Here is a 58,025-nt window from a genome sequence, read left to right as displayed (position 1 = left end):
CTCTACCCATTCACATAGGCTAGTGAATCATGGCTAGTCCCTGTGACCAACAGAATACTATAGGGTGTGACTTCCCAAACTTTGTCATCAAAGGTACTATAGTCCCTAGTGCTCTTGGATCACTTGTTGGAGGTCAGTAACTGCCCTGTCATAAGAGCATTCAAGCATCCCTGTGGAGAGGCCAATAAAGAGTGTTCCAACCAACAAGCCGAACCAATTTGCAGGTCATAATGAGTCAATTACCAAGCAGCCAAACCATCAGAGAGATAAATGCCTGGAGCCTACAGATCCTTGCACTCAGTTGTAATCAAAAACTCAAAGCCAAAACTGCTCAGTCAAGCCATCCCAAACGCCTGATCCTCCGAAATTGTGAGGTCATATTTATTATTTTAAGCCAATAAGCTTTTGTATAATTTATTACAAGAAGAAAAGACTTCTTCAAAATTTTGCCTTAAAACAAAATTAAATATAGGAGTGTGTACTGACATTCCAGATTATAGAGGTGAGGGGGGGTTAGGATATACCCCCCAAAATGTGCCACTTTGTCATGTGGATTGCTTTGAGTGCAAGGCAATTGAGACCCAGGGGAAGCTTTGTGTCTCTCCTTCAAGTGCCTCAGAAAGTTTAGATGGGGGAGCCTGTGCCAGGCACTGGGTCCTTTGTCTTAAGGGTTATGATCTGTTTTCTAAAGGCAGGGATTTTAGAGGATGTCTCAGGTGACAATTTCAATAAAATACTCATAGGCTTTCCAGGTGTGTTCTTTAATAACACCAGAGATAACTTTTTATCTCAGAAAGACTCATCTGCGTGGCTGGGCAAACATGTCTTTATCAAACCTCTGCTCTTCTTGTCCTCCTATGAATCATCTCTCTCCCCTTTGAAGCCCCAGACCCTATCCATCCCTTTCTCAACTGCCTGGCTACCTATGAGTCTCATACTTTTATGAGGCTCCTATTTTCTCTCCTGTGAATCTGTCTTATGTCAATTTAATTATGAAGCCAATGAAAGAACCTAGAGGGGAAGAAGGGAAAAGCTAGAAATTGTAGGACAAGAGGGAAAAAAGTGTTCAAAGGACTATGATGTTCAGGTTTCTTAGAATTCAAATTCAAAAAAAATTACTTTCACTTTATTCTGTGTATGACAGATGTTTGGATTTCTTAGGGTCTAGAGAAATTTTAGGTGGGTGAGCCCAGTTTCCAGGCAAGTTTAGAGTTGTATAGCCCTGTAATACAGAGAACTTTGCAGCATGAATACAATTTTACTGAGCAGTATAAAGAAACAATGGCCTCAAATGGACTGATTTGACAAGTTAATAGGTTGAATCTTGCCCGCAAGATGTTATAGCCATGATGTATGCAACTGCTTTTATAGATGTATCATTTTATTAATTATGTTTCATATATAGATGCTGGTTTCTTCTTTTACTGTGTTTATATATTTGTGTGTTTTTTTAAGTTTTGGTAGCCAATTTCTAGTGACATAATTTTTGAAGATTCTGTTATGGGCAATGTCAGCTCTCGGTTCTTGAGTTTGGCCAAGAAAGAATGCAGAACCGAGAACTCTAGCACAAGAGGAAGTTTATTTAGCTTGCACAACAAAAGTACACTGGAAGAGAAGATTTGAGCAGGCTGTTCAGAGAGCTGCCTTGGTCTTATAGAAAGAAAATCACAGAGGCAGACAAAGTAAGCTGGCTGGGCTGGGAGGACTCAGGAAACAAGTTACAGAGGCAAAATAAGGGCCCTTGGAAACAGGCTCAGGAGGTGAGCCCAGGATGAGCTACCACTGCCCACTGCTCCCCTGGTTGCAAGTCTCATGGGGACGCTTAAAGCTTAGAAAAAGAAAACAAAGATACATACATAAAGACAGAGGGCACAGGCATGCTCTAGAGAGAGAGCAGGCACTGGGTCCTTTGTCTTAAGGTTTATGATCTGTTTTCTAAAGGCAGAGATTTTAGAGGATGTCTCAGTTGACAATTTCAATAGAATACTTATAGGCTTTCCAGGTGTGTTCTTTAATATGCTGATCCATCAACATGAGCTATAGGGTCCAAGTCCTGGTCTCTACCAATTGGTTGGTGCAAGGTAAGGGGTCATTGGTCATTGCATCTGGCCCAGATGCCAGCCATGGCATCACTCCATCTGGTTTTGCTGCTTTTCTGGGCCTGGAGCTGAAACACAACTGATGCCTAGATGTTATCTCTAGTTTGCTCAAAACTCTGTTTCTGTGGTCAGCAGACCGGAGGCTTTGATCCTAATATTATTTGATGCTGATGAGAATCTTATTGTCCTGACAGCTTAATGCTTAAGGGAGTGCTGTGCTAGGGTGAAGGAGGCAGGTGAGTCAGGGTGCTGGATGGAGCAAGTTTGAATCAGCTGTCTCAGTTTCCCTATCCCACTTGCCAAGAAGTTTTCCTGGCTTCTCACTATCCTGCTTCAGTTTTTGTTGTTGTTGTTGTTTTGTTTTGTTTTTACAGGCATCTATTTTAACAAACATGATATGCTTATGAGCACATTATTCTTCAGCCATCACCCAAGGGTATTCTGGGATAGTTCCAATCAAAAATATTCTATCATGTTGTTATATCATATGTTAAACCAATGTGTCTTAGTTGTTGGTTTTAGAAAAAAAGCCATTGCAGATTATTTCTTACTATGCTAAGAAGCTTAAACATAAAAAGAACAATGTATGAAAAGAAAAGAGATGAGCAGAAGCAGCCAACTGGCATCCATGCTTGGGGCTCACATGCAAATCAAGTTATTCTTTGCTTTCCAACACTTCCCAATTTAAAAAAAAAAATGCATTTGAGGCTGGATGGCAACTCCAGAAGAAGACATCAATGATATAAATACAGACAGCATTGTGTTGGGTAGAGCAATGCCAGGAATTGACAGGACCAACAGATAAAACCAAAGCAATTAAGTTTCCGCAAACACTTGATTTGGTGTTGAATCAACACTCTTCTTGATAAACAGCAGTGTGGCAAGCATAACTGACAAATCATACATTTCCAATATATAAACCATGCTGGTTTGACGAAGTAATGCAACTCTTTTCCAGCTTCCTTTTTACAGTAGGGGAGAAAATGAGTTGCTCAGTAATTTGTGAGTTTTCCTTCAGTGATCATACAAAATTCTCTCTCTGCAAAATGCTTAATGATTTCTGGTTGAGCTTGGCACACTTCCAGCTTAATACCATCTTCCGCCAACAATATGCTTGCGGCTATTGGTGAGTGATTTTTAAATGACATTTAGTACTCCTATGCCACAGACCATTTTCCAGGCATTCATTAAGAGCACGTTGGCAAGGCCAGAAAACTCTGTCTCAAGAGCCTGCAACCTTTCTCTTGTTTTTTATTTTATACCCCCCACCTCAACACACAACACAAAATAACTCGTGAGTACACACTCTTTACCTTATTTTGTTTTGTTCTCTTGTTGATATTCAATTGACCTTTCTCAGGAAAGATCTGAGGAAATTTTTTATTAAATAATAATGTCATTTTTCTTCCAAAGAAGAAAGGCCTTATCCAAAATGGAAGAAAAAGATACAAGCAAGCCATGTAGACAGAGACATCAATATAAATGGCAATGCACTTATAATATAAACATTTGCCAAGTTTTCAGAATAATAAACTAAGTCAAAAACAACTGAATATACCTGGTTTTGAAGTGATTTTTCTACTCTCACATATGGTTTCTCTCTGGGTAACAATGTCCTTTGCTTTAAAAGTCCTATTTATTTATCATCATCTAGTACAAATGCCATCGAGAGTATTTAGTATTTTACTATTTGGTATGATGTACTCTTAGTATTTGCAGACTTTTTAAGGCAGTTAGTTGCTTCCACATCACTTCTGGACCAATTTATTTTGGAATGTTCTCATCTTGCAGGTAGTTTTCCTATGGAGCAAGAAGTTCCATAGGAAAATGGACTCTTTACCTTTTAATTCCCAGATTCTCTGGTATTTATAGTGCAGTTTCCATAAATGCACTGTATGCATTATTTGCCAGGTACTAGATTACAAACTTTATGAGATTGTGGCTTCTATGTTTGGTTATTCTATGGATCCGCAGTGTCTAGAAGAGAGCATGGTTCATATTAATACTGAAAAAAATGTTTATGGAATCGATGCATGCCAGCATGTGATAAAGCTGATAAAGCTGCCTCTCTCCTCTGGGCCATGGGGTCACTTTCCCTTTCAGAGCTTTTGCTATTTGATTGTGGCTCCCCTGAATCATGTAGCTAATCTTTGCAGCTTGTCCCAAACGTGGACTGCCACAGTCCTTTAGCAGCAAGGGTTCAGGAATCTGGAGAAGGGGCAGTGACATAAATGGATAGAGACTAGACAAGAAATACAAATTTGGAAGGCATTGGGGAAAGCCAGGTGGAAACCAGCTCTCTAGTGGAGTGGCTCCCCTGAATGTCTGGACCCACTACTTTTTATTCACACATTTTGCCCTTTAGGAAAGCAGACACACATATCAAAGGTAAGGTTTGGTAAACAGTAAAGGACTATCAGGTTAGGGGAATTGCCCTCAGCTATTCAACCAGCAGCATTCAGCCCTGCTGAATATCAAAGCCCATCAGCCTTTTGAGGACTTTTTGCATTTATTATGAGCTGCTGGACTTAGCCTCCAGCAGTGGACATTTAAGAGTGATGAGGTCCTTTGAAGACATTGCTATGATTGTAAACTATAAATGGAACAACAATTATGATGCATAATCTTCACAAGCCCTAAAGTTGCTCTGATTGTTATGCTCTCATGCCCTTTGTCTGCAATAAATTCCTGGATTTCTTATAAGCACTTTCCTTGCACTGACTTCCCCATAGAGCAAATATCTCCATGGAGTGTTGCTTCAAAACAAGAGCACACTGTATACCATATATCTGGTTCTCTTTGGGTCACTGAGTTTTACAAACTGTGTCAACCTGAGTAAGTTAAAGAATGTCTTTGAGTGTCAGTTTACTTATTTGAAAAGTGAGATTAATGATACATGACTATTAATAGCACCATTAAAATGGTAAATGAGAAATACATGTAGTCTTATCTTTATATCATCAATGATCATCTAAATATTATTTCCATGCTTTAATAAATAAATTCATAAACTTAGACATGCTATACAAATATAAAACAGTGTTACTTATTCAGATTATTATCATGAACTTATTGTGGCTAAGCAGATTACCATGTAGTTACATCGATCTTGAAGTGCCAACCAAGGTCAGCATCTTTTATTTCAAGAACTATATGACACTTCGGCAAGATAACCAGATTCATAGTCAAACAGGCAGTGGTCCTGTCTTATTTTATAACTGAAGGCAGGTTATTTTCAAATTTTAGGTTGGGGAGTTGCTAGGCACTTCATAGATTGTCATAAATCAGGTAGCTGTGTACAGGGATCTGTTTCTGTATTACATTATGTCACGTTGGTTAATTTACCTATACTTATGCCACTAGTACTGTCTCCATTACTACAGCATTGTAATAAGTCTTGATTTCTGATAGTATAAGCCATCCAGCTTTGTTCATTTTAAATATTTCATCAATGTTGAATCAAGCTTCTAGAAGAAAATGACTTCATGATTCATAACTTTGGGATAACTAGAATTTCTTAAATGGGATGAGCACACACACACACACACACATAACAAAAGCATTAACCAGAAAGAGAGATTAAAGTGGACACTTTTAAATTAAGAGCTTATGTTTAATAAAAGATAGAATTAAGAGAGTTCAAAAAGTAAGCCACAGAATAAGAAAAGATATGTACAATATATACATTGACAAATACTTCATATCAAGAACATATGGAGAATTCCTACAAATCAATAAGATACAATTAACCTAATTACAACAGTGGGCAAAAGATTTGACAGATATTTCACCAAAGATGGTAACCAAGTGGCTGATAAACATATAGAAATGTGTGCAATATCATTAGTCATTATTAGACAAATACAAATTAAAAGCTGTGATATATACCATTACACAAACATAATGGATAAAATCTAAAATAAAATTTAAAAAAGACTGGGTGAGGATATGAAGATGGGAGAAGAAAAAACATAATATTTTATAAATCATTTAGGAAAAGATTTGATGGTGTCTACTGAAGAAAAACATTTGTATACCATATGACCCAATGATTCTACCCTTGAATATATATTTTAAAAAGTGTACAAAATAATATATACAAAAGACATACATTTAAAATGTTCATCAAAGTTTTATTTACTAACTAGAGGCCCAGTGCACAAAATTTGTGCATGGGATGGGGGGGGGGGGAGAATCCCTCAGCTTGGCCTGCACCCTCTCATAACTCAGGACCCCTCAGGGGATATCCAACTGCCAGTTTAGGGTTAAAACCAGCAGTCGGACATCCCATTCACAATCCAGGACCACTGGCTCCTAACTGCTGGCCTGCCTTCCTGCCAATCGCCCCTCATACCTCTGCCTGCCTGACTGATTGCCCCTAACCACACACCTGCCTGCCTGATCACCCTTAACTGCCTCTGCCTTGGCCCCCACTGCTGCAGCTTTGTCTGGAATGACGTCTGGAAGGTAATTCGGCTGTCCAGTCTAATTAGCATATTATGCTTTTATTATTACAGATGTTCACTAATAGAAAGGTTAAGTAAATTATATTGGTAACATACAGTAGAATACTACATAACTATTAACAAAAATAAACTTCACATGCACCATGGATGAATATCAAGCAAAAGAGATTATTAATTCAAAAATATATATTTTATTTATATGAAGTTTCAAAACTGATAAAAGTAACCCATTGGTATAGAAATCAAAATGGTTTTTACCCTGGAGAGTTACTGACTGACAGGGGAACCCAGTGATGTTCTTGGCTGCTGAAACTATTACATATATTGTTTTTGGTGGTTGTTACATGGGAATGTGCATATTTACAAAGTTATCAATCTCTACACTTAATACTTTTGTACTTTACTAAATGTAAGTTCTACCTTAGTAATTTTTAATTGACAAACTCACTGAGGCAAAGAAGATAAAAAGATCGACACTATATTCCTTGTGCTGTCTATTCTTATGAAGTCTTTGGCTAAGACAAGGCAGGGACTGTTCTTCCAGGAAGTACTTTCTGAAACAGTGTGGTCTAAGCCTTTAACCTGTCAGAATGCCTATCTAGGGACATGCCAGAGGGCAGTACTCAATGCTCCTCAGTTATTTTTTCTTCTCATTTTTGATCGTTCCTTCAACTAATTATAGCTTGCAAATATCCAAGTTCTGTTTATATATTAATGAAAATACATCCTGAAACAGCCATGTAAGGAAATAAATTTAAATCCTGTGTCAAGTTTCTAGTATAATTATCTGAAAATATTTTAAGGGTTTGGCTTAAAATTGCCTATTGGGAATAAAATAAGTGTAAGTAAATGCTAAGGCCAATGAGGTGATGATACCTCTGCTGCTTCTGAAATACTTCTGTTCAGAAAAGCTGCCTTTGGCCCTGGGCAGTAGCTCAGTTGATTAGAGCATCATCCTTATATGACAAGGTTATGGGTTCCATCTCCAGTCAGGTATATGCAAAGGTCAGCCTACGAATGTATAGATAAGTGGATTTGCATATTACCCTTTTATTATATAGGATATATATATATAAATATATACACACACACATATATACATATATACATATATATATATGTTGCTATAAATGAAAGTTGTTTAAAGAAAGTCTAATTATAAAACTCTCTCTCTCTCTCTCTCTCTCTCTCTCAAATAAAAAAATAAAAATTTTAAAAAAGAAGAGCTGCCTTCATCTCAGTACAAGCACCTTAAATATCTAAGTTAAAATGACATACTTATGTCCTAGATTTGCAGAACTCCAAGTAATGGAGAACCATTTGGACTTCTCTGGAGGCCTGGCCCAAATCCTGTCCTTATTCTCTAGGGAATAAGCTGCTGTCTGGGTCCTCGGAGTATCAACCTTGGACCCACTTGTTTTTCCACCCCCACAAACATCTTGATGTCTGCATCTTCATTACCTCTGCAGGATTGCTGTTTGCCTAAATCTCTGCCTGGTCCCTGCCATTTTTTCATCTCTCGTGCCCCACCTTTTGACTCTGTATCTGAGAACTGTGTGAGAGTACAAAACCTGCACTTTCATACTAGTTCTGAGCCAATGATGACAGCTTCATAATGACCTGGTTTCAAGCCTCATTCTAAAATGCTTAACGTACTACTGATGCCCAAGTATTAACCTTTATCTTCATGTTTTAACTCAGTTGCTCCAGGTAGATATTTGAACTTCACATAAACAATGTATTCATAGCATTGCTTACAGAGAAAAATATTAACAGCCTAAAATCAAACTTTAGCCAATATTTTATTAAGTACAGTATAAGTCATTTACATTATCAAAATAATGATCATAATGAATCATGATAGAAATTCTGGGAAAGAAGTAAATAATATTTTGTAAATATTATGTGCTTATATGTAATTCTAAGCACTGAATTTGTCCATAAAGCGGGGGGGGGGAAAGACTTAAAAGACAAAATCTTTAAATTGTCAATACCACCAGTGGTTTAATTGATGTGAAATAAATAATATTTTTGGTATATCTTAAAACTCTTATAACAGCTTTTGCAGGTATAATTAAGGTGCACGTTAGTGTATACCCTAAAACATCATAACAAAAAGAGCATACACACCATCCCCAAAAAATGCCCCTCAGAAAATGCAACAACAGATATTACAGACAGCCTGATCAGGAGCCTAACATAAATAATAACAACTTATGAATATATAAATGTGTGTATAAATAAGTACATATACACTGAATGGCCAGATTATTATAATATCTGAATGCATAATAATCTGGCCACTCAGTGTATACCCTATATAATAAAAAGCTAATATGCAAATTGTCCCCTCAACCAGGAGTTCGACCAGCAGGCAGGCCGGCCAACCATCCATGTCCCCTCCCCCTGGCCAGGCTGGTCAGACCCCATCCTTGCACGAATTCATGCACTGGGCCTTTAATATATATATATATACATATATATATATATATGTATGTATATATATATATATATATATATAATATATACTATATTAATATAATATAGTATATATTAAAGGCCCAGTATATATATATATATATATATATATATATATATATACACATATACACTGAGTGGCCAAATTATTATGCATTCAGATCATAATAATCTGGCCACTCAGTGTATATGTCATCCTATCTAATAAAACAGTAATATGCAAATTAGCCATCACTCCGCTACACCCACCAGCCACGCCCACCAGCCAATCAAGAGTGATATGCAAATTAACCCAGCCAAGATGGCAGTAACTTGCATATCCAGGCGCAGAGTGAAGACTGAAGACAGTGGAGAAGGAAGCGAAGCACTGCAGAAGGGAGCAAAGCTGCAGAGAAGTAAGCAAGCGGGGCGGTAGAGAAAAGAGGGAAGCAGGCGGGGCAGGGGAGAAGGGAGTGAGCGAGGCAGCAGAGAAGGGAGGGAGCGAGGCAGCATAGATGGGAGGGAGCGAGGCAGCGGAGACGGGTGGGAGCGAGGCAGCGGAGATGGGTGGGAGCTTCGCTCAGGCTGTAGGAAGCCCTATTCTTGAAGTATTCCTGCAATGGACGGCTAGTATATATATTATACTATAGATATTATATATTAAAGGCCTAGTGCATGAATTCATGCAAGGGTGGGATCCGGCCAGCCTGGCCAGGGGGAGGGGACATGGGTGGTTGGCCGGCCTGCCTGCTGGTCGAACTCCTGGTTGAGGGGACAATTTGCATATTAGCTTTTTTTTATATAGGATATACACTGAGTGGCCAGATTATTATGCGTTCAGATATCATAATAATCTGGCCACTCAGTGTATATGTCATATATATATATATATATATAAATATATATATATATACACACACACACACACACACACACACACACACACTAGTAGCCGATCGCACACAGTAGGCCACCCACTACCTCTGCGGGAACCAGTGGAACCGCAGCATGCCGCCAGGATCTGTGCTACTTTCACGGGAGGTGGGAGGGACCCATGTTCATTCCACCGGAGCAGGGAGGGAGCTGCACACTTCCACGGGAGCAGGGAGGGACCTGAGCCTATTCCATGGGAGGTGGGAAGGACCCGTGGGATTCCTCAGGAGGCGAGCCTGCCATCTCCTCTTTGGGCTTGTGCTTGGTTGCTGAGGCTGTGGGCCAGCCCCCCTGTCCCTGTCCGTGTCCACTCCGGCTCCAGGGGGGCCAGCCCGAGCTGGGCATGGAGACAAAGCAAGCATTCCTCCAGGCAGCTCACACTGCCAGCTCTCAGCAGCCTTCCCCCAACTGTGGAAGGCCTGAAAGCACTGGGTGCCGCCATCTTGTGGCTATTGGCGCCACCATCTTTGTGACAGAATTATGGTTAATTTGCATATTACCCTTTTATTAGATAGGATATATATATGTATATATACATATATATATATACACACACACACACATATATATATATACACATATATATGTTGCTATAAATGAAAGTAATTTAAAGAAAGTCTAATTATAAAACTTTATCTCAGGAATTGACAGTAATCTAAAATTATGTTGCTGTTCTTTCCAGGATAAAAATGAAACACTTCTTGTTTTTTGCTGCTGCTGCTGGCTTTCTGCCTGGTTTGATTATAAGAATATCTGGGGTTTGTATATTTCATAATTATTTTCCAGAAGAAATAGAGCTAACCCTGAAGTACACTCACTTTGTTACAGGCACTATGTGAGGATGTTATGTCTATTATTCACCTAGCTCTCACCATAGTCCCATTAGGCAAGTTCTATTCTTTTATTTTGTTTTGTTAATCCTTGCCCAAAGATATTTTTTCCCCATTGCTTTTAAGATAGAGTGGAAGGAGGAGAGAAAGAGACAGAGAGAAACATCGATGTGAGAGAAACATATTGTTTGGTTGCCTTCTGCAGGTGCCCTGACCAGGGCCTGGAATTGAATCTGCAACCCAGGTATGTACCCTTGACCAGGAATTGAACCTAAAATCCTTCAGTGCACAGGCACGGGCTCCAACCACCTACCCATAGTGGCCAGAGCAGCAAGTACTATTCTTAATCCCTTGTTAGAGAGAAAGGTTAAGTCATGTAGCCAAGGTCAGATAACTAGGACGTGGCAGAGCCTAAAGTACACCTAAGTAGTTTGATTCCATGGGCCCATGCCTGTTTTATTATAATCCCCCTGGGTAATTCAAAAAGTTGAGAATGTAGGGCAAAAATTAATTATTTATAATTTATCCACGTATTTTCCTTGACTAAATAGAAAAAACAACAACACTCTTTTGTTTTGTTGACCCAGAAAAGGTAACTATTCCATTAATATCCAAACTGAGCTATCTGATTTGTAACTATAACAAGATTGCAACACATCAAAAGAAAATATAAAATTAATGATGCCAACGGTAAAGTGAGAAGAGTAAGGAGTGATTAGCATTGGAGTGAATATATAAGGCCTGAATCTCACTACTTATTAAAAACAAGAACTTCAACAATCAGAAACAGAAACAAAATGCTCAATGGTGTAATTATGAAGAAGTCCCATATATGTTGTGCTCTAATGTGTACCTCTAAATACCTCAATGATATGAAGAAAATATGACATTTTTAATGTTTCCCAAATCATTTTTATTATGAGAGGAAATCAATAGCTTTGGTATAGAAGATGGCTTTTATATTTTTATATGCTAGATAGGATAAATCAGATGTGTAATATAAATAAGCCACTCTTTATTACAATTAATGGTAACCTAAAATATTAAGGATATTTATCTTTCTTCTTGGTGAGTTGCAGATAAAGATAAACAATTTTTTGTAAAAAGTCACAAATTGTGGATTGTAGCTGATTTGAATCCTATATAAAATATTTTCATTGATTTCAGAGAGGAAGGGAAAGAGAGAGATAGAAACATCAATGAGAGAGAATCATTGATCAGATGCCTCCTGCACACTCCCTACTGGGGATCAAGCCAACAACCTGGGTATGTTCCCTGACCAGGAATAGAATCATGACCTCCTGGTTCATAGATTGACACTCAACAACTTAGGCACACCAGCAGGGCTTGAATCCTATTTTACACTTACAGATACAAATATTACTGTTTTCTCATATGAAGAAGACGAACATGTAAATGGTTTTTATTTGGGAAGCAAAGAAGACACTTGGAGGTGTTGTGAGGAATGAGCCAAGGAAGCAAAGTCAGTCAGAAAAAGGTTTGCTATCAAGATTATTGTGGTTCATATTGCCCAATAACAACTGCTTCAATGTGGTCTAAAGTACCAATTATAAATCTCAAAATTCCCCACCACAGACTATTGCACTATTCTATAGACTTGTATAATGTCATACTGACATTCAGAAATCCTCAAAACTAGCACTGAAGAAATGGAAGGTAACACCCTGAGATGAAAAATTGTAAAATGCTGTTTATCATTATTTATTCAATATAACCTATGAATTAAAATTGTGTATAGGTCTGCAAGTAATAGATGGTACATGAAAAATTCCACTTCAAAGAAGTAAGGCTAATTAATCATTTTCTGGTAACAGGTAAATGCAGGTAAAGTTCCATATGATTCAGTCCTTACTGAATTGCTAGCTGTCCAAACAGAAATTGTTAATTTACATAACGCCCTCAGGAGAGCAGTGGATCCACCAGCCGCGAACATGCTGAAAATGGTAAGATTAATCAAAAAGCAATAGAAATGATGAAAATAATAGCAATGGTGCTTCCTGAGTTTTTATTAAGTTCTAGTCACTTTCTTTTTTTTTAAATATATTTTATTGATTTTTTACAGAGAGGAAAGAGAGAGGGATAGAGAGATAGAGAGAGAGGGATAGAGAGAGAAACATCGATCAGCTGCCTCTTGCACACCCCTTGCTGGGGATGTGCCCGCAACCAAAGTACATGCCCTTGACCGGAATCGAACCTGGGACCCTTGAGTCCGCAGGCTGACGCTCTACCCACTGAGCCAAACCGGTTTCGGCTCTAGTCACTTTCAATATACTAAAAGTCGGGTCTTCACAAGCAACACCTATGGCCTAGCAGAAGAAAGAGAGGCCCAGGGAAGGTAAGCAAATTTTCCCAAATCCTACAGTTAGTAAATGACAGAGCAACAATCCCAATTCAAACTGCCTGACTTCATTCACACTGTGCCCTAGGACAGAGCTTCTCAAACTCCAGTGTGCTTAAGGGTCGCCTGAAGAACTCGGTACAGCACAGGGCCCTGGGCCCTGCTCTCTGAGACCTTGATTTAGGAGGTCTGGGGTGGAGACCAGGCCAAGTTCCCAGCTGATGCGGATGCAGCCAGTCAGTGTTGTCAGTATAGAAACCTTTGCTTACAAGTTATTGAGGCCTTTCATAGCTGTCATCAATGGTAAGACACTCTTCTGAGAATAATGATGTCCAGACGCTAAGCCAGGTGATGCAGGCAGGTAAACAAATTCTGACAAATCTATTTTCCAGCTCCCTTGCATCTCATGAAAGGAGAGAGAATTGTCTTTCCACTAGAAACCAAAAGCTATCATAGGCATTGTTATACTGTGAGTGCTGCAACTGACATGCATCTTGTGCTTACCACTGACAGGCACTCTTCCAGAACCTATTATATTAATTCACTGAATTCAATAATCTGTGTTTAGATACTATCATTACCATTTTGCAGATGATTAATTTGAATCTTGAGAAATTAGGTAGCTTCTCCAGTCATAAATACTGCATCAGTACAGCGTCGACTACAAATGGCCAGCTCCAGGCACCTGCTCTTAATTAGATACTTCCCTTAGGATGAACATGGTCCAAACTCCTTGGTTTCCAGAAGAGCAAATAAGTGTAGCGAGGAGGTACTAAAGAAGTTATAGAGTAAATAGAATATATAGCCACTGCTATGTTTTATTATTGTGGATTAAAGGTTTATATAATGGAAACAGACTATAAGAATGGCTATCTTCTAGGGCTAAACTGCAAAGGTATAAGAGAGCAACAAAATGATCAATTAGATGCAGCAGTAAAGCTGGGTAACATTGTAAAGTGAATATGGGAATCAAGCTGTTCCATAAACAATTCACAGGACCTGGATAGAAAGAAAGGGATAGAATTACAGACAGTATGGCTGAAGTACCCATCACCACTGCCAGCCAGGGGTTTAAAAAAAAAAGAGTTTCTGTAAAGTGGTCAAGGACCTGATTAAACAGAACCACTTGTCAAAACCAGAATTCATGACTTTGGTACAATAACCGTAAACACTCACTTGCTTTTTTTAATCAGGGTTGTCCTAGTATCACAAAAAACAGAGTATCTTATCAACATAATGTCCTATAGAGCATCCTCAAAGAGGTCTGAACAACAGACTCTGTGTAATGAATGCTGCCGTTAATTTACACCATAAGATAAGCTGACTCTGAGATGGAAATTAGCATGCAGGATATTTATTGGGGAGCAATTTCCAGATTTACACTTACCTATGGATGGAGAGCGAGAAGCATCATTGGGCTTACTGAGGAATGTGATTGTGACACAGTCCCAGCAGAGGCTTTAGCTAATCCCATGGGAAACTATACAACCAGGACAAGCCATCTGAACTGTCCTGAGTTGGAGGGAAGTGTCCTAGAAGGTACAATTTCCATGTGTGCTGGTTGTTGGATATGGGCTACCCCAGGGAAGGGATTATGCTCATGGATAAGGACAACTTTAGGGAGCACAGGCAATAGTCAAGTTGTCTCTGGGCAGCACTCTCAGCTTAAGAGGAAATAAGTGCTTCAGTTCAGAGGGGGACCAGGGTAGTGCATCACAGTATGTATGACTAGCAACCTGTGAGTGAAAATGAGAGGATATACATATAGAATTGGGTACCCATCCTGGCATGTAGTATTAGCTATAATCTTTATTATACACAATTTTATAGGAAATATGTGACACTATACTTGCTTCTAATCACAGACAACATTTATTTACTGAACATGTAACATAAGATTGATCACATCACAATTGTATTGCATCAATTATATTAAAGTTTTTGAACAAATTATTGGGTATGAAGTATGGATTACATTTTACAGAGGAAGAAACTACGGTTACAAGAGACTAAATGATAGTTACTAATGAGTGATGGGAAGGATTGCTAACAATGGTTAAAAACATACTCCCTGGTATGTTTTCCAGGAAGTATTTACTTAACTTCTTAATAATTCTGAGATAGAAACTACATCTGAAATATATTACCACATTTGATTTTGAAAGCGTAAAGGCTAAAAGAATGAATTGAAAGTTTTGTCTTTCTCTTTCAACTAGACTATTTAAAGCAGTATAATTATTTAAATTATCTTTAATTATTTAAATTGAGTATATTTCTCACCTTGGATTCTTAATAAGAATTAATTGGAATCTTATTATGGAAATGTTAAGATCACGTGTTTGTATTCTACTTTGTCGCTGTAGAGTTGGAATGAAGAAGCTGCACAAAATGCCAGAGAATTGTCAAAGTATTGTGACGTGGTGCAGAGCAACGCACTTAAGAGAAGAATTACAAGTAGGTGTATGTCTATGACTCACCTTTGTGTTCATAGGTCCTCAGGGATTGCTAAGCCACCTGGAAAGGTAATTTAAGTCATGCCATCTGTGTTTACATTTGCCCCATAAATGACAGTGAGTTGTGGCCCGCTGCTTATAATAATACTATTTCATTATTATTAATTGTTTAATTTGGACTTTCAATTTTTCAAATTTCAGATTCTACTTATCAGAAGGAGAGAATCAAAGCTCTCAGTGTTACAGAATAGTTGAGTAATACAATGATGACTATATGGACAGCTGAATAGCTAGTTCTTTGCAGTTCTTTCAGCTACCCCCAATATCACCATACCTAAGCTTTGGAGCACTAGTACAGTTGAGAAGTTATATTCAACTCTCCTGAGCTTCCCAGAAAAACAATTGTAGGTGCTCAAACATGAGTCTATCTCATGGCATCTATAGTAGGTGAGTCACTGTTAGTTTCCAGGAAAGCCAATGCTACTTCCTACTAATGCAGAGATTAATAATATTTATGAGATATTTCTTTATCACAAAATATTAAAAAATACTAATGAAACCTCCACTTTTTGTAATTTATTGGGCATATTTGTCCAATATTGTTGAGCAATGAATTAGCACTGCAAGTCTTCTCTTCCCCAGAGAAGTGCAGATCACTCCTGAACGCCATTTTTTATTAGAACTCACCTCACAAGAGGGATGGCTAACTGAGTAAGTGCTTATTTCAAGGACTTTACATGATAAATACTTTTGTGTGGATCCTTTCAAACCATGGGTCCTGTTATAACTCATAGTCTGCTCTGACTGATTTCACCCTTCTTATCAGCTTGGAGATGACAAAGACTGAAATGTTGACTGATTTGATTTTTAAGCCTCGGCATCATCTCCTGCTGTCAATGTCTCACCAGAAGTGTACTCATCCAAGAGAGAGAAGATTGCCAGCAGAGATGCCACTGAGCTGCCTCCTCTTATAAGATATTGCTTGGATAGCCAGCAAAACAATTATAAAGTAAAAATAAGGAAGTCATTCTTATAAAGTAATTTCAAAATTTTAGAGTATGACCCAACCCTTTTCCCTTATTTCAGATACTTTTTGTGGAGAAAATATGCATTTGACTTCTTATCCTATCTCATGGACAGATGTGATTCGAATCTGGCACAATGAGTCTAATTATTTTCGGTATGGTATCTGGTCATCAACAGATGAGGAAAACACAGTTGATCATTACACTCAGGTAACTTGTGAACTGGCAAATATGTATATTGCTTAAGCAACTATGATCATGTGTGAAAATAGGTGACTAATAACCAAGAGCAATCATTCTACCCACTTTTTCAAACTTATACTTGACATACTGAATTCCTCTTATAAATTTCAACTCAAGGAAATGTGATTCCATTAATAAAGAACTTAGAGATGATTTTTCCTTCTTTGCATAATTGATTTTCTGAGAAGTAAACATCAATATTAATATATCAATGTAATTTATGTTATATTTGATAAGAATGAAAATAATTATAACAATATAGAGAATCCCCTTCTTTCCAGTTTATTTTTATTGTGGTAAAATAATCTAGCCTATCTAATAAAAGAGTAATATGCAAATTGACCATCACTCCAACACACAAGATGGCTGCCCCCATGTGGTCAAAGATGGCTGCCCCCATGTGGACACACGATGGCCACCACAAGATGGCCAGCAGGGGAGGGCAGTTGGGAGGGACCAGGACTGCAAGGGAGGGCAGTTGGGGGTAATCAAGTCTGCAGGGGAGGGCAGTTAGGGGTGACCAGGCCGGCAGAGGAGGAAAGTTGGGGGCAAACAGGCTGGCAGGGGAGCAGTTAGGCATCATTCAGGCTGGTAGGGGAGTGGTTGGGGGTGGTGATCAGGCTGGCAGGTGGAAGCAGTTAGGGGCAATCAGGAAGGAAAGCAGGCAAGCAGTTGGGAGCCAGCAGTCCTGGATTGTGAAAGCAATGTCCAACTGCCTGGGATCGGGCCTAAACGGGCAGTTGGACATCCCTCGAGGGATCCTAGATTGGAGACGGTGCAAGCTGGGCTAAGGGACACCACCACCCTCCCCCTCCGCCCCCCATGCACGAATTTCATGCACTGGGCCTCTAGTTTTAAATATAATAATGTAACTTTTAATATGATTCTGAATTTAATTTGTTGAGGAGTTTTACATTGTTCATATGGGATATTGCTTGTAGTTTACTTTCTTCTTTAAATTGATTTTAGAGAGAGAGAAAGGGGAAGGGAGAGAGAGAGAGAGAAATGTTGATGTGAAAAAGAAACATTGATCAGTTGACTCCAGTGTGCACCCTGACCATGAAAAAGGCTGCCACCTGGGCATACGCCTTAACTGGCTGATAGAAAATCAAACCTGTGACCCTTCAGTGCATAGAATGATGCTCAAACAACTGAGCCACACTGCCCAAGACTGTAGTTTACTCTTTTTTGCAGTGTCTGTGTCAGTCTCCAGTATTAGAATAAAACTGGTTTCATAGTAATTGTTAAAATGTATTTTTTCATCTTGAAACTGTTAGATGACTTTAAAAATTATTGATATCCATTATTCTTTCAATATTTGGTATAATTCACCAGAGAAGTGATCAGAGCCAGAACTTTTTTTATTTTGTTAAAACTTTTGTATTGCAGTTTCTCTTTTTGAAGAATCATCTCTTAGAAACATTGATTTTCTCTATTGCTTTTATCTTCTTTATTTTGTTTATCTTTACTCTGATATTTATTATGTAATTTATTTGATTATTCTATTTTCCCCTAGTTAATCTAGCTAATTTATCAATTGTATTGATCTTTTTGAAGAAGGTTAATACTTTTGGGTTTTTTTGGGGTTTTTTTTTATAATTTTTTAAAAATATATTTTATTGATTTTTTACAGAGAGGAAGGGAGAGGGATAGAGAGTTAGAAACAACGATGAGAGAGAAACATTGATCAGCTGCCTCCTGCACACCTCCTACTGGGGATGTGCCCACAACCAAGGTACATGCCCTTGACCAGGATTCGAACCTGGGACCTTTCAGTTTGCAGGCCGACGCTCTATCCACTGAGCCAAACCGGTTTCGGCTAATACTTTTGGTTTTAATGATTTTCTTATTCTTTATTTTCTTTATACTTTAACCTATGTTATTTCCTTCAGCTAGCTTTGGGTTTAACTTATTATATTTTTCTAGTTTCATAAACTAAAACTTTATATTATTGATTTGAGATCTTATTCTTTAATGTGACCATTTAGAGCTATAAATGTACCTTAGCACTGTTTTTACTGCATTAACCCTAAGTTTAGTATGTTGATTTTTTATTTTTTGTCCTAAGGTATTTTCTAATTTCCCATTTAATTTCTCTTTTACCCACTTATAAAGATTGTGTTTTTAATATACACATATTAGTAAATTCTCCAGTTTCTTTCAGCTTTTGATTTTTAGTTTCATTCCTTTGTGATAAGAAAAAAAAATACTTATTTACATTTAAGACTTTAAATATATTAAAATTAGTTTTGTAGTCTGACATATAGTCTATCTTAGAGATTTTTCCATGTGTACTTGACAATAGTATATGCCATTGCTATTGGCTAGAGTGTTTTATTTCTTACAATTTGGAAACTGTCTTGTTTTTTTTTCTTTTTTGTCCCTCATTTTCTCCATCACCATCTTTGTTTATTTATTTAGTGGACTTTTTGTAGTGGTACATATTGATACCCTCCTCATTTCCTTTTGTGCATTTACTATAGATATTTTCTATTTGGTTGCCATGTGAATGATATATAATATTCTAAAAATATAATAATCTGTTTTAAACTGATAACCAATTGTATACAAAAAATGCTCATTTATAATTCCAGCACCCTGCTTATGCAACAAATTATTTTTACAAGAAAGAGTCATTATTATTATTGTACATTTATTTTTAAATCCTGTAAAAATTTTAAAATAGCACTACAGATCAAAATTTCAATGATCTTGGTTTTTACATTTTACCATGCATTTACTTTACTGGAGATATATTTTCACATGTCTTCAAGTTACTATTTACTTTCTTTTCATTTCACTCAAGGAATTCTCTTCACTATTTATTGTGAGTCAGAACTAGTGGCAATAAACTCCTACAAATTTTGTTTTGCTCAAAATATCTTAATTTCTCCTTCATTTCTGAATAGCAGTTTTGTAAGATACAGTATATGATTTTTGGTTTACTATTTTTTTCTTTCAGAACTTTAAAAGTGTCACCCACTGTCTTCTATACTGTGATTTTTCTCCTGAGAAATACTCTAATGATCTTATTGCAGATTCCTGTACATGACAAGTCACAGTATTTTTTCTGCTTTCAAGATTCTCTCTTAGTCTTTATTTTTTGACAGTTTGAATATAATATATCTTAGTACTGGTTGTATTCTACTTGGAGATCATTGATTTTCTTGGATTTATACCTCAAATTATTTTTTCAAATTTGGGAAATCCTAAACAATAATGTTTTCAAATGATCTCTCTACTCCTTTTGTTCTATATTTTCCTGCTTGCACTCCCAAAATGTATATATGGGTCTACTTGATGAGGTCCCACAAACCCCCTAGCCTCTGTCAAATACAATAATTTCAAATGATCTGTCTCATAGTTGGTCAATGCTTTCTTCTGCCTGTTCAAATCTGTTATTGATCACTTCTAGTAAGTATTTTGAATTTAGTTATGCTATTTGTCATTCTAGAATTTCTCTTTGGTTCCTTGAAAAGGTTTTTAATCTTTGTTGACATTCTCATTTTTAAAATATATTGTTACGTGATTTATTTTTCTTCTTTTTTTGTGTTTTTCTTTAGCTCTTTAAGCACATTTAAGACAGTTGTTTTAAAGTCTATGTGTAGTAAGTCTAATGCCTGTGTGTATTCACTGTTTCTGTGATTTCATCTGTTTCTTTGAGTGGGACATGTTTTTCTATTTCTTTATATAACTTGTGATTCTTTTGTTGTTGTCAAAAATAGGACATTTGAACAAAAAAGCAACTCTTCCCTGTCTTTGCTGATTTGTAGGAATGACCTTGATTAATTAACAGGGTACGTTTTGAGACCGGGGATCAATCCAGGGTGAAACTTAGAGATCTCCTGTTATTTTTCTAAGCAAGTATCACGCCTGAGACCATGTCTCTGATTTTTTTTTCCATTTCCCCAAATGCATAGCTGTTTTCAAATGCCTTAATTTCCACAATTTCTCATTCTTGTTGGCACTTTAAATGTTCTGGAGTATTTCCTCATACATAGTCCTTTGCTCCAGGTGTCAGTGGGTTTGCAGTTCTCCTTCCGTTGTAATGAGCTAGATCCACTCACTTTTTCCTATGTCTTTTCATGTCTGGGAACTGAATTATGGCATAGTTTACCATCTGAGCTCTAAATAATGGAAAAAAGAATATTCCTTGGGGCAGCACTTAGCAGATTAGAACCTTGCAAATAAGGTCATTTCTAGTTCCTCCAACCCAAGTGAGGAAACAAAATGTCAACCATCTCCTACCAACCACTAGACACATCAGAATCTTTCTGTTTTTATGACTTCCTAAATAGCTATGCTGAAAGTATCCTAATAGCAAAGATGTTTATTTTAAATCATAGATAACAATATTCATATTAAAATCATTGAGAAAATATCAAATTTTACCAACATAATCTCTTTATATTTACAGATTGTTTGGGCTTCCTCTTACCTCATTGGCTGTGGTGTGTCATCATGCTGCAAAAGATTGTCACCTCAGTATCTCTATGTTTGTCATTATTGCCATGAGTATGTATTCTACAGTCTGGGTTCACATAGCTTTTATTCTAGTTTCTCAAACAGAGAATAAAAATCAAATAAATATTACATTTCAGTTATTTAGCTATTTCTAAAACTTTACACACAAACACTTTTCTTTACATACTATTTTTCTAAATAAATCTATATATCACTAATAGAATATTTAAATTCAGAAATATTACAAGTAGTCTAGCTATGTGTTACTGAGCTAGCTGACGGTAAACACCAGGTGATTTACTTCAACAATGCAGAGTAATAGTATAATGCAAGGGCAGAAATACAATGGAGTATTAAGAATAAACAGAAAAAGCCAAGTGTTCTTGCCTTTAGCTTTTTAGTATAACTGTCAATATATGTCTTTTCTTTAAAAAATTAAGTTTATATTTTACCCACAGTGTGAGTGCCAATTCCTAGAAGAAATAATTTGATTGCTTCATGAAGGGCAGGTGTGCTCCTGAGTCACATGGTATTTTACCACTGTCTCCCATGTGTGTAGCACAATAAAAAGATGTTTAATATGAACCAATGAAAATGATTTAGCTGATCATGTGCTATCACCTTTACACTTTAAATGAGGTCTCCTAAATCACTGTGGAATCAATTTCTATAACAGCCTATATAATCCTATATAATAAAACATAATATGTTTATGTCCCCGGCTGATTGGTCGACTGTTGGGTCGACCGCTGGACCATTGCTATGATGTACCCTGGCTACCAAGGGACAGACTCTCCAACTGGTAGGTTAGCTTGCTGCTGGGGTCTGACCCATCAAGACTGGGTTAGAGGGCCGGACATGCTCTGGAGCCCTCCCACAGTCCCTCTCCAACTGGCTGGCCAACCTCCTGTGGTCCCTCCCTGGCCCCCATTGACCCTGATCATGACTAGGCGAGATGGTCCCCATCAGCGGCCAGGCTGAGGGACCCCATCCATGCACGAATTCGTGCCCTGGGCCTCTAATATTCATATAATAGGTCCATGTGATTTACTTCTGGTCTTATTACATCTTTATTTTAGTAGTTAGTATTTGTTGTGATTTTTTACCTATGTAGTTAATGCTGAGAAAAATAATGATCTGCTTACATTTCAAAGCCATAAATTGTGCTAAATTTTTGAAGGGGTTGGTGGTCTGTGGTGAAGTGCTGACAATACAAAAAGAAATAGAAAGCATGGAGTTGTGATTGAAAAATTTTCTTAGCAAAAAGATTTCATGGTGTATTAGCAAAAAGATTTCATGGTGTATCTGACATGATCCCTTATTTAATTAAGTAATAAATATATTTTATATGGTAAATTTTTTCACAATGTACAGATCAAGGAAAAAAATATTAGATAGAATGTTCTTTCAGCCAAAACATTTACTGTATTTATAGTATGAATAAACTATAATTCACATTATTTTCTTAAGATATCTGCAGGCAAACCTGTCTTCTCTATAATTTAAAGTTATCTCAGAACTGGAAAGTCTTACCTACTCACTCTGTCCTCCAGCTCTTTAGGTTGAATAAAATATGGTTTATGTTTACTTTGTATAATTCTTCATGTGTCAATAAAAGACAGTAACATGTATCAATTTTCTTATAACATAGTGCAAGATAAATTTAGAACAACTCCACTCACTTAAAACTTTTAACATTGTTAAGAACCATGTACTTTCATGTGACTATTTATCAAGTACTTAGGGGTATAAAGAAAAATTTCCTATTGTAAATGGCTCTAAAGTCATTCTACTTAGGACTTGACTGTTCAAACAGGTACAAACTGCCTCAAAATATTCTTAGGACACCATAGTTGCCTGTTGCACATTTAAAAAGATAAATTTTCATTGTATAACTTACAAAGTCTAGTAATATTAAATTCGTCTAAAAGATTATCATTGTTATATACAAGTCGTTTTAAAAAATTGTCTTTAAAGTTGATTGTAAATAGTGAGTACATTATATATGTATTTTCTAAACTTCAAATTTATTAGACCACTTTTTTTTTCTTAAGGGGCAATGAACCTGACTTAAAGAATATACCTTATCATCTGGGCAATGCATGTGAATATTGTCCAAACAACTGTGAAGACAAACTTTGCAGTAAGTTTTACATTCCAGTTTGCTTAATATTGACTGTTGATTTTAGTCAATTTAGTTGCAGATATAGGAAATTTTAACAATTCTACCAAAATCTGCTGGGATTCACATTGAATTTAGTAAAGTTGCAGGATACAAGCCAATATACTGAAGTTAGTTGTATTTATACTCACAAATAACAAACTATCAGAAAAAAAAAATGTAAAAAGGATCCCTAGTTGCAATTACAGCAAAAAATAAAATAAACTACCTAAGCATAAATTTATGCAAGACAGTAAAGATCTATATACTGAAAATTATAATACATTGACGAAAAAAATCAAGACACATATAAATGAAAATATATTACCCACTCATGTGTTGTAAGAATTAATATTGCTGAAATGTACATATTACCCAAATCTATCTACAGACTTACTGTAATCTCTATCAAAATTTCTTTAGCATTTTTCACAGAAATATCACTATCAATATTAAAATTTGTATGAAAACACAAAAAAATCCCAAATAGCCAAAGCAATCTTAAGGGAAAAAATAAAGCTGAAGGTATCACACTCCTGATTTCAAACTATATTACAAACGTGAGTCATCAGAGCAGTATAGAACTGACATAAAAACAGACACATCGATCAATGGGACAAAAGAGAGAGCCCAGAAATAAACTGATGCATTTTTAATCAATTAATTTACAACAAAGGAGCCAAATATACACTAGGGGAAAGGATAGTCTATTCAATAAATGGTGTTAAGAAAACTAGACATGCAAAAGCATGAAAGAGGACCACTCTCTTACACCATTTACAAATTTAACTCAGTGAGGAATAAAATCTTGAGTGTGAAACTTGAAACCATAAAACTCCTAGAAGAAAACTTGAAGGTAATCTCCTTAATATCGGTCTTGGCAAAGACTTTTTAAATTTGATACTAAAATCAAAGGCAACAAAAACAAAAATAAACAAATGCGACTACATCAAACTAAAAAGCTTCTGCACAGAAAAAAAGAAAGCCATCAACAAAATGAACAAGCAACCTACAAAATGGGAGAAAGTATTTGCAAATCACATATCTGATTCAGGGTTAATATCCAAAATATATAAAGAACTCATACAACTCAATAGCAAAACAAAACAAAACAATAACAACAAAATAATCTGAGTTAAATATGGGCAGAGGAATGAAATAAATATTTTCCAATGAAGACAGCAACTGTCCTTGACCCTCTGATACGCTGTCCTATCAGGTACATGAAAAGACATTTAGCGTCACTAATCATTAGAAAAATGCAAATCAAAACCACAATGAGTTACCTCATGCCTATTTGAATGGCTATTATAAAAAGGACAGGAAATAAGTGATGGTGAGGATGTGGACAAAAGGGAGCTCTTGGACACTGTTGATGGAAATGGAAATTGGGGCCGTGACTTTGGCAAATAGTATGGAGAGTCTTTGAAAAATTCAAAACGGAACCATCATATGATCTAGCAACTCTACTTGTAGGTATTTCTCCAAAGAAACTGAAAACACTAACTCAAAAAGGTATCTGTTCATTGTTAGCACCAATAGCCAAGGCATGGAAACAACCTGTCTATTGACAGATAAAATGATAAAGAAAATGTGATATACTAATCAGCTATAAGAAAAAGGAAACTGCCATTTGCAAAAACATGGATGAACCTTGAAGATATTATGTTAAAGTGAGTCAGTCAGAGAATATTGAATTCTATATTACCTCACTTATATGTGGAATCTAAAAGTCCAAACTCATAACAGAAAATAGATCGGTGGTATTCAGAAGCTATGAGATGGGATACGGGAAGAATGAGTTAAGGTGACTAAAAGGTATAAAATTCCAGTTAGAGGAAGAATAAATTCTGGCCATGTAATGTGCAGTATTTTGCCTATAGTTAAAAATATTGTATTGTATATTTGAAAGTTACTAAGGGAGTAAATCCTAACAGCTCTCATCAGAAGAAAAAAATGTATAACTATGTAAGGTTATGAATGCTAACTAAACTAATTGTTAATCATTTCACAGTATACTAGTATACAGACATCATAATATTGTGTTATACACCTGAAATGAATACAATGTTATATATCAATTATATCTCAATAAAACTAGGAAGAGTAAAGAATAAAAGAAAAAAGTGTAATCAAAACAATTTAGAGAAGTCAAAGAAAAAACATGTTACATAAAAAGAAAAACACATCTCTCACCTCATATTTCTCTAAAATACTACATGGCAGAAGAATATGGGATAATGATGGATAGCTGATTTCAAGAAATACTGATATACATATGTGCTTGTTAATAGTATAGAGCCCACTGGCTTGTTATATAAGAAAATATCTGGGTAAAGAGATTATTTGAGATTTTTTGCTATTCTACATGTAGATTTTATACAATTTTTACATTGGCTATGTATGAATTTTTTCACTAACAATGCTAAATGATGTACACTTTCTGATTTCAAAGCTTATTACAAAGCTATAGTAATCAGAGTGGTGCTGGTTTAACAGACAAGTGCCAATGGAATAGAATAGATCCCAGAAACAAACCCTAGGATATATGGGTGTATATTAATTTTAATAATCCAAAGCAATGCCTTACCTATCAAATGGTAGAGCATCATATAAGCAGAATACAACACATAAATAAAACTTTATTATATACTAGAGGCCCGATGCACAAAGATTTGTGCAAGAATAGGTGTTAGTTCCCCTGGCTGCCAACACCACCTTTGCTTAGGCCCGGGTCGCCTTCTGCCTCTCCCCTTGTCACATCAATTTGCATATTCTCTCCATATTGGCTATGGGCACTGCCATCTTTGTGGTGGAGTTACGGTCAATTTGCATATTCTGTCTTCATTACATAGGATAGTTTATGATGTTGATGATCTCCAAGTGACTCATCTCTAATCTGCTTAGATATGTCTGACCAAAAAATAGTGATTAAAACAACCTGTTTAACATCAGAGGCGACTTTCATCTGTTTTTCTTTAATGACTGACTTCATTTAACTCATTACCTGTTTTCTATTCTAATTTTATTAGTTCATGGTAATCAACATTAATGAGCTATTGTTGGTCAATTTTATGTTTATGTCTTTAGGAGATGACCTCTTTACTCACTGCCTGTGATTGTTGCAGATAACATTGCTTTTTCCTTTCAGCTAACCCCTGCATCTATTATGATGAATACACTAACTGCCATATACAGAAAGTGTTTCCTGGATGCAGCGCCCTGTCAGTCACACTACAATGCAAAGCCACTTGCTTTTGTACCACTGAGATCAAGTAACCCTCGTGACTTACAACTGTAATATGCTGTTAGTGAAATGTCCGCTGCATTGTATCTTCCACCTTACTTTGCTCCAGTAGTTGTTGCTGAATTTCATTTGGTTTTAATTATACTTGAGATCCTAATTTTCATTAATCATACACGGGACTCAGATATTTACACCAGTGCCACCCACTCCTGTCCTGCTACACCCTGAAGTAACATTGGTTTATTTCTTATTCTTGGAGTGAAAGGTCCAGTTTAACACCTGCCCCATATTTAAATCACGTGAGTTAATGTTTATAAGTTGACAAAATTCAGCTGATGGCATAACTGGGTTCCTCTTTCTCTGTTTTAGTCCTTCTCCTGCTTTCTCTCATCTCCAATGAGCCTGGTGTTTGTCTTCCCTGCAAATGTACATGAACTAATAATTCTTCACTTTGCAACTTTACTTCTATATTAAGTCAATCATTAAAGTAATTTACAAAGCAAACAAAGAGCCCAGGCTCATTAATAGCAAGGTAAATATTGCCTAATTGCAAGTGGTTTAAGTGTGTTATTGTTTCACTGCTTTAACTACACATTTGCAAAGCAGAAAAAAACCTGTGTGCCCTTAATTGAACAAAATATGGATTCAGCACTGATTATATACAAAGTGTAATTCATAAAATATGGAGGGTATTGTCTTCCTCATCCTATCTAATAAAAGAGAAGCATGCAAATTGACCATACCTCCGCTATATCCACCTGCCAATCAGAGAAAATATGCAAATTAACCCAACTAAGATGGCAGTGGCCACGGAGCTTGAGCAAGCAGGAGGCTTGGGTTGCCCCTGACAATGGAGGAAGCCAAGCTTCCTGCCCTGGCCTGCCCTAGCCTCCACTCAAGGCTACAAAGTTTCAATTATAGAAGATAAATAAATCCCAGATACCTGCTTGCAGCTGGCCCTGGTCTCCACTCAAGGAGGCACTGAAAAAAAAAAAGGAGTGGCTGGGAGCTTGGGTCGCTGGGGGGCATGGCCAGTCTGCAAACAGCCATCAACTCTTCACCCAGGCTGGCCAAGCACCCCAGCGGGACCCCCCACCCTGAAGGGGCTATGGCCAGCTTGAAAACAGTACTCACTTATCACCCAGGCTGGCCACAGCCCCCTAGCGCGGACCCTCATCCCATGAGGGCATGGCCAGCATGCAAACCACCACAGGTCCCTTGCCCAGGACACCCCATGCCCCAAAGAAACCTCCACCCTAATCTGGGACACCCTTCAGGGCAAACCAGCCGGCCCCCACCTGTGCACCAGGCCTTTATCTATACTAATAAAAGGATAATATGCTAATTAGACTGGGAGACCTTCCGGTCATTTTTCTGGACAAAGCCATGGTGGCGGGGCCGATGTAGAGGTGGTTAGAGGCCAAGAGGAGAGGGCAGTTGTGGATGATCAGGCCAGGATGGGATGGCAGTTGTGGGTGATTAGGCTGGTGGGGAGTGGGGCTGTTGGAGGTAAGCAAACCAGCATGGGGGCCAGTTGGAGGTGAGCAGGCCATCAGTGGGGGTCAGTTGGAGGTGATCAGGACAGCAGGGGGGCAGTTTGGAGAGAGCAGGCCAGTAGGGGGGCAGTTGGGGGTGAGCAGGACAGTGGGGAGGGGAGGTAGGGGCAAGCAGGGGGGGCAGTTGGGGGTGAGCAGGCTGGCAGGGGAGGAAGTTGGGGGTGAGAACACTGGCACGGGGAGCAGTTAGGGGTGATCAGGCTCGCAGAGGGGGCACTTGGGGGCAAGCAGGCCGGAGGTGGGGGTCAGTTGTGGGCGAGCAGGCAGGCAGGCAGGCAGGTGAGCGATTAGGAGCCAACAGTCCCGGATTGTGAGAGGGATGTCTGACTGCCTGTTTAAGCCCGATCCCTGTAAACAAGGAGTAGGACATCCTTCGAGGTGTCCCAGATTGGAGAGGGGGCAGGCTGGGCTGAGGAACACCCCCCTCCCATGCATGAATTTTGTGCACCAGGCCACTAGTTTCATATAAAGATGTAAATACTACTGAATCCGAACATTAAAGAAATTGGTGAAGTGTATTGTATGGCTACCCAGACAGCCTGGTACCTGGTATTTTGTTTTCAGTTTCAGGATATTTTCCATAACTGTGCTCTTCTTTTCTGAAAGTTTATATAAAGAAGAAAAAATCCCTAAAAAATTCACTTCTGGATATTTATCCAAAGAAAACAAAACCATGACATGAAAAAGTTATATGCACATCCTTGTTCATTGAAAAATTATTTACAATAGCCAAACATGAGGGAGGGGGGTGTTGGGGGAAAGCCTGTATCCATTTACAGATAAATGGTAAAGAAAAATGTGAAATATTTATGCAGTGGGTTACAGCTTAGCCATAAAAGGGGATATCCTGTCATTTGCCACAACATAGAGCGCTCTGGAGGCCATCATGCTAAGTGAAATAAAGCAGATGTAGAAAGACAAAATACTATTCGTTCTCACTTCTTTGTGGAACCTAAACAAACAAACAAACAGAAATCAAACGAATAGAAAAAGAGATCCAATCTGTGGTTACCAGAGGCATGAGATGGGAATAGGAGAAAGGTGGCCGAAATATAAAAAGTCCTGATTATAAGATAGATACGTACTGTGGATGTCATGTACAACATGATGATTATCATGAACACTGCTCCTGTATGGTGTATTTGAAACTTGCTGGGAATGTGGGTCTTAAAAGTTCTCATCACAAGGGAAAAATATGCACCTCTATGAAGGGATCAATGTAAACTAAACTTATTATAGGTATCATTTTACATTATATGTGTTCCAAGTCATTATACTGTGGTATGCTGCACCAGGGAAGTGTATGGCCACAGGTAAGACAGTTTTTAGAGAGATCAGACAACAGAGTTGGTCGGGACTTCCAGCTGCGGGGGGCAGGGGCGGGAAAGTGCAGAAAGGGACCTAAGCAATGCATCACAGCGTACTTGGATGCAGCTATCTTTGAGAGAGCCGGATACATTCAAGTTCTAAGCATTTGGCAACCTGGCTGTAACAAGCAAGATTTCCTTACCAGTGAGTGCAATAGTATCCCCTTTGCCAGGAGATCTTATGCCTTGCGTAGGTGTGCGCTGTCAGTTCTATTCCTTTGGTTACATATAGCATTGATAGAAATATGTCTTTTGGCAGGAAGACATTAAAAGCTGCAAAACCATGTTTTTTTTCTCTGTTCCAGGGTCAGTTACATTAAGCCATCTCATGGCTTAGAGAAGTCATTCACATGAAAGGATAATTCTAGGAAATGACCACAAGATGGCAGTATATGTACGTTAGTTAAACTTTTGAGGCCAAGGAAATTAAACTGTAAGATTAATATCCTAAAATTATTTGAAAGAGTAGCTAAATGATTTGCATAATAGCTTGTAGTTAAAAACAAAACAAAGCAAAAAAAGACCTCCACACTCCGCTGGCAATAAATAGTCCTTTAAGTGGATGTACAATGGGAGGATGAGAGTGGTGAGGAGTGTAGGTGTCCCCAGCCTGCAGAGTTCTCCCTTTCACCTTATTTGTAGAACAGCTGTTGCTGCCATCTACCTGATAACATATTTACCTCAGTTTCTTCATTTTCAAATGGAGATAACAGTACCTCCCTTATAGTTTCCAGGAGATAGCATACAGAATTTGTAATATCACGGCGTTTTGTGTTCACTATTAATTTTTATTATTCCCCATTTTCAATTGAAATGCCTGACACTATACTTGCTTCTAATCAAAACTGCCATTTATTAACTGTGCACATACTAGAAGATTTAGCCTTCACAATTGTATATTGCATGGAGATTTCATTAAAACTTTGGACACAGTTTGGATGTGAATAATGGGTCACACTTACAAATGCAGAAACTGAGATACAAGGAGATTAAATAACATGCCCCAAGTAAAACTGCGAATACATGGCTGGAATGGCTTTCTAACCCGGGTCTAAATCCTGGAAGCATTTCCTTCAACTCTTTACTACATTTGAAAGAGCAGCTGTGTCTGAAAGTTAATACCAAATTTTGATTTTGTGAATTCTGTGGCTGATACATTACCTTAAATGTTTTTCTTCCAATTATAATATTTAAGAATAATCTCATTATTTACATTTTATTTTATACAATTAAGGATATTGCTAGCTTTGGAGTTTTAGAAAAAAAAAACAAAAACAGAATTTTATCATAGAAATTTTAGTAAGACCATGTGCTGGGTTATTATTCTTTCCCTGTAGAATAGGAATGAACAAAATGCCAGAATGTTGTCAGAACAGTGTGCACTCACAGAGGACAATGCAAAGGAGTAGAAAACTATAAATACATATATGTCTATATGATGTGCTCACAAACCACCGGGGATTACTAAGTATCTTGGCAATGATGAATTAAGTCATTCATGCCTTAACCAGAGGCAACATTGCAAGACACACCTGAGCAACATTCATCGGGAACCTTCGAAAACAAGGTTTATACTCACAAGTCTTGGTGGATACATGAAATGCCTAGGGCCACACAGCAAGGTTATGGGTAGAGAGAGAGAGAGCATGCACCTGGGGTTCTGCCTTTCTCGGTGTGGGATGTCTGTAGTTTCACAGGTTTACTCTTTATTGGTAAATTTAAAAGTAAGAGTGGGAATTAAAGTGTGGAAGGGAAAAGCAAGCAGTCAGTCAGTCGAAAGGTCCGTTATCTAGGTCAACCAGTTTTTCTCAGGAGGAAAACTCATGGGAGGGGCGACTTGCCTCTTTATCTAGTTGTGCAGCTAGCTGGCATTGTGTTTATTCCGGATGAATGCCTCTGAAGTGGATGCCCCAGTGATCAAAGGCATAGATAAGGGCAGCTGACATTATAGTCAAAGAAGTTAATTGTCATCTGGTGGGTGCGGCTCAGTGGTTGAGCATCAACCTTTGAACCAGGAGGTTATGGTTTGATTCCCGGTCAGGGCACATGACCAGATTTTGGGCTCAATCCCCAGAGGGGGCATGCAAGAGGCAACCAATCAATGATTCTCATCATTGATGTTTCTAACTCTCTTTCCCTTCCCATTCTTCTCTCTAAAATTAATAAAAATGTATTTTAAAATAAAGTTAATTGTCAGATGCCCACACTACAGTTACAAATCAAAAATTACAATAATATTTGAAAAAATATTTTTTAAAATACTAAGTGTATAGTTCAGTAAGTACTTTCACATTTTGGGGCAATCATTACCACCAAACACCTCCAGAATGTTCATCTTTCAAATCTGAAACTGCACTTATTAAAGAGTAACTGCATAATTGGTCTTTCTTCACCCAGCCCTGGTGACTGCCATTTCAGTCTGTCTCTATGAATTTGACTGCTCTAGGTACTTCAAATAAATAACAATTACTCAATTATTGCCCTATTTTGGTAGATTTATCTCACTTCACAATGTATCTTCAAGATTCATCCATGCTGTAATATATGTCAGAATTTCCTTCCTTTTTAAGACTGAATAATATTCCACTGTAGATTAAACTACATCTCTGTATTCATTCATCTCAATGGACACTTGGTTTGCTTATGCCTTTTGGTTTGTGTATAATCCTGCTAATGAACATGGGTATATACAGTTCCTGCTTCAATCCTTATTTTGTTATTAGAGGCCCAGTGCACGAAATTTGTGCACTCGGGGGTCCCTCAGCCCAGCCTTGCATCCTCTCCCAGTCCAGGAGCCCTCAAGGGATGTCCGACTGCCATGGAGGTGGGAAAGGCTCCCACCACCACCCCTGCACTCACCTGCGGTGAGCCCAGCTTCTAGCTGAGCAGCACTCCCCTGTGGGAGCACACTGACCACTAAGGGGCAGCTCCTGCGTTGAGCGTCTGCCCCCTGGTGGTCAGTGCGTGTCATAGCGACTGGTCATTCTGCCATTGGGTCAATTTACATATTAGCCTTTTATTATATAAGAATATACTCAAAAGCATTACTGCTGGATCATAAGATAATTCCATTTTGTATTTTTGTGGTACTGCTGTACTGTTTTTCCCATTGGAAGTATCATTTGACATTTTCACCAACAGTGTACCAGGGATTCAACTTATCCACATCTCATCAACACTTTTAATTTTCAGTTTTGTTTTGATAATAGTCATCATTATGTGCATCTCATTGTGTTTCTAATTTGCATTTCCCTCATGATTTCATGTGCTTCTTTCATGTGTTTACTGGCCATTTATGTGTCTTCTTTGAGAAATGTCTTTCAGCTCTTTCTCATTTTTAACTGGTTTATTTTTATTGAATAGTGTTATTAATATATAGGATATTAATGTATAGGATATTAATTCCTTGCCACTACTATGATTGGCAAATATTTTCTCACATTCCATGGTTTTCCTTTTAAATATATTGTGTCCTCTGACACATAAGTTTTTAAATTTGCATGTAGAACAATTTATTTTTTTTCTCTTGTATTGCCTGTGCTTTGGTTTTCTATTCAACAACTAATTGCCAAATTCAATATGATGAAGCCATTCCCTTATGTTTTTCTTCTAATTATGTTCCAGGTGTTAAGTTCAACAGCATCCCTTGTGGAAAATGTGCATTTGTTACATTTGTTAGAATGAATGAGAGAAGAAACCTGTCCTGTAACATTTTTGTCGGCCCAAATAGAGCAGTAGTTTTGATGAAGGCCTACGTTCCATAACAGTAGATCATTAAAAGCCATATTATGTTAGGAGAGATTGGCAATAAGGAAAGCCTTCCTGTATGAGGAATGGTCAAGACATTTTATCAGAAAGAGTCACTACAAACTACTCCAGATCAAAAACAGGAAAAACAGAAAAAGAAACTTAGACAAAGTTTCTTGCAGGAGCTGTGTACAAGAAAACCTATCGAGGTTCAATGGGGGTGGGTTTTGGGGGATGGAGTCAGAGGAAGTTAGAGAAATACAGGGTGTCCCCAAAACATGTATACATAATTTAACAGCTGATTGCTCAATTTTGAAAATGAAATATATTTTAATAAACACTGCCCAAGTGTATAATTGTGGATTCTTGTGGGATCCAACTTTTTGTCAAGTGTGTATACATTTTTAGGAACACCCTATATATATTGAAAATATTCCCTTTTCTCATCTCTTACATATTTTGTTATTTAATTCAGACTAAACACCTGTGATGTAGAGGATAGTACTATTATATCACATTTTATAGGTGAGAACATGAAATTTCAAGACATAAGCACACTATTAAGTAAAATCCTACAAAACAAGTGCTAGAGATGGGAATTAAACCTGAGTCAATTGGCCTCAAAAGATAATTCAGTCCTCAGCACAATGTCTGTTTCCCTGACCTGTAAAGAAACTTGCATCCATGCTCTGATTTTATCAAACCAAAGTCCTTACTGTAAACTGGGATTCTTCCCCCTCAAAATCTCTGCACATCTCACTCTTTCAATGTGAATCTGGGGTCTTTTCACTTTATAATAAATAATAATGAGATGTCTCTGGATGGAGGAAAAGGGAAGATAAATTTGTCCTAGTATTGGCAAATAAAAAAAAAAAAAGCTTTTAAAGTGACAGAACATGGTGAGGGAAAAAGAGAATAAACAAGAGAAAGCTGAAAAAAATATAGAGAATGCCAAGAGAGCTAGAGGGCCAGGTAATGTTGAAGAACAGTGAGAGAGGGTGACTTTGACAAGCTGATAAAACAGAGGTCCTGATGATACAGAGAAACATTTGATCTAGTGACTTAGAGATATGGAATTTTGGGGTAATCATAATATGCAGGATGAGACCACGAGAGTGGGTGAGCTAAAGATTAGAAGAGAAGATTTAAAATAAGAGTTCAAGGGCCTGAGATATCAGAAAGTTAGAGTTATTCAAGTGGGTGTTAACAGCCCTCGAGTTGAGTACTGAACTCAGGATGGGCAAGCTGAATTTGTTTCAGGACACCCAATTTTGTGAAAGAGAGTGGGAGAGTCAGTGTTGGGTTGGGAAGTTAAACATCATGAGTTTTACCGGGGCAGGATTCTTCAGAAGAAAGAGAGTCATAACCTGGAAATGAGTGAGTCCCCCAATTTTTGTCAAGTCTAGACCAGACCCCCATGCAGTACGACAGGAGAACAGCACCACATGAGTGTGCTTTGAAGAAATGATGTCCACAGGACACAGTCTCTAGGGGCATCTTCTGGATTCAAATGTTTGCCTTCTTCCCATCCCTGACACTGTTTATGTAAAATAAATGACAATAACTATTTCTATATTTGAGCAAGTATGGTGTTGAATGTTGAAAATGTTGAAAATCCTATGGAAGTTGGGGGAAAAAATAGATACCACTAAAATTATAACACACACACACACATACACACACAACACACACACACACACACACACACACACATAGCTCTTTATAAAAATGAATGCTGTCCTAAAATATTTAGGTCTTTATATTTCTTCTTAGTAACTGGCAGGATGTAAGGTGAACAAATTCAAAGAACATGACAAATTCTAGATTGCAGTCTGAATTTGGATTTTCTTTATTTTTCACTAGAGGCCCAGTGCACAAAATTTGTGCATTGGGGGTGGGGAGGGGTGTATCCCTCAGCCCAACCTGCACCCTCTCCAATCTGGGACATCCCTTTCACAATCTAGGACTGCTGGCTCCCAACTGCTCGCCTGCCTGCCTGCCTGATTGCCCCTAATCACTTCTGCCTGCCAGCCTGTTCACCCCTAACCACTCCCCTGCTAGCCTGATCAACACCTAATGCTCCCCTGCCAACCTGATTGCCCCTAACTGCCCTCCCCTGCCAGCCTGGTCAGCCCTAACTGTCCTCCCCTGCCAGCCTGGTCTCCCCCAATTGCCCTCTCCTGCTGGCCTGGTCACCCCTAACTGCCCTCCCTTGCCAGCCTGATTGCCCCTAACTGCCCTCCCCTGCTGGCCTGGTCAGCCCTAACTGTCCTCCCCTGCCAGCCTGGTCACCCCAATCTGCCCTCTCCTGCTGGCCTGATTGCCCACAACTGCCCTCCTCTGCTAGCCATCTTGTGGCAGCCATCTTTGCCCACATGGGGGCAGCCATCTTGTGTGTTGGAGTAATGGTCAATTTGCATATTACCTCTTTATTATATAGGACTGGTATTTGTTTCATTTGAATGAAACAAAGGTATAGACTCTGAATTGAAGACACGTGAGACTTATATTTGTAATTAATCTCTTACAATGGGTGTTGGCACACACACACCTTTAGATAAGAACTGAAGTACAAATTTATGTGCAAAATGAAGGAAACACTTTTAGGGGGCAGGAAATGAGTCAAGGAAGGGAAGTCGGTCAGTCAAAGGTGCAATATTAAGCCATCTCCTACTAAAGTTCACATTGCCCAATAAAAATGCTTCAAAGTATACATTTTTACACATACAAAGTATAAATTTAAAAATATGAATCACAGAATACCCACTGCACTCCTCTGTGGACTTGTGTAATGTCAGACGGAGGTTCAGGAATCCTCAAAACTAGTGCAGGAGATGTGGAAATTAACATACTGAGAAATCATAAATTCAAAAATGTTGTATATAACTGTTTTCACTGTAAACTAAATTAATATCACCTATAGATCTACAAATGCTATATTTAATTACTATCTAAAGAAAGTAAGATTAACAGTTTTTCTGGCAACAGGCAAAATTAGCCAGAATCCCATAAAATACATTCATCACCAAATCACTAACTGTCCAAAAAGAAACTGTTACCTTACATAATATTGTCAAGAAAGAAATAACTCCATCAGCCAGCAACATGAAGGTAGTAAGATTAATTAAACAGCAACAACAATGATGATAGTAATAGCAATGGTGTTTACTGAGTGTTTATTAAGTTCTATTCACTTTCAATATACTAAACGTTGGGTCTTCATGATACAGGAATTTTGGACTGGAAATGCGTGCAGTGTTCCCCTGGGCAGGATGGTCTCCCAGGCTCTTGTCTAGTGGAGTTGAAGAATGAATCACAGACAGAACATGGTATTGCAAAGGTGGGAATTTATTGAAGAACAAGTACAGACTCCCACGTGGGGAGGGGAAAAGATTCTCACAGCACATGGGAGGGAGAAAGAGTCCCATCGAGTTCCTTTTTCCACGGTTTATAAAAGTTGCAGGGTTTTTTTGTGCCTTGATATCCCCTCTGATTGGTCGCTATTCCCCTTTGATTTGGTCACTATAGTAACATTTGAGCTCAAAGGTCAAAACCTCACATGGGACATGTGAAGCCCTCTTCCCTCTTTGTTCTCCTATTCCCTCTGGGCTTTCTTCCTCCTTCCCTTTATTCTGTACATGTGTGCCTTTTGCTACTCCCAGTTCCCTTGTCTTATGGAAATGTAACTGCTGCCTCTCCCAACTTCCTTGTCTTACGGAAATGTAACATTTTGTAGCTTTGCAACCTGTGTTTTTTCCATGGACCCCCCTTAATTAAAAAAAAAATTCCCTAAACCTGCCTATTTCATCCCTAAAAATTCCTATTTCATTCACAAGCAAGCCTATGGCCTAGCAGAAGAAGAAACAGAGGCCCAGAGGAGATAGGCAAGTTTCACCAAATCCTGCAGTTGGTAAATGACAGAGCAACAATTCCAACTCAGACAGCCTGGCTTCCTTCACACTGTGCCCTAGGACAGAGCTTCTCAAACTCGAGTGTGCCTAAGGATCGCCTGAAGAACTCGGTACAGCACAGGGCCCTGGGCCCCGCTCTCTGAGACCCGGATTTGCGAGGTCTGGGGTGAAGTCCAGGCCAAGTTCCCAGCTGATGCTGATGCTGCCAGTCACTATTGTTGGGGTAGCAAACTTTGCTTACAAGTTACTCAGGCCTTTCATAGCTGTCATCATTGGGCAGGAGCCCAGAGCCTAAGGCACTCACCAAAGAATCAGGATATCCAGATTCTAAGCCAGGTAGACAAATATTGACAAATGTATTTTCCAGTTCCCTTGCATCTCATAAAAGGAGAGAGAAATTATCTTTCAACGGTAAACCTGGAGCATGGGCAGACTAGGTACTATAAAAGAAGATGATAAGAAGATGAAGAGAAAATGCTAACCTGTAAAGGTATGAGAAACAAGATGATAGAATAAATGTACCAGCAAGACTAAGTAGCATTTCAGGGGAATACGGAAGCTGACAAGTGTGACAAGCAACTGACAGAATGAACAGCAACACATTTAAGGAACAAGAATAGGACTGAAGAGGTCATCACAATTGCCAGGCAGATAATGCCCCCCAAAAGAAGAAAAGCATAATGTCAGTGTGTAGGACCTGATTCAATGGAATTATTTGTTCAAGTCAGAGCAAATGTTGATGGCAAAACGCATGATTACTCATTTGTGATTTTTATCAGGGATGTACCACAAAAAGAGAATCTCATCAACATTAATCAGAGATAATGCCCCGGAGATCCTCCTCAGAGAGGCCTGAACTGCAGATTGTACATAATGAGTTGTTGCAGGTAGATAAGCCCGTGAGGAGATACACATTCCAATGTAGGACGATCACCGGGGTAAACCTCCGGGTGTTGACCTACCTGTGGAGGTAAGAACAGATGCCGGAGTGAACACATGCAGAAGTTGGGCTGTAATGTAGTCACAACAGAGGCCTCATCTAAACCCATGAAGCTCTCCAGTTGAGGTGGCTGTTTTAAGTTGTCCCTGGTGGAGAGAGGCAGCCTAGCATTTACAGCTCCTGCCTACCTCTGTACATTCCAGCTGGTGGGTTGCCCCAGAGAAGGAGGATGCTCATGATGAGGACACCTGCTACGAGTAGAAAGGGCTGTAGGTTAGCGCTTCCCCTGCGAGGACTCCAGTTGCCGAGGAGTAAGTCTGTCAGTGCAGAGAGGGGCCGGGGTAGTGTATCACAGCACCCGGGGCAGGCAGCTGTCTGGAAGTTAGGCGGGTGGGTTTCAGTCCTAATCATTTGGAAACCTGGTTACAAGAGGCAAGGTTTCTTTACTAAGGAGTGCGATAATATTCCCAAAGCTGAGAGATCTTGTTCTGTAAAATATATTCATCCAGTTGGATGAAGTCATGAAAAAATCATGTCTTGTCTTGTATGAATAAATTAACCCCTCGAATCATGTTCATAACTCGGTGCCAGGCTAATGGGCCGCTTAAATAACCCCACGCTTTAGTAAATTTATGAACATAAAGAGTAATTCTAGACACTGACCAAAAGATGGCAGCATACACATGTGATGTTACATTTCTTTGGGTGCAGAGAAAAACACTGAAAATCTAAGCTAGTTTATATTCCAAAGGTTATTCTAAAGAGCAGCTAAATGATTCTTCATAAAAGCCTAATCTTAAAACATTTTTTTTTTCACTTTTTTGTTGACAACGTGTTGCACCCAGATATGGTGGCAGTTTTTCAAGTGTATGTACACAATGAGAGGATGAGAGTGTTTGGGGGTGCTATTTTGTCGCACATTTACTTGCTGAAGAGGTTCTGCCTTTCATCTTGCTTGTAGAATAGCTGTTGCTGACCTCTACCTGGCAACGTATCTGTGCCTCAGTTTTCTCATTGGCAAATGGAGATAATTATAGTGCCTCCCTTATAGAGTTGCCAGCAGAATAAATGAGTGAACATATATAAACAATTTGTAACAGATCCTGCTATAGGTTGTGTTAGATATTAATTTTTACTATTCACCATTTTCAATTAGAGGCCGGAAAGTATACTTGCTTCTAATAAAAGCTGTTTAAATCTTTGGAACAAACTCAGGTATAAATAAGTCACACGTATACATACCGACGCTGAAATACAAAGAGATTAAATAACATGTCCAGGATGAAACTTCTAATAAATGCCTGGGGTAGGTTTCTAACCCTGGTCTTATGTGCTGGAAGCACTTCCTTCAAGTCCTTACTACATCTGAAAGTGCAGCTACGTCTGAACGTTTTTTTACCAAATTTTGATTTTTTAATATGCTTTTCTTCCTCTTTTAACTGGAATATTTAAATATCATCTTGTAATTTTATTTTTTAGCTCAAATAATTGAGCATATTGCTAGCTTTGGAGTTATAGAAAAATAAACTAGGATTTTATCATGGGAATTTTAATTGTATCATGTGTTTAGTTTTTATGTTACTCTTTTAATGCAGAATTAGAGTGAAGATGTACAAGACGCAGAATGTTGTCAAAGCAGTGTAGGCATATGTCTATATGACACAACTTTGTGCTCAAAGATCCTCAGGAATTAAGGCAAGGAAAGGTAAGTTAAGTCATCTAGTCTGTATTTTCACTGGTAAGCATACTGACAATGAATGTGACCTAACACATGGTTAAATCTTTTATTTTACTTTTATTCAAATTGACAGATTCCAGATTCTGATTATTAGGTAGGGAAAAAGAATCAAAGTTCTCAAAATTATAAATGTGTAGAGTAATTCAAGGATGACTACATGAACAGCTAGATAGCTCAAAGTTTTTCACTCTAGTAGCTTTCTCCACTAAATCACAATAGCACCAGGTTGGAACAGTTGAGACATATGGTATATGCAATGTTACCTTTGCCCATAAGAGAAATTTTAGGTGCCAAAATAGAGCCCACATCATGGCAATATGTTGACCATATAAATTAGGTGTTCACTCCTAGCTTCCAAAAAAGCCATTAGTACTTCCTACACAAGTAAACATTAAAAACATTTACAAGATTATTTTTATTATAACACTAGAGGCCCAGTGCATGAATTTGTGCACCAGTGGGGTCCCTCAGCCTGGCCTGCAGAATGGGGCCGTAACCAGCTCTCCGACATCCCCTGAGGGATCCCAGATTGTGAGAGGGGGCAGGCCAGGGCAAGGGACCCCACCAGTGCAAGATCGGGATGGGGGAGGGACGTGGGAGGTTGGCCAGCCAAGGGGGGGACTGTGGGAGGGCTGTAGGGTGTGTCCAACCCGTCTCACTTAGTCCTAATCAGCTGGACCCCAGCAGCAAGCTAACCTACTAGTCTGAGCATCTGCCCCCTGGTGGTCAGTGCACATCACAGTGAGTGGTTGAGTGGTCTTAGCATGTCATTAACATATTACACTTTGATTGGTTGAACGGATGACTGGACACATAGCATACTAGGCTTTTATTATCTACTAGAGGCCCGGTGCACGAAATTCATGCACGGCGGGGAGGGGGGCAGCGGGGGGTGTTGTCCCTCAGCCCAGCCTACAGTCTCTCCAATCTGGGACCCCTCAAGGGACCTTCATTTTTTCCTTCAAGAGTGTGGTGGGAAAACCCTAGATCACCTTCTTGGATTCTTATAACCCAAATTACCAAGAACACGGCAAGTGGTGGCCTACAGGGAGCTTAGCCAATGAGTTGTCAGAAAAGGTATTTACTCTCAAACTGGTTTGGCTCAGTGGATAGACCATGGGCCTGCAGACTGAAGGGTCCCAGGTTTGATTCCTGTTAAGGGCATGTACCTTGGTTGGAGGCATATCCCCAGTGGGGAGTGTGCAGGAGGCAGCAAATGGATGTTTCTCTCTGATTGATATTTCCAACTGTCTATCCCTCTCCCCTCTTCTCTGTAAAAAAAAAAAAAAATCAATAAAAAAATTTTTTAAAAAGGTGTATCCTCTGCAGCTCATGCAGCCCCTGGGTTGTGTCCACTGGCCTAGGGCGTGTCCCTGCCACCCGGTGGTGGCTGCCGGGGTCTCTGCACACCCCAGAGGCCAGCAGCCATCCCCCTGTGGAGGGCACTAGGCTGGGGGCGTGGACACAAACCGCCACTTGGTGATGGAGCTTGGAAAGCCTCTGGGGCGGGGCGGGAACATTCCCGTCTCCAAATGCCCCAAGGCCAGCAGCCAGCCTGACCATGGGCCTCAGGCTTGGGGCATGCAGGGACCCTGGGCAGCATGCAGCAGTGGCCGCCACGGTCTCGGCACACCCCAGAGGCAAGCAGCCAGTCCCCGGTCCTGGGCACCTGGCTGGGGGCATGACCCCAAACCGCCGCTTCGGGCAGGAGACTTTGCAAGCCACTGGGGGCGGGGTGAGAAGCGACGCGGGGATGTTCCCGCCCCTCCAGATGGCTTGGCACCTACACCCATAGGCTTCGAGTGGCCCGGGGGCATTCTGGGACCCCTGCCACTCAGGACCTAAGCATGGGCCTACAGGCTAGGAGTGGCCTGGGTCTGGAGGATGTTTCCTGGACCCAGGCCACTCAGCGCCCACATATGCAAATTAACTGCCATCTTGTTGCTCTGATTGACTGTGGGCGTAGCTAAGGTGCGGTCAATTTGCATGTTTCTCTTTTATAAGGTAGGATACTAAAAAAAGGGTAATATGCTAATTAGACTGGGAGACCTTCTGGACAAAGCTAGTGGTGGCGGGGCCAAGGCAGAGGCGGTTGGGGTGATCAGGCCAGGAGGGGAGGGCTGTTGGGGATGATCAGGCTGGCGGGGGCGGGGGGCAGTTGGAGGCAATCAGGCCGGCAAGGGGTGGCACTTGGGGGCAAGAAGGCCGGAGGGGGTCAGGTGGGGGCGAGCAGGCCGGCAGGCAGGTGAGTGGTCCTGGATTGTGAGAGGGGTGTCCCACTGCTGGTTTAGGCGTATCCCATAGGTATCAGGCCTAAACTGGCAGTCAGACATCCCCTGAGGGGTCCCAGATTGGAGAGGGTGCAGGCCAGGCTGAGGGACACCCACCCCCATGCACGAATTTTGTGCACCGGGCCACTATACTAGGATGATATAAAAAGTACTAATGTAGCCGAAACCGGTTTGGCTCAGTGGATAGAGCATCGGCCTGCGGACTCAAAGGTCCCAGGTTCGATACCGGTCAAAGGGCATGTACCTTGGTTGCGGGCACATCCCCAGTAGGGGGTGTGCAAGAGGCAGCTGATTGATGTTTCTCTCTCATCGATGTTTCTAACTCTCTATCCCTCTCTCTTCCGCTCTGTAAAAAATCAATAAAATATATTAAAAAAAAAAAAGTACTAATGTAACTTCCATATCTATAGATTTGGGGGTACCTTAGCTTATTGTTATTGAATATTACTTTCCAGCAACCAAATGAAATAAAATTAAATTATTTTAGGTTTTTTCCAAAACTATCTCCACAAAAGAATTTCTCTATATTGCATGATTTAGCATATGTCATGTGTCAAGTTTTTATTTTTTTAATTTCTCAAATTTATTATTTGGATATAAGCATATATATGACCTTCCTATTCCTCCATTTCCTGCCTTAAAAATACATAGCAAGAAAAAGTGACTATAAAAGGATGCATCTTTGGATGCTGAAAAAAGGAGATTTGGTGGTGTTTCTATAAGCACAGGGAATTAAAATTTCCGTTGTAGGCATTAGCAACATAACAAAACTCATTCATTAGGTCATAAAATTGCAAAAAGTACTCTAAAAAGTGTAGGGAAAATATGGAATCATTTATTTCAAGTTTGATAAGCACTCAACCCATCAAAATTCACAAGATATTGTGAACTGCTTCCAAGTGCTACCTCATTAACCCATCCTGATCACATTCAATAGCCTGATCTCTGTAAGACACATGGGAGAGAGAAAAAGATCAGCGAAAATACTGTACAGCAACCCAACCTCTCTCCCAAGACTTTGGACTTCCGCTAAAGGCCCTTTCTTTCTTCTGCCCAGAAAATGGAAGAACTAAATAATATTAGGGTCATATCAACATCCTGCAGGCTTTTGTAGCTGCTAAAAGGGACTCTGCTTCCCTATCTCATTGCTGCATCTCTAGGTCTAGATGAGGAACTAAGAATTAGCATCTATTGCTTAGGTCTCTACCTTATTAAAAAACTAGTGATGTCTCCCCAACTTTTTTAGAATATAAATACTCTTAAAGGATGTTTGTATTAAGCTAGCCTATCAGAATTAAATATCCTTGTCTTCCATAATTAATTTATATAATAACTCTTCTCAGTTTCCCTAGTTAATGCTGGAAGCACAAAGGCATGCCTTCTCACTCCTGGCTTTTCCTTTCCCTAGACCTCTCCCCTCCCATGCCTGTTCCCTTTCTCTATGGGAGTGTTATCCTCAACATGTTGTAATTGATGAAACCACATGGCATGTTTTCCAAAGGGGCTTTACCATTTTACATTCTTATCAGCCAATTTCTCCCCATTTTTGTCAACACTTGTTATTGTCTTTTTTATTATTATAGCCATCCTAGTGGATGATGCCTCAAATAATTTTCGTCAAAGTCTTTATGCTACACATTGAGTTCATTCAACTTAAGGAAACTGACATATTAACTAATTCCAAAGCCAGTTTTCATTCCTAAATCAATCAGCCATTTATACTTTCTCCAAAAATAAAATCCCTCACTCATTTTCAATTCAAACCGACATTTTCATCCTCATGAAATCCATTCCCCTCTTCAGCTCAACTTGTATGTTACACGGGGAGTAAAACAAAGAGAGAAGAAAAAAGTAAGGGCCCTCCTCATAACTTTGCAGCCTGAAAACATGTCCCATCATCCTGGGTGTTTCACTGATTCTCTGTTATGATCTTATGGGATTTTCCTGAAGAAGCCACCAAGAGTCTCTCACAAAGTCTGAGAATGGATAAAACAAGGTAGTGAAAATATATTATTTCCACCCTCCTACACCATACATAAGTCTAAGGGCTAACACAAGCTATGCTGTCAACAGAAATATTTCTCAAGACAGAGGAAAAACAGAAGCTTACTATATTGCCTTGCGTAAACAAGGTTTCACACACCTATTATTTCAAAAAATTCCTTTCAGTTGGGTCCTGTAAATGCTTTTACACTCAATATAATTAGGACTTCACATAGGTAAGGGTTATGCTTTTCTTTTCTTTTAAATAAGTGCAATTATCAAAAGGAATATGAAAAAAAAAAAGAAAACCAGCGGGAAGCTTGGACTTCAGGACCTTTTTTATTCCAAAATTTCTCCACCTTCTCAACTGTCACCCAAGCCAGGCCCTGACTCGCCCACAGCGAGGACTATTTGGCTGTTTGAATCGGCGCTAAGCAACGCGCTCCAAATCCAGATTGACAGTACCATTGACCAATCACAGAACCAGATTTCCTCTGGCTGTTGCCTGGGAGACACAGTCCTGAGCAGATAGGGGCGGGCCAAGCAAAGGGACGTTAGAAACATCACCCACCCAGCCTCCAGCAGCATAAAGTGGTTCTTCAGCATTGTGGTTGTATTGTCAAGATGTCTCTTTCTAAGAAGTTAACTTTGGACAAACTGGATGTGAAAGGCAAGCGAGTCGTTATGAGAGTAGACTTCAATGTTCCCATGAAGAACAACCAGATTACCAACAACCAGAGAATCAAGGCTTCAATCCCAAGCATCAAGTTCTGCCTGGATCATGGCGCCAAGTCAGTAGTTCTTATGAGTCACCTAGGTCGACCTGATGGTGTCCCCATGCCTGATAAATACTCCCTGGAGCCTGTTGCTGCTGAGCTTAAATCCTTGCTGGGTAAGGATGTCCTGTTCCTGAAGGACTGTGTGGGCCCAGAAGTGGAGAAAGCCTGTGCAAACCCAGCCACTGGCTCAGTCATCTTGCTGGAGAATTTACGCTTTCATGTGGAGGAAGAAGGGAAGGGCCAAGATCCTGCAGGAAATAAGCTTAAAGCTGAGCCTCAGAAAATAGAAGCCTTCCGTCAGTCACTCTCAAAGCTAGGGGATGTCTATGTCAATGATGCCTTCGGCACTGCTCACCGGGCCCACAGTTCAATGGTGGGAGTGAATCTGCCCCAGAAGGCGTCTGGATTCCTAATGAAGAAGGAGTTGGAATACTTTGCCAAAGCCTTGGAAAACCCAGAGAGACCCTTTCTGGCTATACTTGGTGGAGCCAAAGTAGCAGACAAGATCCAACTTATCAAAAATATGCTTGACAAGGTCTGTCATATGATTATTGGTGGTGGAATGGCTTACACCTTCCTTAAGGTACTCAACAACATGGAGATTGGTGCTTCCTTGTTTGATGAAGAGGGAGCCAAGATTGTCAAAGATATCATGGACAAAGCCCAGAAGAATGGTGTGACCATTACCTTGCCTGTTGACTTTGTCACTGCTGACAAGTTTGAAGAGAATGCTAAGGTTGGCCAAGCCACTGTCGCATCAGGCATACCTGCTGGCTGGATGGGTTTGGACTGTGGTCCTGAGACCAACCAGAAGTATGCTCAAGTTGTAGCCGAAGCCAAGCTAATTGTGTGGAATGGACCCGTAGGGGTATTTGAATGGGATGCCTTTGCTAATGGAACCAAAGCCCTCATGGATGAAGTTGTGAAAGCCACTTCCAGGGGCTGTATTACCATTATAGGAGGTGGAGACACTGCCACCTGCTGTGCCAAATGGAACACCGAAGATAAAGTCAGCCACGTGAGCACTGGAGGAGGAGCCAGTCTAGAGCTTCTGGAAGGTAAAGTCCTTCCTGGAGTGGATGCCCTCAGCAACCTGTAACTGACAAAGTATTCCTTCCTACTGTTTCCTGCCCACAAGCCTTTGCCAAGTTAGTGCTCTTACATCTCAACTCGACCTTTGTTAAAATCTACCCCTGTATCAAGATCCAGGCAAATGACCAAGCGATGAGCTATCAGGAACTCTTAACATCAGCACAGAAATGCAGTTCAATTTTAGTTCTGTCATGCATTTACCTACTCTCGTAAAGATCTCATTTGAACTTGACCATTGTGATTCATAGGAAGTGGGTTACCTATTAAAGCAAGTTAAATAAGCTGAATCTCTCCTTCCTTTTATTTTAGCCTAGCTCTGTCGTTGTTTCATTATTTGAAACATGGGAATAAGACAAAATCTTAATTGCTGAGGAAGGGTGGGGCAGAAACTGACAGACTATTAAACAATAAAAGTGCCCAAATAAACTGAGAAAGAAAATTACATTTAAGAACTCACGAGTGCCATTAAAGGTTTCCTAAGAGGAAATTTCTTACTAAATAAGGAAAATAAGAAATAAAGCATTCTTATTATACCTATGAAGTTAAAAAAAAAAAGACATTAAGTCTAAAGAAGGTATGTCTGTGTGTTTGGATGCATAAGCGTGTACACACATGTTTATTAGAATGGGAATTATAAATCAAATCCAGGTTTCAAATAGAGAAGTAATTGTTTTCTTTTTAAAACAGATGTTGTTTAATGAATAGATAATATAACTGCTAAATCTAAATCCTGGGATTTTTGAAATGCATAAGAAATATGTATAAAGATAATTTAGCCATGGGGAAAATAGAGGTAAAAAACTTCTTCCAAATTAGGAAATAGAGTAAGAAAATACAAAGAAATGTGGAAGAAATGAAAATACCTACTGGATAATATTTTGCATAATTATGTAGACAGAGCTGTTTGGGGACAATGTTGCTATCAAGAGTAAAAATGCAGAGTTAATGATCCCACATGTCATGGCCTATGTCTCATAGCCCCAAATCAATTCTATATATTAAGTATCCTGAATAATTGAACTTAAATATAATCTTAGCACACCTAAAACATACCTTATTTCTAAGGACAATATTAATAACTAGAAGCCTGTTGCACGAAGATTCATGCAATAGACCTTCCTTCACCTGGCTGCCTGCACCAGTTTTCCGCCGGCACCGGGGACCCAGGCCTTGGCTCTGGCTACCACCTTCCGCCTTCTTTGAGGGTCGGGGCTTGGACCCGGGTGGCGGCGGCAGCAGCGGCGTGGGGCAGGCGCTGCCCGGCCCCACGCCGCCATCCGCAATCTGGGCACCTCTGCCGCCCGGGTCCGTCAGTGGCCATTGATCGGAGTGGTGGGAGGTGCCTCCTGCCAGCCCGGGTCCGTCAGTGGCTCAGCAATGGGAGGCGGGGCAACGCGTGGGGGCCGTCATCTTTGCTGGGTTAATTTGCATAGTGCCCTGATTGGCTATAGGCATAGCGAAAGTGTGGTCAATTAGCATATTACTCTTTTATTAGGTAGGATGTCATTATAATCCCATGGAAGATGTAAGAGTTAAGGTATAGATTTAAAACAATTAAAAACGAAAACTAAATGTATAGGAGTTGAAACAAGATTATAGCATATTACTTGGTTGAGTATAAGTTTAGTGCACCTAGATAGGCTCTTCATCATGAAGTCATCTAGAGAACCTCATGGTGAAACAAACCCATTGCTCTTAATAAGTGAGCTCTGTCTCTGGGTCTGAGGCTTGGTGAACGAAATTTGTGCACTTGCGGGGGGCGGGGGTGTGTCCCTCAGCCCGGCTTGCACCCTCTCGCAGTCCGGGACCCCTCGGGGATCAGGCCTAAGTCGGCAGGCAGACATTCCTCTTGCAGTCTGGGGCTCTCATAGTCCAGGACCCCTCACTCCTTACCTCCCGCCTGAAGCAGAGGCAGGAGAGGCTCCCACCTCTACAGCAGTGCTAAGGAACAGCGAGCCCAGCTTCTGGCTAAGTGGTGCTCCCCCTGTGGGAGCGCACGAACCACCGGGGGGCAACTCCTGCATTGAGCATCTGCCCCCTGGTGGTCAGTGTGTGTCAGTGACTGGTCGTTCTGCCAGTCGTTCTGCCAGTAGGTGGATTTGCATATTAGGGTTTTATTATATAGTATAGCCAGCCTAAAGGTGGAGTTAAAGAAAAGCAATGCATTTTTTAAATTAAATCTTTATTGTTGAAAGTATTACATATGCCCTTCTTTTCCCTCAACTGACCCTTTCTAGCCTGCCCTCATCCCCCCCATTCCCTACCCCAGGTCTTCACCACCCTATTGTCTGTGTTCTTGGGTTGTACATATATGCATATGAGTACTTTGGTTGACTTCTTCCCCCACACTCACCCTCCCCCACCTTTCCTCTAAGATTCCATGCTTCTGCGTCTTTGGATCTATTTTGTTCATCAGTTTATTTTGTTCATTAGATTCCACATATGAGTGAGATCATGTGTGTATCACCTTTATTGATTTGTGAATATTGTACCAGCCTTGAATTCCTAGAATAAATCTCATATAGTCATGGCATATGCTATTTTTAATATATTGCTGGATCTGATTTGCTAATATTTTGTTGAGGATTTCAGCTCTATATTCATTAGCAATATTAGCCTGTAATTCCCTTTCTTTGTGGTATCTTTGTCTGGTTTTAGAATTAGGATAATGCTAGCCTAATAATCCTCTTGTATTTTTTTGAATAGTTTGAGGAGTATAGGTATTAGTTGTTCTTTGAAGGTTTGGTAAGACTCACCTGTAAAGCCATTAGGACATGGGCTTTGGTTTGCTGGGAGTTTTTTGATCACTGCTTGTATTTCATCAGTTGTTATTGGCCTATTCAGGTTTTTTGATTCTTCCAGATTCAGTTTGGAAGATTGTATTTTTTTAGAAATTTGTCCATTTCATCTACATTGTCCAGCTTATTGGCATATAGTTGTTCATAGTGTTTTCTTACAATTCTTTGCATTTCTGTGGTGTCAGTTGTTACTTCACCGCTTTCGTTTCTGATTTTATTTATTTGGGTCCTCTCTTTGTTTCTTGATGAGTTTGGCTAACAGTTCATCAATTTTGTTTATCTTTTCAAAGAACCAGCTCTTTGTTTCATTGATTTTTTTTGGTACATATTTTTAGAATATATGTCATTTATTTCTGCTCTAATCTTTATTATTTCCTTCCTTCTACTTATTCTGGGATTGTTCTTTTTATAATTCTTTAAGTTGTAGGGTTAAATAGTTTATTATTAATTATTCTTGTTTTTTTGTGGAAAAAAATAAGAAACTACAATAAAAATACCTAAAAAAGTCATTGGCTCATTACAATTATAAATAAATCATGCTGGATGGAAGTTTCAAGAACTCCCTGATCTGTCATTGGAAGATTTTTTTTTTTGTTAGATTCTGGCTTTGTTCTCTGGGAGGAAGTTTCTTTTCATTGTCCTTTTGGCCCCAAATTTGGACACCTGGGAAATCTTCCTTATTTCCTAATCTTCCTTGTTGGTGTCCCTTGTTAGGGCACCATAATGCCGGGGTTCTTTTCCCAGCCTTACAGAGGGTTTAGTATTCTGGAGAAAGGGGCTGCACGTAGATGATTAAGAGTCCAAGGACAAAAGATAGTTTGAAAGGTCAGAGGAGCTTCAGCTAAAAGGAACTGAAGACTCTCTTGACCAAGGACCCTGTGCTTTTATTAAACACAATTTGTCCCAAGGCAAGGTGGAAATATATACTTCAAAGGGTAAGGTATCAAAGGATATTGTCAGATTGAGGAATAGCCTACAGCTGTTCAGGTGTTTGGCCAACAGGAGGCAATAAAGTGCCCTGAGCTGTCTGGCAGCTAACAATCCTATTCAGGTTTGGGGGAATACTACATGAGCCACACATGTAGTTTCCAACAGGGAAACTACATGTGTGGCTCACCCTTGTTGAGCCTCCCAAGTCCCATCAACCTTTTGACGGGACTCTTGTAATTATTACATGCTGGAATTGGTTCTCGGCACTTTCTGAAACTGATGTTAGAGAGTTGGGCCACATTAGACCACCACACAGCTTCTCTAGCTTCCTCCTTGCTTTTAAGAAAGCAATGAGTTCCTATTATAGAAACAACTATCAGCCATTCAAGGCCAGACCTGTGATTTTTCAACTTTCTATATAATCATATGTGAAAGAACTTCACCTCAAAATGTCTTCTAGTTATTGATCCTTTGATTCTTGCTTTTAACTAATTGGCCTAGTCGCTGGGCCCATTTTCCTCTTCTTCATCATAAGAGTGGTTAACTTGTGGCCCCTGAAATAGTAAGCAGGATAGGAAGGCAGTACCTATAATCTGATCTTTGCCATCACCTCCTTATTTTTTGGCTGAAAAGTTAAAAAATTTGAGAAAACTGTGGCAATCTTTTTTTGCAGTTTGTGGTATTGAGACAACTTTTAAACTTGGAGAGAACTCACTTTCCTGGTCTATTAGCCAATTTAAGTTGCAAGCAATAAGCAGATTGTCCAATGTTTCCTGGCTGTGCTCATTTTTAAAGGTTATATCTAGTCCTTATTTATTTCACTTAGTGTTAATATTAATATTTTTTACTGATGAAATATTAATATATTCAATTTTGAAGTCCCAGTCCCTCCTGGTATGGGTAATATATGACATACACAACAAAATATCATTCTGAAATATAAGAGTTAGGGATTACAAAACATGTCTGCTGCAAGAGTTTTGAATAAGGTGTTGTGAACGACTATATCTTCCTACCTTCTTATGTGTACATGGGGACAGACACACACACACAGAGGTGCAGAGGATTAAGAAATATAAACTTCCAGTTGTAAAATACATTAGCTCACTTTTGTTGTATTTTGCTTAAAACAGCATGTGATAACCAAACACTGATATTCTACTTCTTTCTAAATATTTTCCTTATAACTTTAAGCCATATAGGACCATGTCCTTCCTACTATAATACCATAGGCAACAAATGCCACAGCAGGAAAATAATCACTACTTTCCAGCCTTTTGTGTCTCTTTACTCATTTCCTCCCACCTGTCCCCTAAGTAAATGCCATATTTTATTGGTTTTATTAAGGCAGCATCACACTTACCAGTAACAATTTTTACTTTAGTCTATAAGACTAGTGGTTATCAATCAGGGACATTTTTTCCTTGTAAGGATCATTTGCCAAATGGACACATTTTTGTTTCTCACAACTGGGATGGAGGAGAGGGGCTGTAGGCATCTAGCATTTTCCACCAAAGATGTTACTAAACATTCTACAATACACAGGATAGCCCTCACAACAAAGAACTACCCAGCCCCAAGTGTCAACATAGAAATTTATTTCTTTCTCATGTGACAGTCAGAGGTGGTTAAGAGTAAGTAGAATTGGGTCTCAAAAGAACTGTTGGCCCAGAAAGAAACTCACTACAGACTGATTCATTTGCCTGTCACCATAACCATTATTGCTTGTCTCATTTTTGGTTCTTATAAGTGTATTTCTAACTCATCTAGGGGAAATAATGAACAACATAGGCTGATGAACAAGAACAGACCCAGAAACAAGGAGGCATGGATCAGACTGTTGGGCCTCAGAGGGAGGGTAGGGAAGGGTGGGGGTAAAGGGGAGAGATCAACCAAAGGACTTGTGTGCAAGCATATGAGCCTAACCAGCAGTTAAGGACAACAGGGGGGTGGGGGCATGTGTGGGGAGGGGTGTGAGATGGGAATGGGGGGATGGGGACAAATATGTGATACCTTAATCAATAAAGAATTTTTTTTAAATAATAAATAAATAAATAAAGAGTAAGTAGATACCTTTTGTCGAGCTCATCCAAGGACCCAAGCAAGCAAAACCTGCACATGGCTTCCATCTCTAGGAGTAGGAATATCAATTCAATTGTTGACATTTTCTGGCCAACTGGAAAGGGAAAGAGGGACCCAGAGCTAGCATCCTATCTTTAAGAAAGAAAATGGGGAGTGGTGCATATTAATTTTTATTACATCCCTTTACCCTGAACTTAGTAATATGATCATATGTAGCTAATGGTAAACAGCGAAATGTAAGGTTTGAGGCGCAGGAAACGAGTCGGAGACCACCAAGGCATATTAAAGGAAGGTTTAGTCCCCAGTAAGGAGTGAGACTCATTACAGAGGTAGAGAAATCAGGGTTAGAGGAGGAGGGAAAGGAGCAGGGACTCAACGGGGCTGCCTCCACAGATGGAGGGGGATAGAGAGAGAGGAGAGTATCCCATGTGGAAGTGTGGAGCGGCCTTTTAAGGGAACAGGAAGGGGTTGGGTCCAGGGCGGAACTGGAAGGGGTGGGCCCCAGGGTGGAACTGGAGGGGTGGGCCCCAGGGCACTCGGCAAGCGCTGATTGGTGGTTCAATGTCTTGGGGATGTCTGGGCGGCAGATGCCAGTAACGTCATAACTCTGCCTTGCAGATGCATGCATCGGCTCTGGACTTCCCCCCTGCCTCGACCTAACAGGAAATGTATTTTCTGGCTGGGTGATCTCGGGCCCCATTAAAACTATTACTAAAAGGAAGAATTAAAAAACTGAACTTAAGACAACATCAAAAAGAGGAACCTATTAAAAATTATATATTACACTGGATAATCCATAAAGATCATGCTTTTGTACATCTGTACTTTTGTATATTTGTTCATCTTTATCATGCCTAAGATAAAGATGAACAAATATAACTCATGGGGAAAATGATGAAAGCATTAAAATGAGTTAAGACAACTCAATAAAAGGAAGATAAATGATCCAATAAAAAAATGGGCAATGGACCTAAATAGAATCTTTTCCAAAGAAGACAGAAGGAAGGCCAAGAGACACATGAAAACATGCTCAACATCACTAATTATCCGAGAGATGCAAATCAAAATGACAATGCGGTACCATCTCACACCTGTCAGAATGGCTATCATCAACAAATCAACAAACGGCAAGTGTTGGCGAGGATGCGGAGAAAAAGGAACCCTCGTGCACTGCTGGTGGGAATGCAGACTGGTGCAGCCACTGTGGAGAACAGTATGGAGTTTCCTCAAAAAACTGAAAATGGAACTCCCATTTGACCCAGTAATCCCACTCCTAGGAATATATCCTAAGAAACTGGGAACACCAATAAGAAAGGATATATGCACCCCTATGTTCATAGCAGCACAATTTACAATAGCTAAGATCTGGAAACAGCCTAGGTGCCCATCAGCAGATGACTGGATCGGAAAACTGTGGTATATCTACACAATGGAATATTATGCTGCCATAAAAAAGAAGGAATTCTTACCATTTGCAGCAACCTGGATGGAATTGGAGAACATTATGTTAAGTGAAATAAGCCAGTCAATGAAAGAAAAATACCACATGATCTCACTCATTTATGGATAATAAAGAACATTAAAAACTTGAACAAAAAGATAGATACAGAGGCAGTAAAGCATCAAACAGTCTGTCAAATTACAGGGGGAAGGTTAGGGAGAGGTGGGGAAGATAAGAGATCAATCAAAGGACTTCTATGCATGCATATAAGCATAACCAATGGACACAAAACTCTGGGGGGTGAGGGCATATATGGGAGTGGGGTGGGGGGCAATGGTAAGATATGTACACATATAATACCTTAATAAAAAAAATAGAAAAAATAAATAAAAAATAAATAAAATGAGTTAAGAAGACAATAATATGAGATTAAAAATAGGATGGCAAAGGGTACAAAAAATTCATGACAAATTCAAGTATTGCTAGTACAAAATACAAATGGGATTAGAGCAAGTAAAAATTGAAAATGCAGAGAGAAGATTCTGTGATTTGAATTATAAGATTAAGGGTAAACAGGATATAAGACAGACTTAGAAAGTAAAATATATGTATATAATTTATATATAGTATTGTTACATATGTATATCACACACATACATATAGAACATGTATATGTTTATATATATGTGTTGTATAGTTGTACTTCATTTCTACTTGGTAAAACCAATTAAGAAAAACAAACAAACTTAAATTTAGGTGTTACTATCAGATGGTGGAATTACCTTGGGTTTTGGCAAAAAACAACAAGTGAGAAGTCTATTTGTTTGCCCAAGGTTAGAATTTCAGTTACTTAACTCACATGCTTGGACATAACTATTCATTTATTTTCTGTGCATTTTTTAATTTAAAAATCGGTATTGAAATAACTTCTTTCAACCAACATTAGTTAAGAAATATATAATAAAATAATTTTTTAAAGTAGGTGCTATATTCTATGGCTTATACTACCATTAACTTTGCTTAAGTAATTTCATATCTTAGTCATTAGAAGTCTTCTCTGGATTGCAGCAAAATTTTTGTGTTTTAAATCAATGTGTGTGAAGAATAAAGCAAGATAAAAAGTAAGGGTGAAATAGCTGGAATATAACAAATTAGAAACGCATATGAGATTATATGAAAAACAGGATGTTCCTCTCCCTGCGCTGTGGCCTGAAACTTTCTCCAGGGAGTAAACAGGGAACTGGGGGCCCATCTTGTTTCCTCCCGCTCAGGTGTTGTTCTATAGATCCCCCAACCCCCCCCCCCCCTCCTCCCAGTTTCCAATGATAGGCTCTACTCTAGTCCCTGCTATTCCATCTTATCAGATGTGAAGATTCAAATCATTTATTTTTATATCTTTACACTGATACTCTTTTTAGGACCAGCTGAGCTTTGGCTATACTACTTGTTTTATTAACTTGCTTTTTAATTTTCCCTCTTTTCTTTTCTAATATTGTTCAAGATAATATTTGTTTTCTCTGACAGATTCACTTGCTTTTCATTTTAGGTTTGGTTTATTTTTTTAATATAGTTTTTAGAGCAGTTTTCTAGGTTCATAGCCAAAGTTAACATTTGTTACAATCAATGAATTGGCATTGGCACATCATTATTGCCAAAGTCCATAGTTCACATTAGAGTTCACTCTTGGTGTTGTACATTCGAAAGGTTTTGACAAAGGTATAATGACATGTATCCATTATTATAGTGTCATACAGGATAATTTCACTTCCCTCATAATTCTCTGTGCTCTATTCACCCCAGCCTTCTCTTTAACTCCTGGCAACAACTAAACTTTTTTTCTGTCTCCATAATTTTGTCTTTTCCAGAATGTCATATAGGTAGAATCACACAGTATATATAGTCTTTTCAGATTGGCTTCTTTCACTTAGTAATGCGCATCTAAATTCCCTCCATACTGACTTCAGGTTAGATGGCAGAGTAGGTAAATGCTGTGTTCACCTCCCTCCCCAACCACATCAAAATTACAACTAAATTATTGAACAACCCTGCTTGAGAACCACCTGAAGGCTAGCTGAACAGAACTCCTATAACTAAGGATATAAAGAAGAATCCATGTGGACACTGGTAGGAGGGGAGGAGATGAGAAACAGTCTGGTCCCACACCCAGGTTTACTGGTTAAGACTCAGCAGGGATATCTCTGCTGCGGAGATTCCCACCAGGAACAAGGGGTCCCAGCCTCACACCAGGCTCCCCAGCCTGGAGCTCCAGTGCCAGGAAGAGAAGTCTGCACAACAGCTGGCTATGAAAATCAGCAGGGACTCAGTCTAGCTGAGACTGAGGGCTGCTGTAGACTCAGGCATCCTCTTAAAAGTCTGAACACACACTCACTTGCTCATACACACTTGACCTAAGCTCCAGCCATGGGACAGCAGGTTGAAGTTATTTAGGGAGGAACTGAGTTTTTCTAATTATTAATAATAATTGTTTTAAATGTTCAGCTTGATAATCTCCAAATCCCTGTCTGGCTCTGATGTTTGTTCTATCTCTTCAAACTGTGTGGTTATTGTTTTTTTCTTTTCACCTTTTATATGGTTTGTGATTTTTCGTTGACAGACAAGTATGATGCATTTGGGTAAAGGAGCTATGGAAATATAGTGGTGTGGTGGGAAATAATTATTCTATGGTCCTAGGATTAAGTGTCAGACTTTTAATGAGCCCATGTATGTCCCTGGTCTGTGATCTTCACAAATGCTTGTTGGTTTGTTGTTTGGTTTTCAACCTCCTTGGTTGGACAGGATGGACAGAGGGGGCTGGAGTTGGTATATCTCTGCCCGCTATGGAAGGCTAGAGTAGGCTTAGTTGAGTATTTCCCTTCCCCCGATCAGTTAGGCTTTAATAAATCACCAAACAGATTAGGCTCTGGTAAAGTGATTTCTCTAAAAGTCAGGCTTTATTAAGTAGATCAAAATGTTCTGTCATATTTCAAAATGGTTACTTTCCCCAGCCTCCAACCAGAAGCCCGAGGGGATTTTTCTTTATTCTTTACTGTGAGAACCTGATGGAGTAAAACTCACAAGAGTGCTCATGGGGACCTCCCAGTGACTGGGTTCCCTGCATGCTTTCTTTCTCTCTCAGGCTTGTCCACACTGAGCCTCCAGCGATTCCTCAATTACAGTAACAGTGTGGCCACCCAGGCCCTGGCGTCTGTGGAGATTTTTGTTGGTGGGCTTCTGCTCTGGTAAGTTGTGATTCGCGGTATCTGCCTGTCTGTCTCTGCAGTGTGGGGGGCAGCAGATTGCCCTGTGACTTAACTTCTCTAACAGACCTAAGAAGAGTTGTTTATATTTGTTCAACTTTTCATTTGTTATGACAGAATGGCAGTTTCTAAGCTCCTTACATGGTGGACAGAAACCTGAAAATCTGGTTTTGTTTTTAAATTTATTTTAAAATTCAAACATCTTTTTGATTTTTTAAAATATTTTTTCAGGTATTATATTATGGAATCCATTCCTATTAGGGAAATCACATGCTATATTTTAAGTCCACTAAAAGTATCTCTTCTTCAAACAAACCCAGGCTACTGTAAATTTGACACATATGATTATTTCCTCAGGCAATAACAGCCTCTCAGTACAGCATAGAACTCAGTTTTAAAGTTATTTTTTAAATTTTTTTATTTCTGTAATGCCAGGCTGGCCTTGTACCTTAAATTTCAGTTGGAATCCCCATGATTTCCTCATACATTTTCAATGATTACATGGGCTATATGAGATATCTCATATGGAAATAAATCACTCTATGTCCAAATAGTATTATTGATTTTATCCTGATAAAGCCATAGACCTTTTTTTTTTTTTTTTTCAGTAAAATTATAAACCACTCTCTTGTTTTTGTATTTGCTTTGTTTTTTGTTATGTTTTGTTTTTGGTGGTTATTCTTGTTTTTAGTTTTGATATACTAATTCATTATTTTGCTTTAGAATAAAATATATATTTAAAATTACATTGAAAGAGAAGAAAAGGAAAAGATGGTTTATACCAGGATTTACAGAGTATTAGTAAATAATAGCAATACGTTCTCTTAAAATCTTTTAATTAATTTTTTTAGAGTGAGAGAGAGAGATACATAGATTCATTGTTTCACTTATTTATACATTCATTGGTTGTTTCTTGTATGGGCCCTGACCAGAGATCCAACCCACATTCTTGGCGCATAGGGATGGTGTTCTAACCAACTGAGTTAACAGGCCAGGGCTTGTGATGTATTTTCACTAATTTTTCTAAAGCAGTTTTCAGTGTCTTTTTAGAAACAAATCTCTACCCAAATATGACCTCTGAATGTTTGTGATTAAATGCTTAAGAAAAAAATTAATTTTAGCTTTTCTATTGGTTCCACTCTTGTTCTAAAATGCCTTTCTATGGTTATTAGAAAAGGAAGAAAGGAGAGATTAAAAAGAACATGGTGCCTTTCAATGGCAAATACCAGTACCAAGATAAATTACTCATAATTCTCATAATTCTTTATTTTCTATGAGTAACCTCATGTTTTTCTGGAAGTGAGAAGAACAGATAGTTTATTGAGAATAATTTTGTCAACTATTTTAGTTAAATTCTGTCTCAATGTTAGGTTTTT

General features: G+C 39.1%; 2 protein-coding genes across 2 annotated transcripts; both read left to right on the top strand.

The window, feature by feature from the left end:
• The first annotated feature begins 3,145 nt into the window (after positions 1-3,145).
• On the top strand, positions 3,146-27,200 carry CRISP1 (cysteine rich secretory protein 1). Its single transcript, XM_054722335.1, has 8 exons — positions 3,146-3,225; positions 10,638-10,713; positions 12,621-12,749; positions 15,508-15,598; positions 16,684-16,832; positions 21,283-21,380; positions 23,384-23,472; positions 26,642-27,200. The coding sequence occupies exons 1-8, from the start codon at positions 3,146-3,148 to the stop codon at positions 26,767-26,769; spliced, it is 840 nt and encodes a 279-aa protein (XP_054578310.1). The 3' UTR covers positions 26,770-27,200.
• Positions 27,201-44,814: 17,614 nt separating this feature from the next.
• PGK2 (phosphoglycerate kinase 2) lies at positions 44,815-46,428 on the top strand. Its single transcript, XM_008153198.3, has one exon. It carries the CDS (start codon positions 44,895-44,897, stop codon positions 46,146-46,148), a length of 1,254 nt encoding a protein of 417 aa, XP_008151420.2. The 5' UTR covers positions 44,815-44,894; the 3' UTR covers positions 46,149-46,428.
• The last annotated feature ends 11,597 nt before the right edge of the window (positions 46,429-58,025 follow it).

The sequence above is a fragment of the Eptesicus fuscus genome, chromosome 10 (assembly GCF_027574615.1).
Source record: "Eptesicus fuscus isolate TK198812 chromosome 10, DD_ASM_mEF_20220401, whole genome shotgun sequence".
Lineage (NCBI taxonomy): Eukaryota > Metazoa > Chordata > Mammalia > Chiroptera > Vespertilionidae > Eptesicus > Eptesicus fuscus.
The sequence above is the reverse complement of the archived record's forward strand: the minus strand, read 5'-3'. Positions and strand labels throughout refer to the sequence as shown.

What these genes read in the sequence shown, in the direction of transcription:
- CRISP1 (XM_054722335.1), top strand. Translation starts at nt 3,146, where the DNA reads ATGCTTAATGATTTCTGGTTGAGCTTGGCACACTTCCAGCTTAATACC. An exon ending in CCGCGAACATGCTGAAAATG is followed by an intron (nt 12,750 to 15,507) that starts GTAAGATTAATC and finishes TTGTCGCTGTAG; the next exon opens with AGTTGGAATGAAGAAGCTGC. An exon ending in GTTTGTCATTATTGCCATGA is followed by an intron (nt 21,381 to 23,383) that starts GTATGTATTCTA and finishes TTTTTTCTTAAG; the next exon opens with GGGCAATGAACCTGACTTAA.
- PGK2 (XM_008153198.3), top strand. Translation starts at nt 44,895, where the DNA reads ATGTCTCTTTCTAAGAAGTTAACTTTGGACAAACTGGATGTGAAAGGC.